We start from the raw sequence: 72,089 nt of genomic DNA on the forward strand, positions 1-72,089 counted from the left end.
AAAGCCGAGTGAGTGAATGTGTAAACATCTCAGCGCTGGCAGGGGTCTCCATACGGGTGCTCCAGCACCCAGGACTGCATCGGGGTAGGTCCACGCGGCTTCTCCTTGGGGATATCTAGTAGGAAGTCAGCCTTGCCAGCTGAAGCAGGGAACTGCTAAGGCAGCTGCACCCTGGTGCGACCATCACAAAGCAAGAGACCCAAGAACTTGAAAGGCGAATCTCACTGAGCCATTTATCCTTCTGCCCTTTCATTAACCCTACATGTGTTTATTGTCCAGGTTGGCACAATAAACTAACTAACTCAGCGGCGGTTCAAACCCACCAACCACTCTGTAGGAGAAAGCTGAAGCTTTCGGCTCCTGTAGGAGTTTACCATCTCAGAAACTCTCTATAGGGTCTCTTTGCTTCAGAATCAACTCAATGGCAGTTCATTTGGTATTGTGGTTAAGGAGCCCCGGGGCATTGTGGGTTAATCATTGATTGAGCTAAAAACGGTTGGTGGTTTAAGCCCACCACGTACTCAAGAGAAATATGAGGTGGTCTGCTCCCTGGTCTTTTTTTTATTTGGACTCTTGGAAATCCTAAGGAACAATTCTACTCTGTCCTATAAATTCACTATGAATTGGAAGCGGGGGTTAGTCCTGTAGTACCATTAAGAGGAGACACTGGATTCCCAAAAAGCTCAAGTTAGGAAGGAATTTAGAACGCATTGCTCTGCCCATCTCTGTTTACAGGAGAGGAAACAGAGCTCTGCTGGCCATCATTACAGTGCTCACACCTGCCAACAGCTACACTCCCAAAGCACAAGACACACGGGATTCAGAAAAGTAGGGACAAGACAAGCCTGATTCAGGGAAATCCTACATTCAGCTAAAAGTTTCTGTTGTCCGTGTAAAGCCCTCCCTTCCTTTTGAATCTGGCATTCTCAGAGAGGAAGGCCTGTGGGGCCGTCATAAATAAGGAGCTGTCTAAATAAGATAGGTTGGATGAACAATCTGGAGGAGAAAACAATGGGACCGATGGTTCTGGGGGGATATTGAAGAGGGGGAGGGTAGGCAAAGGAAGTGGTGTTAACAAACCCAGGGACAAAAGAACAACAAGTGATCCAAATCGGTGGAGAGGAGGGTGTAGGAGGCCTGGTAGGGAGTGATCAAGGGTAATGTAACCAAGAGGAATTACTGAAACCCAAACGAAGGCTGAACATGATAGTGGGACAAGAGGAAAGTAAAAGGAAATAGAGGAAAAGAACTAGGATGCAAATGGGCACCTATGGAGGTCTAAACAAAGGCATGTACATATGTAAATATATTTATATATAAGGATGGGGAAATAGATCTATGTGAATACATTTATAGGTTTAGTATTAAGCACATGGACATTGGGCCTCCACTCAAGTAATCCCTCAATTTAAAAATACTTTGTGCTATTAAACTGGCATTCCATGATACTCACTTTCCCGATATGATCACTGAAGACAAAGTGGGTGCACAAGCAAATGTGGTGAATGAAGAAAGCTGATGGAGCCCGGCTATCAAAAGATATAGCATCTGGGGTCTTAAGGACTAGAAGGGAAACAAGCGGCCATCTAGCTGAGAAGCAACAAAACCCATATAGAAGAAGCACACCAGCCTGTGTGATCACAAGGTGCCAAAGGGTCAGTTATCAGGCATCAAAGAACAAAAAAATCATATCATTGAGTGCTTACCTTCCTGATACAATCACTGAAGACAAATGGGTGCATAAGCAAATGTGGTGAAGAAAGCTGATGGAGCCCGGCTATCAAAAGATATAGTGTCTGGGGCCTTAAAGACTAGAAAGGAAACAAGTGGTCATCTAGCTGAGGAGCAACAAAGCCCACATGGAAGAAGCACACCAGCCTATGTGATCATGAGGTGTCGAAGGGATCAGGTATCAGGCATCAAAGTACAAAAAATCAAATCACTGTGAATGAGGGGGAGTGCAGAGTGGGAACTCAAGACTCTTCTGTAGGCAACTGGACATCCCCTTACATAATGGTCACAGGGAGAAGACGAGTCAGTCAGGGTGCAGTGTAGCAACAGTGAAACATACAATTTTCCTCTAGTTCCTAAATGCTTCCTCCCCCACCACTATCATGATCCCAATTTTACCTTACAAATCTGCTAGACAAGAACATGTACACTGGCACAGATAGGAACTGGAAACACAGGGAATCCAGGACATATCCCTTCAAGACCAGTGCTGAGAGTGGCCATACCAGGAGGGTGGAGGGAAGGTGGGTTGGAAATAGGGAACCGATTACAAAGATCTACATATAACCTCCTCCCTGGGGATGGACAATAGGAAAGTGGGTGAAGGGAATGTGTAAGATATGACAAAATAATAATAATTTATAACTTATCAAGGGTTCATGAGGGAGGGGGGGCAGGGAGGGAGCAGAAAAAAGGAGGAACTGATACCAAGGGCTCAAGCAGAAAGCAAATGTTTTGAGAATGATGATGGCAACAAATGTACAAATGTGCTTGACACAATGGATGTATATATCAATTGTTATAAGAGTTGTACAAGCCCCCAATAAAATGATTTTAAAAAGTTTGGCCCACAGATGCCCATGCAAGGCCAGACTAGAAACAAACCCCGCATTCAAATCTACTAATGAACTCTGACTATCCCCAAACTACCTGTTTGGCACCTTCAACAGCTTCACTGGGGCTGTGGTAAACAAGCATGTCACACAGAGAGGAAGCTATGCAAAAGAGTCCCATCGGAGTTCATTTCAAGGTTTGAGTCTACACAGAGATGCCTCAGAAGAAAGGCCTGGCAATCTGTTTCCAGAAAAGTCAGCCACTGGCTGTGACTCACTTGAGGTAGACAGTTGACTTGGTGATCATTTACAAGGAGGGAAGAACCCAGAGGCAGTGACAGATTAGGAACCAAGCTCCCAAATGAACTTTTGCGAATGATTTTTCACGAATAAATGTTCATAACAACACCCTCTGAAATCCTCATCGTGCACCCAGAAGACAACTCTGCATTCCAAGGTGAAGGAAAGACTCACCACACATCCTGTCCGCTTGCCAAGCTGCCTAGTGTAGCAGGTTGTAGCTTCCCACCTGTCACCGCATCCTCCCCACCTTCTCACCCACAGGAAGGTCCCACCTAAGAAACATGGCCTTTGGGATAGGGTCGTCATCCCACAGTGGCCTTGGAAGGCACAATACTGCTGTGCAGATATGGACCACTTGGGACCCAGCATCACAGATGTGACCAACGAAAGCAACCACCAACAATCAGCACACATGTCCTGGATCCCCAACCCTCACACAGACTGGGCATGGATCCTCCTCTGTATGTCTGTAGGACAAGGGTCGAAGGACTCTGCTGTGCATCATACACACACACTATAGAAAATTCAAGCTAGAATTCAAAGATTGAAGAAATTGACTGATTCTTGGATTTTCTTGCGTGGATCTGAATTTTTCTGTGGCATATTTAATCAGTCAAGATGGACCTTTCTTGGGGAATCCTGAGCCCCAGAGTCAGACTCTCCAAGTGTCCAAAGCACTTGGTGGAAATCATTCCATCATAAAGACAAGGGAGAGACAGTCTGTGAAATACAAAAGGATTTCTCCCCAGATTGTATCCCCAAAATATATGCCAAACCTAAGACCCTGCTTGCTACACATGGTGAATATCTGTACACTCAGAGGTCAACTGAAGCTGCTTAGAGATTATTCTCCCTGAGGGTTATCAGCCATCTAGAGCAATCAGACTGTATAGGCTGTCCCACCCTAAGTCAGGCCCACTCCCTGCTGATATGGATAGTGGATTGCTTCCCTAAAGGAGAGCCCAGAGACAGGGTCGAGCCCACTCAAGGATGACCAAGGTTAGGCTGCCATCTTGAGTCTAGGGTCTGCCCATCTTGTCACATGTGTACCCCTAGTCCCTCCCCTTCCTATTACGTGTACACCCCAGCTCATCCCCTTCCTGTGACGTGTATGCCTATGGTACAGCCCCTTCCTAAGTACATGTGGGCCTTGCTCAGAAATAAAGGGAGTCTCTCCTCTCTCTCTCTGCACAGGCCTGGCTGCTGAGATCATGGCCGTCCTGGAGGTGAGCATGCTACCACGAAATGTGTCTGATGACTTTATTTTATCTTCTCTCCTACCTCTCCTATTCTCTATGACTTTACTATGATCTTTATGTACTATTGCCGTACAATTGCGCCTGTGGACCCCCAATATTGTTAGAGGCTGGTTAATCTGACAACAGTCCTCTCGTGGGTTCAGCTTCCTGGGGAGAGCGCATTTGAGGCTGCATCCAGAGGATGAAGCCACTCTCTCTGTAACAAGCAAGTGGCTGAAAGGGCAAGGGTAGGAGGGGAGACGCTCACATCACAACCCGGCCAGCAGAATCCCCAGTCTTGCCATTCATGACATGTGATGCTTTCAGATGGGGTTTTAGTACCACTATTTTGAGGGAAAGGGTGGAGAGAACCAATCAATGCTTTTGCATGCTGAGTTTCTGTTGATGACACTGAACCAAGAACTGAGCTCTTTGGAGAAACCAAAGATGGCTCAAATGACTTTTGCGAGAACAAATGACTTTTTCTCAAATGACTTTTGCGAGAACAAATTAGCTAATTACTCCTGACTGGCAAGTTGAGGTTTCTTAATGATAAAAGCAAAACCAGCAGCCACAACAGAAAGCCTGCCCCCCAGCTAGAGAAGAGGTAAAGCACCGGGCTTGCTGGCCCTCAGCCTGGGGAGCCTCCTCACCTGGGAGGAAGAAGGGCCACTGGGCTCTTTAGAGCAGTTTCTTAGCATCTTGAGATCTTGCTAATCGCTTAACACTGTGTTTTGTAAGCAAAGATTTTGTGCAACGTAAGGGTTCTAGGAGAGCTATCTGACCTAAGATATAATTTGCCTGAGACCAAGGAGCTCCCTTCAAGATGTGTCATCATAGGTGTCCTCCACTCTGGAGCTCATAAAAGAGTCCAGGCACTGGAGGGAGAGCCAGATTCAGAGCTTAGAGCCCTCTCCGTGAGGGGAGTCCTTCCCAGCCACCTGTGGATTCAGCAAGTCAAGTCATACTGGGAACCAGCGCTGTGACCACAAGTTCCAGAAGCCGAGGCCCTTCCCTTGACTGATGTCCAGACTGAAGAGGTAAGTTGTATTCTTCCCATCTGAGCCCAAACGAGTAGGATGTGGTTGAGAGCTCCAATAGACCCCATGCCCTCCAGGCACCTCTGGGATTCTCCAATTGGGCCACCCAGATGGCCCTGCTGACAGCACCCGAGCACAGAGATTGAAGTCTTCATGGGAAGGGTCCTTTAGGGGTCACTAGGAAGAGAGCCGGGCTGGCGCAGGTGGGGGGGAAACTGGCAAGGGCCAAAATTACAGAAAGGAGTCTCCTGTGTGCTCCACCTGGAGACTCCAAGGAAAACTGCATGTGATTCCAGGCAGCAGACAGCTCTGTGATCCCTGCTCAAGCCACTAGGAATGAAAAGCACAGCAGAAGACGGGCAGTGTGATTTTACTCGAGTTGGTGGATTGTGGTTGTGGTGTCTGCTGAGGAAACTCAGGTCAGAGAATTTTAGGTGTTTTCAGACACAAATTAACGGGAAATCTATATCCTGACCTGTTAAACCGATCATTGAATCTTTTTGCTTTTTTTTTTTTTTAAGCACCCTCAGATTTGCTTTTTTTCCCTTGTAAGACTTGGAGCGTGACTTCAGCTTTACTTTCTCAAGAGAGATCAAAGTGCTGAGTCACTTAAAGAAAAAGAAGAAAGGAAAAGTGACCTTGCTTCTAGAACTAGGCTGGATGATGACCTTAGTCACATTATGCCCCCCCACCCTCCTCTGTCGGTCATGAGGTCTGTGATGTTAAAGGACGTCACATTGCACAATCTTAATGTTTCCAAGCAGCCCCACCACCCCGGCCCCACACCCACCCTCCAACAAGATTTATCTAATGTGGGATTTTCCCATGAGTCTCAATATTAGACTCTCAACCCCCAATAAACAGGACACTGGAGATGTCTGAGGTTCATTCTCCCCTTGAGCCCCCCAGGAACATAAGCGCGCTGCATCTGCCCATCAGAAACTCAACTATGAAGTCCCTCTCAACAAGTAAGTGGAGGAAATCCCAAGCCCTGGGACTGCCTGGCCGCCCTGGGCTGTGGGAGGGAGCGTGTGGTGTGTCCACAGTTGAGCTTGGCGGCCAGCCAGCAGCTCAGCTTCCCAGCTGTGCAAGCAGCTCACTCCGGCTCTTCCTTCCCTCCGACACAGGCACCTTCAGTCCAGTAGCCTTCTCCCTGGGGCTGCTCCTGATGATGGCTTCTGCATTCCCCACGCCGAGACCCCTGGAAGGAGATTCCAAAGGCGATGCCATCTCAGACACACCACCGCTCACCTCTTCAAAAGAAACACTGGAAGTCCTGATGTCCATCCTCTCCAACGTCGAGGAACTGCGAAAGGAGGTGGGTAGGCTTGACTGTGTGTGTGGAAATGCTGCCATGGATACACATTCTTCTTGTGCCGGAAGGTGGACAGGGGCGTGGGGAGATCTTTGCCAATGGGAAGAGTCAGTCTTGGGGGACAGGTTAGAGTTGAGGACCAAGTGGGGGGCAATTGTCTTCTTCATTCCTCCTCTGCTCTGGGGTCTCAAGAATTGCTTTCCTTCCTGGGCAACACAGAACGGAGTTGGAGTCCATGGTCCCAGCCCCATTCCCAGCTCCACACGTCCCTTCTCGGGAACCAAAAAGAAGGTCTGCTAGCCTTCCTTTCGCCCTGGGACTTTGGGGGGATTTGAGGAAGTCCCACCTGAAAGGACTGCGCAGCGTCTCAGCACAGCTGCCATCCTTATGGGCCGTGCAGACGCAGTGAGGGCTTCTCAAAGGTGCTCCAGCTCAGAGGGGGCTGTATGGATCCTAGATAGCCCACGCAGGGGAAATGTCACCAGCAGGGTTGGGCAAACACTTTGTTCTTGTGTTTGGGGTGAAAGTCGACACAAGTGAGCTCCAGTTCACTATTTCCTTACCAATCACGGCCTCTTTATCTACGTGCTGGTTGTTTGTAGTCCCCAGGCTTTAAATGCAAGGTATCTATCTGCCTCTGGTTTGGTAACTTGGAAAGGACACAGCCATAGGGAACAGAAGACTGCATTCCAGTTCCTGCTCTGCCGGATTCCCTTCCTGTCTTGGGCAAATTCCCAACCACTGAGGGTCCCCTCAATAAAACCATACAGTGGGAGTAGCTGACCTCGCATGTCTCCCCACTCTGGAACATTCTAGGGCTTGGATTATATTTCTCACATAATCATCAAAATGATGATCCCCTATTAAATCCTAAGGGTGCCAAGTACTTTGCGTAAATTTGTCTAGTCCTCCCAAGAACTTGACCAAGACGGTGTCTGATTATTCCCAATTTGAAGCTAAGGAAACCAAGACTGGAGAAATAGCCAGACTGAAGTTATTGGGGTGCTCTGGTACCCACATGTGATGAATTATATTTTACCCGGTTTGCTGCATGGCTGTGACCTTATTCTTCTGTAAGAACTTCCTGGCTGTGGTAGAACATGAGTGGACCCTCTAGTGGTGGTTTTTGTAGAGGCGCTTCACTGATTGAGAACCTTACCTTCAAGTCCTGATGTGATAATGAATTATGCTTTGGGCTGCTAACCACAAAGTCTGCAGTTCAAAACAACCAGCTGCTCCAAGAGAGAAAGATGAGGCTTTCAGGTTATAGTCTCAGAAACCCACAGAGGCAGTTCTACTCTGTCCTATAGAGTCGTGATAAGTCAGAACTGACTCAACAGCAGGGAGTTGTGGTTTTGTTTTGTTTGTTTGTTTCTTTGTTTGTTTGCTTGCTTGTTTGTTTGTTTGTTTGAAGCACATTGTGATGAAAGCACACAGATGCTAACCAAAAGGTCAGTGGTTTAAACCCACCAGCCACTCAGCGGGAGAAAGATGTCACAGTCTGCTTCTGTAAAGATTTCTAATATAGTCTTGGAACACTTTGGGGCAGGTCTAGTCTGGCCTATAAGGTTGCTTTGAGTTGAAATCCACTTGGTAGGAGAGAGTTTGGTTTAATGGAAAGATTATGATGTTCCTCCCCAGATGTGTGACAAGTATGACACGTGTGAAAGCAGCAGGGAAGCACTGGCAGAAAACAATCTGAACCTTCCAAAGATGAGAGAAGAAGACAAATGCTTCCAAGATGGATTCAACAAGGTACGAGCTCAGCACCTTTCCTTAGGCACAAGCCCTTGCACCTCCAGATGCACACAGGCAGTAGAGAAGATGGAGGCAAGGTTCATTTTGTAATTCGGTAACCCTCATGAAGAGGGAGTTTCAAGCTTTTCTTAAAAAGGAATTCATTTTTGAACAGACATGGCTTTGAAATGGCCTCCCTGAACTCAAGTTTGCCATCTAGAAGTAGCCAGGGCGAAACCTCAGCAGGTTTAGCGAGTTTGTCCTGGGTTTGGTGATATGATGACCTTTCTCCTCTTTGGTTGCCTGCAGCAAAACCACTGCTCTCCCTCCCTTCCTGCTAAGGTCATTCTCTACACCCTTCTTCCACACAGTGAGATAACCTGCACTGACTTCTGATGAGTTCATGCAGCACGTCTCCGCCTAGCACTGACAAGGACAGGAGGGCAGCCAGCAGGGAGGGCTTCCAGGGCCACATCCTAGCATCTGTTGGGCTTTGGGTGGAACTGATTACACAGTTATGGAAAATGGGGCATATGTGTTATTGATATCCCAAAACACAATGCTCACAAAATATGTTCCCTGGAAGGCAAAGGAACCAATAGCCAAATGATCTATCCTTTATTTTCAAAATATTTTCTATCTTTGGCAATAACCTATTATCTTTCCTCTTAGGAGACTTGCCTAAGGAGACTCATCACTGGCCTTTCACAGTTTTACAAGTACATGGAATTCGTGGGGAGCACTTTGGAAGAGGAGAACAGAAAGCTCTCAGGTGTGCTGAAGAGCATCAAAGCACTGATCCAACTCCTGAAGGAAAACGTAAGTGTCTTGTGCATGAGGAAGAGAGGCTCAAAGAAGGAGTTCCAGGGAACGGGAGGCTGCCAGGCTCATTCACAAAGGGTGGGGCCATGTGAAGGAAGGATCAGAGAATGAGTCTCCAACAGATAAATTCTTCTTTTCTTTTTATTTAATTTAAAAATGCTTTCTTCCAATGTGTCAAGCACATATGCTGCCATCATCATTTTCAAAGCGTTCTCTTCCCATTTGAGCCCCTGATATCAGCTCCCCCATTTCTTCTCCCTCCCTCACGTGCCCTCCCTCCTTCACAAACCCTTGGTAAGTTAGTGTGTTAGTCTGGGCAGACTAGAGAAATAAATCCATGGACACATATGTGTATAAGGAAGAGGTTTATATAAAGGGTAATTGTACATTAAGAAAACATCCCAGTCCAGATCAAGTCCATAAATCCTATATTAGCCCACGTGTCCGACAGCAATCTATAAAGTCCTCTTCAGACTCACGAAACACATGCAAGGGTGCCAAATGTAAATCACAGGCCAGTGGGTAGAAAGTCTTTGGATCCAGTGCCATTGGAAACACCTCCATGCTGGCAGGGGTCTCTGCACACAGGGCTGCATCAGGGTGGGTCCATGTGGCTTCTCAGCGATGTCTCCAGGAAGGGAGCCTTGTCAGTAGAGAGTCTCCAAGGGAGTCAGCAGAGAGGGGAAGATGTCTCCTGACTCCAAGGAGGAAGTACCAGAATTCTCAGGAGAAGGCCATGCCCACACAGAAGTCCCATTGGCTATCTCCAAACATTGACAGACTAGACTCCACCCCTGCATTCTTAATCCTTAAATTGACACCAGATTAGGTGACTACCATAGTTATAGATTATTTTTTCCATATCTTACATTGTCCTCCATCACCCCTCACCCACTTTTCTGTTATTCATCCCTCTGGGAGCTGGTTCTAGTTCATCCTTGTGATCAGTTCCTCCTTTCTGCCCCCACCCTCCCCTAGTCCTCCTGGAATCTCTACTCTCCTAGTTGGCCCTGAGAGGTTTATCTATGCTGGATTCCCGGTGTTGGGTGTTGTGGACTCTTATCTGTAGCACTGTGCATGCTCTGGTCTAATCCGATTTCTAAAGTGGAACTGAGGGCATGATAGTGGGATAAAGGAAACATCAAAGAGCTAGAGGAAGGTTGTGTGTTTCATCGGTTCTATACTGAACCCTGACTAGCTCATCTCTTCCCTATGACCCCTCTGTGAAGGGATGTCCAATTGTCTACAGATGGGTATTGGGTCTCCACTCCATGTCCCCCCTGATTCACATTGGGTGTGATTTTATTTTGGGTCTTAGATGCCTGATACCTGATCCCATCGATACCTCATGATCACTTTTTTTTTTGATCACTTTTTTTTACGGTTATTTTTTGGTAGCATGCCTTCAGCAAAGGGCATTAAATGCCATTGATCCACTGAGAAATGCATTTAAAACTACATTAAATGGGGTGAATTTTTTAAAACACTATCTAATAGTTTAAGATATTGTGAAAAATCTGTCTGCTGAGGCAGGAGATAACTCTCCATGAGCCCTATCAACAAAGAACAAAAATTTAAAAATTATTTTAATTATTGGCCAGTGACATTTTTGTCATGATGGTTGTTTTAGCTCCTTTTCCCTACTTTGTACTAGAGGAGTTAATGCAGAGAAGTCGCCCAAAGCTGAAGGACGCAGAGGTGCCTCGGCTTTGGTCCCCCACCAACTACCTATTCAAATGCTAAGTTATGGAGGGGTCACTACACAGCATGGGAATGGGCTACCTGGCCTTTCTTAGCCAGGCGTCCATTCTCACACGTTACCTGCACAGAATCCGCTGCAGCCTCACTCTGCGGGTCTGAAGCAGGGCCAAAGATTTCTAACAATCCCCAGGTGACGCTGGTGCTGCTCCTGCAGCACATTTTGCAGGATGGGACGTGGAACTTTGAACTCTTCACTTCCTGTCGGTCTCACCAATCCTCTTTCCACTCCTAGACCAGAGTCCTCAGCCAAAAATAGAGTAGATTCTCGTGGATTCTGGATAGATGGAGAAGAGGGAGAAGCATTAGAGTTTGAGATTACTGAAGGGGCCACCACTGAGCATTCACAGATGGATCCTTCAGTCCCTTAGTCTACCAATAGCTATGAAATTCCATCTGTTTATCAACCACTGTTTCAGGTAACAGAATAATAGACCAAGATTCAACTGGTGCCTTCAAGATGCTTATGGTCAATGGGAGATAGAGCCACAAAGAGATGATGATAATTCTGTTTCTCTGAAAGGGGTTAGGCAGGGTGGGCCAAGACGAGAAGCGCTTCAGCCCATAGGATAAATCATGGCAGGCATCCCCAATTAACCTCATCTACCTGTTCCCTAAACAGCCCACAGCCCAAAGCACCTATCAGTTAGGATTGCTTAAATATTAAAACGATCCATTTGTCTTTTCCCCCCTCTTCGGGTCAAGCATCCAAATGAAATAGCCACCCCTGACCCAACCACAAATGTCACTGAGCTGCCTACGTGGCACTTAAACATCAAGTGGCTGAAGAATACAACGATTAACCTCAGCCTTCAAAGCTTGGAGAAGTTCATTCAGTTCAGCGTGAGGGCTGTTCGGCTAATGTAGCCGGGACATTCATGGTCATTGCAGTTCGTGGGCATTCCTTCACCTGGTCAGATACATGGCTGGGGAGGCACATAACTTATCTAGTTCTCTATGAAGAACTAAAACTTATGTAAGCATTAGGATGATACTTTATTGTATTGCTACTTAAATCTGTACACTTGAGTAAATTTATAAAAATGACATATTTATATTTTTATGAAATGCCATTGGAGATGAAATAATACGGTCAAACGGCTCTGCACCTTGGATACCCTCATCCTTCCCGGAGGCAGATCATTTCATGGAATGTGTCAACTTACCTCACATAAACTGCTAATTTGAATCTATTGTTAAAGAAATATTCATATAAAATCGCTTCTCGGCCTTTTGGCTAAGATAAAGTGTAAGAAATATTCATATTGTATTTGCATGTTTAAATTTTTTTAAACCAATAAATTAGCTTTTTAAAATGAGTCTGCAGCTAAGCTTATATATGTTGTGCCATGCGGGAGTTACTCTGCTACCACTACCACTACCAAATACGTAGTATACATATATTGAGGTCAGATAGAACTGTTTCTTCAGGTTTCTGTGACTGTAACAGCTTCATCTTTCTCCCTCAGAGCAGCTGGTGGGTTTGAACCTCCGACCTTGTGATTAGCAGTCCAATATTTAGTCAACCCAATAGACAGGGCTCATTATGTACACACTCAGGACATTCCAGCAGAGAGTACTGTTGCTACTACTATGGTTCCTGTTCATACATGCACTGGTTTGTTCCATGTAAAACATATTTAAACATGTATCTCCAATCCAGAAATGGCTATAGACATATTTTGATAGTAATTCTTATCTTCGTCTACTTGGAGTACCTTAAAAAACAAAAGGTTCATTCCAGGCAGTGTCTTCTGAAGAATCTGCAAGACCAGTTAAATTCATGGCAGAGAGGGGGGAGGGAGACTCCGGATAGGGCAAGATATGACAAAATAACGAGGTATAAATTACCAAGGGCACATGAGGGAGGGGGGAAAGGGGAGGGAGGGGGAAAAAAAAGAGGACCTGATGCAAGGGGCTTAAGTGGAGAGAAAATGCCTTGAGAATGATTGGGGCAGGGAATGTATGGATGTGCTTTATACAATTGATGTATGTATATGTATGGATGGTGATAAGAGTTGTATGAGTCCCTAATAAAATGTAAAAAAAGAAAAGCGGAGAAAAAAATGATTAGGGCAAAGACTGTACAGATGTGCTTTATACAATTGATGTATGTATATATATGAACTGTGATGAGAATTGTATGAGCCCCTAATAAATTGTTAAAAAATTTTTTTTTAAATTCATGGCAGAGAGATCAGCTCAGAAAGTAAGGTGACTGTTTTTTGAGATTCCAAAGGAGCATTCTTGAATATTTTCTCCAAAGAAAAGAATGACCACAAAGACTGATAAGGAGGAAGTTTTAAGAAAATTGAAAACCCCCGGGGGAGGAAAAGTCCAGGGAAGTTGTTCCGATGACAACGCGAGTCACCCAACAGGACAGGAGAGACGGGAACTCTTTACCCGAGTCGAAACCCTCATCTTTCTCGGCGTGGCTGGAGGTTTCAAACTACTGACCTTGCAGTTAGCAACCCAACATGTTGGCACTCAACTCCATCCTGTGAGAATTTCATTCTGAAACCTTGCATCCACCGATAGCCCGAAGCCTGCTCCTTCAGATTTCTTTCTGTTCCCAAAACTCAAAGAACTTTTTTAAAGGGTTTAATTGGAGACTCTCGAATGTGCCATTTTGATGTGGTGTAAATGGAAAAGGACAGAATTCTTCAGAGAAGGGACAGAGAGATGAAAACAATGCCGTCAGAAGTGTATAGACCTAGATGGAAGACATGTAGTATCTATCACTTTTTGATTCATAAAGGTTTCTGTGATTTTGTAGCAATACTTTTGTACTTACTCTCAGATAAATCATTTGAAGAGAGTTATAATTGAGTATACAATATGCGTGCCAGGTACTGGGCTACATGCATTGTATCCATCATATCACTTAATCTCAGCACCAGAGCATCCTTTTATGGTGCAGGAGAATACGCAGTGTGCCTTACTCACCCATCCGCAAAGTCAAACTCAGCCTCCAAGTTCCAGGTGCACTGTTCTGCATCTTCATGTCTACGACTTCCCAGGGAACTGACGATGATATAGACACCACCAACACATGTTAATGCTGGCAATGGGTTAAAGGGAGCTAATTGCCTTGAGACCATGCAAACTTTTATGAGACATAGCAATGTGCAAGCTGCCAACGATAACTAGTTCTGTCTCCCTCCTCTGGGTTCCTCAAGCTCTGAAAATACTGTCAGAGTACCTTCAGCATTATATTACACCTTACATAAATTTATGGATTTTTCTTAGAGAGCATTTGGGTACCTTAAGAAGGCAAACTACATGCACCTTTATACCCTGAAATCAGAATCTAAATACAAACCTATTGTCAAGTGGATTTTGAATCATACCAATCCTGTAAGATGGAGTAGAACTGCCCCAGAAGGATTTCAAGGCTGACATATTCACTGAGGCGCACTGTCACATCTTTCTCCTGCAGAGCACTTGGCGGGTTTAAATCTCTGGCCTCGTGATTAGCAGCCAAGCGCCTAACCGCTCTGCCCTCAGAGCTCCTTGAATCTGAACACAGGCAAACCCAATACGCATTTGTTGAATGATCAGAGCATGCGTAGATGTTCAAATATAAGGTAATCCCATTCCTGTGCACATATACTGCTAGCCAGTGCGTGGAGAAATTGCATTTATATATCTTTATCTTACAAAAATAGCAGGAGTTCAATAGAAGCATTCTAATGACTTGCAGTGGAGGCAGTAGTACCTGTACCCCTACCTCCATCTCCTTTACTAGCTGCAATTTCCTTTTCCACTGGCAATGTTCCGCAGCTGCTCTTCCTCCCCTCCCAACTTCTGCCGTCAGTTCAGAGTGGTAAGGACAGACACACAGCTTGGACACATCCACTCCATCTCAACACAACGTTGGGAATTTAATCAAGAATCCCCTTTCCAGTTCCAACAACATAAATTTGTTTCTTCTAATGATGCTACCCTTCACCCTAACCACTATACACTCCCCCCACCACTTCCCTCCACCCCAAGAGAAACGCTGTTGGGCCTGAGGAAATCCACAAGGACCAGGACCTGAGAGGGACCGGGTAAGAAGAAGCCACACAGCCTGACTTCTACAGACCACATATCATAAATGGGCTTCCCAAAACTATAGTCAAATCAAAGAGCAAAGAGAAACAACAGGTGGCCAATGGAGCCATTTTTTAGACAGAAATGTATTGAGCATCAAATTCAAGTCAAGACATTCTGGGCAGACGGATGAAGAGAAAGGTAGGATTAGTGGCAAGGTCTAAGTTTACAGCACAGAAGGGAAAGCAGACCTTGGACCAAGAATGTTCAGTGTGGTAATATTCGAAAAAGAAAAATGGAACATGTGTGAGAGGCCTTCATAAAGTTTGTGGAAAAAATACATTGTCATTCAATTCCATTTTTTCCATGAACTTTCTGAAGACTCCTACTGAGAACCTATCCTGGGGTCACATAGCAAAGGGACATAAAAATTTGGAATTGACCCCATATATGGTGAGAAGGTACTGGTAAACTTTAAATAGTGAAATATAAGATTTACTTTTTAATAAAATATCTCAAGCTATTGTGTGGCATTTAACTGGGAGGGAAGTCTGGAAGAGAATGTTGAGGGAACATTCTAGAGCTCATCACTGTAATCCAGGGTACAAATGACAATGGCCTGAATTAAGATGGTGGCAATGACATGAGAGCAGGCAGCTATGGCAATTATCAAAGAAAAAGAGTTCGGAGCTGGATTCAGTGGGCTTGGGTGATCAGTAATCAGATCAGAGAGATTCTGGAGGTCACCATGGCAGCTCTGAAGGATGGAAAATATCAGGGGTGGATAGAAGGGTGGACAGAGGAGTAAAAGCACAGGGAGTTAGGGATTAGAGGGGATGCACTCAGGCATTGATTCAAATATTCTCTGAGCATCCACAATGTGCCAGATCTCTTCTGGGCCCTGGGCATACAAAAGGGGAGTAGGACAGAAAAGGTACCGCTCATGAAGAGCTCACAGCTCGGGAAGATAATTAAAGAAATAACTGCTGTGCCATGTGCCTAGTACAAGAAATTACAGTAGGACCCAGGAAGAACATCGTATCTAGGAAAGGCTTCCTAGAAGAAATGAGCTTTAAGTTTATATCTAAAGAACTTGTAGGATTCTTCCAGGTGAGGAAGCAGGGAAGGTGCCAAGTGGTGAGCTCGGGATATGGAAAGGCTAGAAGGCTGGTGAGACCATGGTGGAGGAAGTGACTAAGTCCTGAAAGGGTCAACTACAAAGAGAGGTGTGGTAGAGGTGAAGCTAAAAGAGTAGGGTCCAAGTTAGGAGAGAGCATGCTCACTCCCTGCCATCGAGGGGATGCCGACCCGAGGCGACCCTGTGGGACAAAGTAGAACTGTCCCTGTGAGTTTCCAAGACTGTGCCTGTCTACAGTAGAACACCCCATCTTTCTCCTAAGGAGCAGCTGGTGGTTTTGAACTGCTGATCTCATGGTTTGCAGCCCAACTTGTAACCACCGGGGGTCCAGGAGAGCATAGAGAATGGGTTAAATGAAATCTTTACTGTAACTAAAAGATAAAGAGGAATTTTCTTGGGAAGACTTTGTGTTGTTATTCTTGTCCCTGGACTGCTTTGGTTCCGGTTTGCTTGCTTGGTTTTGATTTTTAAATGTTGAGAGATTTTAGCTTCTGGTGGCATCAAACACATGTGGGATTAATTGAAAGGCAGAGAGATAAATGGCTTGATGAGCCTCACCTGTCTTGTCTCTGGTTCTCTGATGGTCGGATCAGTCTGCATCTGCCTTAGCTAGTTCTCTGCCTCGGCTTACAAAGCTCATTTCCTGCGACACATCCCTGAGGGGAAGCCACATGGACCTACCCTGTGGCAGCTCTGGGTGCTGGAGCAGCCGTGTGGAGATCCCTGCCAGTGCTGAGATGCTTACACGCTCATTGATTCGGCTTTCCTCCTGTAGTCGGCATCATTGTGTGTGTTTTGTGTGCTTGAGGAGGACCTTGTAGATCAGTGTCGAACTTATGGGCTTAAACAGCACTGGGTTGGGATGCTTTCTTAATGTACACTTGCCCTTTATATAAAACTCTCTCTTATACATATATATGAGTTTCCGTGGATTTGTTTCTCTAGTCTACCCAGACTACCACACTAAAGTACAGCTGACCTAAGCATGGTCTTTTCAATGGCCTTGCATGCATGTGAAAGTTGGATAATGAAAAAGAAAGACAAAAGGGTTTATGTATTCAAAATGTAAAGTTGGAAAAGAATATTTAATGCACCATGGGTTGTCAAAAGAATAAGCAAACAATCTTAGACAAAATACAACCAGGATATTTCTTAGATGTGAAGATGGTGAGACCTCCACTCACTTACTTTGTTTCTTGGTTTTTGTTTGCTTGTTTGTTTCAAATGAACTTGTATGTTATTCAAGACTCCAATGCTACTTTAGTTTTACTTCCCTCCTGTTTAGCCACTCAAACCAATATTTAGATCTGAGGGTTAAGAAATCTGAAGGGTTTGGGGTGTTTTTGTTATCTATGAGGCAGTTTTTATTTTATTATGTTTAAATTTTTTTAATTTATTTTCCATATTAAACCTTTCTCTTTTTTTTAACTTTGGATACATCATCAGGAAAGAGAATATCTTGTTTAGTAAAGTAGATGTGTTAGTCCATGTAGACTAGAAAAACAAATTCATAGAAACTTATATGTGTACAAGAAAGGGCTTTATATAAAGGAGTAATTGTATATTAAAAAACCAGCCCAGCCCAGTCCAGATCAAGTCCATAAGTACTATATTAGTCCTGATGTCCAATGCCAATCTATAAATTCCTCTTCAGACTCACGAACTTGTATAATGACACTGTGTTAGTCTGTGGTAGACTAAAGAAATAAAATTATAGACACTCATGGTTATAAGAAATAACTTTATATACCAGAGCAATTGAGCATTGAGAAAATATCCCAGCCCAATACAGATCAAGTCCATAAATCTGATATTAGTCCCTATATAAATCTATAAGTTCCCTAATAAAATGTAAAATAAGAAAAGGGAAAAAAAGAAAAGAAAATGATTAGGGCAAAGAATGTACAGATGTGCTTTATACAATTGATGGTATGTATGTGTATGGATTGTGATAAGAGTTGTATGAGCCCCTAATAAAACGTTTAAAAAAATAAATAAATCTATAAGTTCCTCTTCAGACTCACAAAACACATATAATGATGCTATATGCAGGAAGATGGCAGGCCAGTGGGTGGGAAGTCTTGTGGATCCAGTGGCAGTGGAAGCATCTCAGCACAAGCATGGGTCTCCATGTGGCTCTTCCACCTCCATGGCTCTGGCTCAATCAGCTTGTCATCAGGAATGTCTCCCAACAAGTATGTGTGTGTCACCTCCAGCGAGGAAGGCAGGAGTTCCCAGAATCCTCAGGAGAAAGCCATGCCCACACTGAGGCCTCATTGGCTATGAACTGATTGCCAGGCTAGACTCCACCCCTTTGCAAGTTGACAGATTATGTCACTGCCACAGTAGATGACCAATGAAATGAAGGACACCCCGATGAAAGAATTGACAAAACAGCCACAGCAATGTATGCAAACCTACGAACCATAAAGAAGCGGGCATAGGACTGGGCAACAGTTCATACATAAGGTTGCCATGAGACAAACCCACTAGTCAGCAACTTACGAAATCTCATGGGCAGGAGGCGGGGCTTCATTGGCAGGGAAAGGGAGAACTAGACGACACTGTTCTCTGCAGCAGGCCCCAGCAGTAGGGCAGATGGTAACAGGAGACAAGCAGTGAGAAAGGACAATACGGAACTCTTTGTGGCAGACGTGACCTGGACACTTCAGAGACTACGATGTCTCTCTTGTTTCTTTTCGCCCTCATTCATAACACTACCATGAGCTTTATTGAACCGCATAACCCAAAGACGTCAATCTTGTACAAGCCCAGCTCTAGAGAGTGAAGGAAGGCTGATGTCCACATTAATGGGGAAGACTCGGAAGACTCGGCTTCGAGCCCTCAAGGAGGGATCAAGAGAAACCAGTCAAACCCTACAAGAGTGTCATGAATCCTCATGGGTACAGGGGGAGGTCGGAATGGCCTGTAGACAATATTTTTTTCTGTAGACATCTTAAGATGGGGACACTAATCATTATATTTGGACTCTAAAGGAGACAATTATTGACAAAGGCTATGAGCTTAAAGACACATATTTTACACCATGAAACTTGACCTCAAAATGTACTGCCACAGAGAAAGCTGATAGGAAAGCAGTAGTCTACACCCTACTTCTCATACCCAGTTCAGGTTCTGGTGGACTAAGGAGCTGGGTGAAGTAGGGGTTAACCTTTGGGCTGCTAACCACAAGGTCAACAGTATAAAACCACCAGCTTCACCTTAGGAGGAATACAGGGATCAGTTCGGGTGCAATTCCCACATTGTGTCTCCAGTGTTGTCCACTGTAGGGCTATGAGTCAGTGAGGGATATCGTGTCTCATACTGGGGTTGGCCATATGGTCTTCTCTGTGGATTGGCTGCTCTGAGCAGGAATAACGTCCTGAAGGATTGGTGGGCCAGGATGTGCTTCACTCTCTCTTCTTCCCCCTTCATTTGCTCCCGTGTGCTCTGGTCAGACATGTCACTCATCCGGAGCTGCAGCTTCAGTGCCGTCCTCTGAAGTAAATTCTTCTAGGTGAAGGGGCAGGAGTCCACGCAGTTGGGATTGGGGCAGGCCCCTCAGATCTCTGCAGGGACAGACCCAATCCCAATCCCAACCATGTGGACAAACACCCCAACTCCCCCAGCCCCCAGAACAATACACTTCAGAGGACAGCACTGGGGCTACAGCTTGGGGAGGGGGCACGTCTGATTAGAGCACACAGGAGAAATGAAAGGGGATAGATGCAAATATCCTGAGTAGGAAATAAAATGAGGGACATTACAAGAGAATCAACTGATATTTAAAAAGAGAATACAAAATAGTATAAAAAACTGCAGTCCAACACATTAGGAAACCTCCAGAAAATGGACCAATTTCTAGAAATATACTACCTAACAGATATTGGTGTAAAATAACTGAATATACCCATAACAAAAGGAGAAATTGATCTGGTTAATGCCAGGGGTGCAAGTAGTAAGAAAATATTTTGAAAAAGATGATGACAGCATATGTATAGATGTATTTGAGAAAATGGATATATGTATGAATTGTGATAGGAGCTATAAGGGGCCTCAATAAGTAAAATAATAACAATAATTATGTTTAGTTGAGGTCAAGCTTTCAGTGTGAAATTTGAATTGTCTATCTTTAATCACATTCCGAAGCATCTGAAAGCATGTAAGAATATAAATGATTTGCATATGTTTACCTGGAACATCTGAAATATATAATAATAAAATTTCAATTTGAAAAAACACCTCCAATAAAAAAAGTCAAGGACCTAGACTTGGAAAAAACACCTCCAATTAAAAAAGTCAAGAGTCCTAGAAATAAAGAACATAGATGGGAAAATACTTTCCAGAATGTAAGGACATAGATTTTGTCATTAAAGGGTTCCAGTGATGGTCTAGCCCTGGGATGGAAAAATAGCCACAGCATAATCGTGAGATTCCATTATACAGGTCTAAGGAAGATCCTATAAGCTTCCAGAGAGCATTCTCCCACAGAGAATTTTAATTACTGATCACCAAGGACCATTCATCAAAAGGGCTTTGAGCTTCTCAACGGCAGCACTGAGAACTAGAAAACAATGGACAATGCTTTCAAACGTGGGAAATTTATTTAGTTCCTAAATTTTCATATCAAGATAAATTATGCATCAAGAAACACATGAAAATGAGATACTTTCAGAAGAGCAAATCCTAAAAAAATAAAACTCCCTTTTCAGGAAGCTCCGAGAGAATCCATTCCATATAGAATGTAGACATGTGGATAAGGCAAGAAAGAGGAAGACATGAATACAGAAACCAGGAGACCATCACTGGGTAGAAGGTTAGGGAATCTCCTGGGCAGTGGTGAAGGGAGATCCCAGCATGACAGCTATGCTTGAGATCACGAGAGCAAACAGTGCAGTACGGGACAGTGTGATCTAGGAGGTGGGTTGGGAATCGTCATCCCCAACTCTTCTGGAATAGTACTAGCCATTTATCCAGGTAAAACTACTAGGGGATGAATCTCAGAAGACATCAAAGCCTAGTGGCATCGCATAATCCACCACGAAAATGTTCTACATCCTATTTTGGTGAGTAGGGCCTGGTGTTGTACAGCTTGTGAGGGCCATCCGAGGTGGGACAATTCGTCTCTTCCTGCCCAGAGCACAGAAGAGTGAAGAAGGCAAAGACACATGGAAACAGTCCAAACGGCTAATGAAACACATGCATGTCTTTTTTGAAAAACAATTTTATTAGCACTTCATCCACATGTCATACAATTCAGTAAGTCAATCATGTCAAGAAGAGTTGTACAATTATCACCACAGTCAATTCTTTTTTTTAAACCACATTCAGTTCTTGAAAGTTTTCTTCTTCCTTGTAATCACTGTTATTCCTGTAATTATTTTTCTAATTGTGGCAAAAATATACACAATAAAACATTTTCCAATTCCACAACCTCTGCATGTATAATTCAGTGTCATTAATTATACCCTTCATTATTGAAATCCTTTACCAAAATATTCCACCACCATTAACATAAACTCAATGCTCCCTAAGCAACAACTGTTTCTCCTTCACTCATGGGTCAAGTCGAGTTTCATTCTAAATCTTTTTTTAAGTCGTTTTCTTGACACAGTATTTACATATCGTATACTTTCATGGATAAATTGCTTTTAAAAAGAAGTGTATGGGAATCCAAAACCCATCTGTAGGCAACTGGACATCCCCTTACAGAAGGGTCTCAGGGAGGAAACAAGCCAGTCAGGGTGCAGTGTAGCAACAATGAAACATACAACTTTCCTCTAGTTCTTTAATGCTTCCTCCCTCCCACTATCATGATCCCAATTCTACCTTACAATTCTGGCTCGACCAGAGGATGTGCACTGGTACAAATAGGAACTGGAAACACAGGGAATCCAGGACACATGAACCCCTCAGGACCAGTGGTGAGAGTGGCGATATCGGGAGGGTGGAAAGAAGGTGGGAGGGAAGGGAGAACCGATTAAAAGAATCTACATATAACCCCCTCCCTGGGAGACAGACAACAGAAAAGTGGGCGAAGAGAGACATCGGTCAGTGTAAGACATGAAAAAATAATAATTTATATATTATCATGGGCTCATGAGGGAGAGGGGAGCAGAGAGGGAGGGGATAAAATGAGGAACTGATACCAAGGGCTCAAATGTTTTTAAAATGATGATGGCAATAAATTTACAAATATGCTTGACACAATGGATGGATGTATGGATTGTGATAAGAGCTGTACAAGCCCCCCAAAAATGATTTTTTAAAGTTGTATATACAGCATCTCAATCAGTTCTACTGTTCTCTCCTACCTCCCCTCTCCCACATTCATTGTTTGCTCCCCAAATCTTCTCATCCTGCCTCTTGGCCTATGTTCAGGTGCTGCATGAGACCAATGGAGTTCCCATTCTTCTCAGTGTTATCTGTCTCACTGCCATCCAGTAAGTGCTAACTCAAAGTGAACTCTGTGAGTTCCGAGACTGTTTACAGGAGTAGAAAGCTCATTCATTCTCCCTCAGAGCTGCTGGTGGTTTTGAACTGCCGGCCCTGCGGATCACAGCCCAATGCTTAACCACTACACCACCAGTGCTCCATAGTTTGTTAAAATCCACGTGAATTTTAACAAACTATAGGTTTTAACAAACTTTGGAGCACTGGTGGTAAGGCTTATCTTTGCTTTTGACAGTGAACCTCCACTTTAGCAAGCATTGTGGGAAACGAACACTGAGGGAAATATGATGAGGACTCTATTCTCTGACTTATAACAGAGGAATCTGTAAACTAGGAAAGCCACCACTTTGGTAAATTAGAGTTAAAGTCCAAGTACATTATCCTGCTTTAAATATTCCCACAGACTCTCCCCTTAACAGTTGTGCTGCCTTAAGGTGAGCACATGGGTTATTACATCTCCCTATAGAAGCAGACCTCCTTTTCTCCCTTCCCACGGAGTCACCCAGCCCCCCTCATACTTTCCCCCAATGCTGGTATTCGGTTTCCTCACCGATGAGCTCAGGGACCTTAATATAGATCCCACCCACCTTGTGACACATGGAACTATGGAATATGCATGACTTATGGCTGCCTATCAATGTCCCAAGACAGTCAAGGCTGCCTCTCTTCTCCCAGTTCCACATGGACCATCAAGAGGAGCTGAGGTGAGCGTGCTACCACACAATGTGTCTGACTCCTTTGTTGCAGACTCTCCTGGCTTTCCTCCTCCATGGCTTCCCTATAACCCTTCCATATGTTCGCCGTACAGCTGTGCCTACTACTGGCCCTTTGGTTGCTGAAGGCTGGTCTCCTCTGACAAAGAATGATTTCCTTTGTCAGGGACTGATCTCTCCTGACAACATGTCCAAAGTACCTGCGCATAGTCAATAAAACGCAATGAAACATCTTTTTGGTATTGTTTTCTCTCCACCAAGAGCCATTTGATATTAGCAATGATACCCTTATCGCTTCTCGGCCTTTTGGCTAAGATCAAGTGCAATGATACCCTTTGTGCCATGTCCTATTCTGAGACGCTTGAATTTCTGCAGCTTTTGTTACATGACTGCAACCATTTTTCAATTATCTTCAGCTAAATTTTACATGCATGATGTTTATAGTATTTTTAATAATTTCTGTATTCTATTGAGTCACCTTTCTCTGCAATACACAGATTTGCATCTCTTGCAGTAGCTGTCTTCCAAATATTTTCACATAGCCCAGTGACCACAAGAGCAAGTCACCACAGTACAAGTGAGAGACAAGTGGTTGTGGGGTTGAATCCGTCAATATAGATGTAAAGCACTTAAAGCACTCTCTGGCATATGCTGTTAGGGGTTGTCAAATCAGTTCTGACTCAGGACATCAGTTCTGACTCTGCACCATCCTTACTATCGTTCCTATGTTTGTGCCTATTATTAAAGTCATGGTGTCAACCCCTCTCATTGAGCCTCTTATTTGAACTGATGATATTGAGCTTCCACTCAATGTCTTTCCACTGATGTAGTAGATTTGATTCTTGTGTGGATCTCGTGAGCTCCAGGTGTTTAGTAGCCTGTTTACATTGTTGTAAAAAGGTATTAGCAATGAATGTGTCATTACCTGCTGCTCTTCAAATAGTTGTCAGTGGTGAGTTTGACCTTGTCGTTAGCAGTTCCGTGCCCAACCCACAGTGCCACCAGTGCTCCTTCTGGAACACAGGAACTGCTAAATAAAGTAACATAATGCTCCCTCCCCAAGCATGTGTTGTTTCATCTCAACCTCCATCCCATTTGAAAAGGACTCTTTTTTGAGAATTCAATGAGGCAAGATTAGTATAGGGTGTATCTTGGGCCCATCTCTTTAAATAGACAAGAGATTAAAATCAAGCCAGCAAGCAGAGATGGGGGAAGATAGATGCCAAGACACCTGGAGATCGCTAGGGCCTCAGGAGGCAGAAACTGAAGAGCCAGGGCCCCTTCCTGCAGAGTCAACACAGAGAGAAAGCCTTCTCGTCGGGCAGAGCTCTGAATTTGGTCATCTGGCCTCTGAAACTGTGGAGAAAATGCATTTCTGTTGGTTAAAGCCACCCATGTGGGCGTTTCTGTCATTGCAGCGCTAGAAAACTAAGAGATCAAGTATGAAAGCCTTTTCAAATAGAAAACCCAGTCTCCTCATGGATGTTTACTATTTTTCCCCAATGGGTATGATATTGCATTATTTGTAATGAGTTCATATGCATTTTATGTGCCTCATAATAAATGTATTCTTTTCCCCTGAAAAAAAAGTAACATAATGCTTTCTAGATAATAAGAATATCGATACTTTGTTATAGATGCTGGAAATATTTTCCAGTTTTCTTAACTTGGTGTATAATTTTTTACCTACAAAATTCTGTACATCAGTTTTATCATTTTTGTTTTGTTTTTAAATGTATTGTTATAAAGTCATTTCTTATCTCAGGCCACCACTTGCCTGTCAGTTTGTTGTACTTTGGTGGCTTATGTGCCATTGTGATGCTGGAAGCTGTGTCACTGGTATTTCAAATACCAGCAGGATGACCCAACATGAACAGGTTTCAGCAGGCTAAGAAGAGAGCACGAAGAAGAAACAGGCTGCTCACTTCAGAGGAATGAACCACTGACAGAAACATTGCCAGACACTGCCAAGGTAGTGGACAGAAGCAAATATTGTCAGGGAGAGTGCCGGAAGATGCGCCCCTCAGGTTGGAAAGCATTCAAAATTTGACTGAGGAAGAGCTGCCCCCTCAAAGTAGAGTCAACCGATGATGCGGATGGAGTACAGCTCGTGGGAGTATGCTGAAAATGAGAAGAAACAGCTGCAAACATTAATTACTGATCGAACTTAGAATGAATTGAAATATGAATCTAGGGAAATTTGAAGTTGCTAAAAAGGAAAAAGGAATGCATGAAAATTGATATCCTAGGCATTAGTGAGCTGAAATGGACTGGGATTAGCCATAAAAATTTTTTGTTTGTGAACAGGACCGACAGTTCTGCAGGGACATGGGACAGGAGGAGGTGTGGGGAAAGGAAATGGTGTTAACCTAGGGAGACAAGGGAACAACAAATGATCTAAAATTGATGGTGAGGAGGGTGTAGGAGGCTTGGTAGGGCTTGGTTAAGGACAATGTAACCAAAAGGAATTACTGAAACCCATATGAAGGTTAAAAATGATAGTGGGACAAGAGGAAAGTAAAAGGGAATAGAGGAAAGAACTGTGAGGCAAATAGCATGTATAGAGGTCTAAATGCAGGCACAAACATATGTAAATATATTTATATACGACAATGGAGAAATAGATCTATGTACAGATATTTATAGATTTAGTGTTAAGGTAGCAGGTGTATATTAGGCCTCTATACATGTCCTTCCTCAATGACAGAACACCTTGTTCTATTAACCTGGCATTCCATGGTGCTCCCTTTCTTGACACGATCGCTGAAGACAAAGCGGGTGCATAAGCAAATGTGGTGAAGAAAGTTTATGGTGCCTGGTTATCAAAAGATATAGTATCTGGGGTCTTAAAGACTTGAAGATAAAACAAGTGGCCATCTAGCTGAGAAGCAACAAAGCCCACATGGAAGAAGCACACCAGCCTGTGTGATAATGAGGTGTTGATAGGATCAGGTATCAGGCATCAAAAACCCGAAACAGAAAATATTGTGAATGAGGGGGAGTGCTGAGTGGAGACCCAAAACCCATCTGCAGACAACTGGATACCCCCTTACAGAAGGGTTGTGGGGAGGAGGCAAGCCAGTCAGTGCGCAGTGTAGAAATGAAGAAACATACAACTTTCCTCTAGTTCTTAAATTCTTCCACTACCCCCCCACTATCATGATCCCAATTCTACCTTACAAATTTAACTAGACCAGAGGTACTGATAGGAACTGGAAACACAGGGGATCTAAGACGGATGATCCCTTCAGGACCAGTGCTGAGAGTGGCCATACCAAGAGGGTAGAGGGAGGGGAGGGTAGAAAGGGGGAACCGATTACAGGGATGTACATATAACCTCCTCCCTGGGGGATGGACAACAGAAAAATGGGTGAAGGGAGACGTTGGACAGTGTAAGATATGACAAAATAATAATTTATAAATTATCAAGGGTTCATGAGGGAGGGGGGAGCAGGTAGAGAGGGGAAAACTAGCTTAAGTGGAGAGCAAATATTTTGAGGATGAGGGTAATGAATGTTAAAATGTGCTTTATACAATTGATGTATGTATGGATTGTGATGAGTTGTATGAGCCCCCAATAAAATGATTTTTTTTAAAAGACACCATCCGCTCAATTCTACTTATCGACCGCGGCAAACAGTCTGGATGTTGACTCCCGTGCATCTCTTCTCTAACATTGGTATTGGTGTCTAGTCTTCCAGTCAGTTCCAACACACAGCAGCTTCTATTTCTGCCATCCTCACAGCCACGGGGCCAATCCATCCCGAGAGGTCTCCCTCGTGTCTCTAGTTTACCTAGCATTCGCATCTCTTGATAATAGGTCCTCTTACATCGGACCAAAGCAAGCAAGCGTCTCGCCATCTTTGCTTCTCTCAGGAGCATTCTAGAAGTACTTCCCAGGCATCTTTGTTCCTTCTTCCTAGCAGTTTAACATTTCTAATAGCAAAGGTTGATGAAAAATAAAGATGACTGAAAACCTCCAGATAAAAAAGTCTGTTAATTATATGGGCGCAAGAGTCGAGGTTTTTTTCTGTTCCCTTCCATCAGTATCCATCTGGAAGCTCATCGGGTGACTCGTCTTGAAAAGAGCTGACACGTGGCGACGCGGTTCCAACGTGCCAGGCCTCGAACTCTCAATCTCCCGCTCACACTCACCCCCCGCCCCATCCTACGCGCCAAGACCGAAGCCTCGCCGAGCCTCGCGGGGCGGGGCCTCATGACGTCACAGAGCCGCCTCCCCTGACGTCGCGCACGTAGAAGGCCGGCAGGGTCGGGCGGCGGCGGCGCCATTTTGCAGGAGCTTGTGACCGAGTGGGAGTGGAGCGGAGCGGCCGTTGTTGCCGACTCTTCCCTCCTCCCCACCGTGCGGTCGGCGAGCTGGTCCGGCCCTCGGCCCTGCAGCCGAGGCTTGTCTCGTACTTAGTTCTGGAGGACGCCTGGCCGACATGAGTGATGTAGAGGAGAACTTCGAGGGCAGAGTGAGTACAAAGCCGCGGGAGCCGTCTTCGGCGGCGGCCCGAGGCTCAGGGCTTGGCGGGGCCGAGCGCGGGCCGCCGGGGTTGTGGGACGTCCCGCGGGGAGCCGCCGCGGTGGCCTCCTCCCATCCCAAGATGGCTACTAGGGTTCACGCTAGTCCTGGCCCACACGCTGAGGAGAACCCCTCCCCCGTTTGGAGCCTGACGGATGCCTGGACTCCTGAGTCCGGGTCGTCCCCCCCGGCCCCGGAGGCGTCCTGCTCGCTCCTCCGAGGGTGGGTCCGTCGCGGTGGGGCGGCGGCGGGACTCCCGCGGCCGCTCGGGGTCCCAGCGCCGCGGAGGGTCTGGGGTGGGGGCCGGCGGGGCCCGTGTCTCCTTGGCTCTCTGTTGCAGCGAGCGGCCGCGTCTCCCTTGGACCCGGCGGCGTTGCGTCTGTAAAGGCGACCGCCGCGAGGTTGGAGGTGGGACGAGCCGGAGGAAGTGGTGCGTCGACGGCCGCGCCGACGCCAGGAGCGCTTTTCCGAATGCCCCTCCCTGCCCGGTCCCCCTGTAACTTCGGAATGAATGTGGACGTGCGGGGCGCCGTGTTTCTCTAGTGCGGCCATGTGGGTTGGTTTGCTCCCCACCGTGGGTTTTGGTTTTGTTTTGGACCACTCCTTTGCAGATGTTTACGGTTAGGAAAAAAATTAGTAGAAGGCGGGCCGGGGAGGGGCAGTCTTCTGACTTGGATCTTGTGTGAGTGAACAAATCTCACGGGTCAGTATTTTAAAGATTACCAGTCCGTTTATACTGTACGCGCCTAAGGCAAAATATTAGCTGGACACGGCCGGCCCCCTCCATTTCTCGCCTCGCCCACTGCCCCGAGCACGGGGGCTCCGCAGCTTTGCATTAGGAGTGGCCCTACGAGCATGCACAGCCTAGGACACGGTGCTGTTTCCGTCTGAGACGGTCGGCGACAGTTGTCCGTGTTTGAGTGGTGGTTCCGAAGTTACCATCCCAGTTCTTGGTAGGCGGGAGTAAGTGTGGTACCCACCGGAGAAGGCGAGGTCTCCAGGCAACGAAAGCTGCCTGTTGTGCTGGTATTTATTCTAGTCCCTAGGGGGATCTCTCAAAAGACAGCTGAGGGAATGGATGTCTGTCTGTTTTGGAAGCTCATATGTAAGCCTCTGAACCAGACAAATCAGAAGGTCGATTTAGGCTTTGTAAATTGAAACAAAGCTAGTTTTCTTTCATGTTTGGGACATATATCTATATATATACACATTCACTCATCACGCTATGGGGCCTGGATAGTGTTGAGTAGTTGAACTTGCTTATTTTTAAAGACAGTATTGATTGGCCAACAAACAAGAGTTTGTTGTTTAAATCGTGTAATACAAATATTTGGTGGTAGTTGTAAGTGCTTGCTTCTTTTTGAAAATGTTAATAGTGGTGAGAAGAAATTTTGCTATCTGCAATCTTTCCATTAACTTTCATTTTGAGAAAAAAAAAGACCACTGTTTTATTTTATTTGAGGGGAAGTGAGAACTATTGGGATCTGTTTATCTTTTTTTTTTTCAACTTATCAAGCTGAGAGAATCAATTGACAGTATTTGTCACTTTACCCACCTAAAAGATGTCCGATTCCCACCCAGTTTTCTGCTAAATTGTATATATACAGCAGCAGCTTATTTTAATGGAGAAGGGTTTCACTCTTCATCTCCTTCCCTTTGGCCATTTGTGATCATAAAAAAAATATCCACAGGTGATACCCATCTGTGTTGTAAAGTAAATGAACTTAATATTTCAGGTCTCACCTGTAAACTTCCCCCACCCCAAAGGTTGAGAGTGTCTTTGTTATATTTGTAGCAGATAAAAGAATTAAGAAGTTTTTCTAGAGATGTACTTTTTCTTTTTAATTGTTAAAGCAATTTAATAATCACTTGCTTCTGGTTTTTAAACCGCAGTGACCTTTTTATCTGCAATCCAAATCAGCAAATTTTTTTCATATAACATTGCCATCCTTGTATCAACTTTCAAGTGTTAACCGTTTAGGTTCAAAAATAATTTTTAAAGTATGTATGTTGAGGTGTTTTAAGTAATTAGTATACTTAAATCTTACCTGAATACATCAAATTAGGGGAAGAACTGATAGGTTGGAATTCAAAGTTAATTAAAACCCTTTTTTTAATCGTTTTATTAGGGGCTCATACAACTCTTATCAAAATCCATACATCAATTGTGTAAAGCACATTTGTACATTCATTGATCAGAAACATTTTTTATTTAGCTTTTGAAAATATTAGACTGCTTCTAGTACTTAAAAATGAGATTTCATTCGTTAAATAACTCCGTCTTTTACTAAAAAGATACAGAGATGTTAACTTCATAATAACTTTCTACAGGCTATGGAAGGAATATTTATATTAAAGAGAGACAATAGGGTCTCTTTATTGCGTTTTAGAATCTACCCTAAGACTGAGACATAAATTCTGTTTGTCCACTGCTTAATTCATCATAAGTATGCTGTGTATATATGATGCTTCATTTCTATTTTGAGTTTAAAGACCTGAAATTTAAGAACTTTGGGAAAGAAAATATACTTGGCTAGTTCTGTTTAACTGACCCTGATAATGACCCAGAATCACCTTCTGCCTTGGAGGCGAAGTGCAGTGAACATTTATTTTTGTTTGTTTTTAATAAGGCCACAGTGAATGGGCTCAGACAATAATTGTGAGGATGGTGCAGATGGCCGGTGTTGTGTTTTCTTTGGTGTACATGGGTCGCAATTAGTTGGAACTGACTCCCCTGTACCTAACAACAACAGGTGTTCTCGCCCCCCTCCTTGAGGGCAGGAGAACTTGTGTGCCGTCTATTTTGAGTTGTCTGGCGATTCGAATCTAGGTAAATGTAAGTAAATCAGGTGCTAAATGATGAGGTAGACTTGATTTGTAAGGATTCAGAAGATAGAGCTGAGCGGTTTCGTGAGCCTGGGTGAAAGGGAAAGCTCCTAGGATGTAAAGCTGTGGCAGGAGTAGCTGCTGGAATGGCAAGAGATAGATTTGACTCTACAGTCAGATGTTAAAGAGGCTTTGAGTCCTAATTTTAAGGATTTAGGCTTTTTAATGTAATGTGCAGTCAGGAGCCTTCATTATGAGAGATGTGATGAAATTGCTGCCCAAAGAGTAGCAGGAATCACTGTGTTGTACATGCGGAGCAGTGGTGGGTAAAGAATAAGATACTTTAAAAGAGTTGCAGAAAATGGTGTTGCCATCACAGTTGGGGAGGGGGGGACAAGGTTGGCGAGGGAGCTGTGGTTTTTGCATGTCATCTTAAAGTTGTCAGTTGTTTGCTTTACATAGGTTCAACCAAAATTAGTTTTTTGATCTCCAAATATTTTAGTGTACATTTTAGAATGATCAAGAATAAAAACTAAATTTTCCTTAAGATTTTATCTATTTTCTTTTAAAATCTTAAGTTGAACTTCCAAAGTGTTACTTACACTTTCCCCCTCAATGCTCTAGGGCTTTTACTGTAGATTAATGTCTTTGAATATATCCAAATTGTTTTTAACTTGCTTTGTAGTACAGCTATAAAGGACAGGTGCTGCTTAATTTGTGCCTCCTTTTCAGGACCTCTACTGATCTCTTGAGTGCCTGGAATGTTTTGAGGTGGTTGCTAGAGTTCACCTTAAAATAGGAGGTGGTTGGTTGATAAAATTGAAGGACAGGTGCAAGATGCGAGTGGCGCAGACAGTTGCTGCAGGAGGGAGGGAAGAAAAGAAAATGAATAACAAAACCAATTTTTCTACATAGATATATTTTATTTTTTAAGAAAACCACCTAGAATGTAATTGCTGTTGAATTGATTCCAACTCCTAGCAACGCTATAGGACACAGTAGAGCTGCCTCTTAAAGTGTTCTCACGCTGTTTTTCTTTTTCCTGTGGAGCAATTAGTGAGATCACACCTACAACTCTTCAGTTCGCAGCTGAGCCCTTTAGCCACTGCCCTATTTGAAATTCGAAAGTGTGTGTTAATATATTTTGTTACAGAATAGAGGAAATTTAGGGAAAGGTTTTTCCTCAGAATCTGACTTTTTAGTGATAAAGGTGTAGTGACTCAGAAGCCTCTTTTTCTTCTTTTATTGTTTTTTTTAATTTCTAAAACTCTGGGCTTTAACAAGCTTGTTGGTGAAATTTTTAAGTAATTTGATAGAACAGATAAGACTTGTTCAATTTCTTTTTATGAAAGATAATAGAATGCAAGTAAATTAAGTTCCCGTTTTTTCAGATAAGGAATGTTATATCACTTTTACTTTAAAAGCTATGACTCAGCTTCATCAATTTTTGTCTTCAGCTTTTTATTAATAAGCAAATTACTCATTTGTGGTATAACATATAGTACAACAATTAATGGAATGACCATAAATTGTGAACATCAAATTCCTTTAAAATTGGCCTGAATGTGTGAAAAGTCTTTAATAATATCAGTGAGTGTGCAGGTATCAAATTACTAGCCTTAGGCTTTTGCAAAGCCCCGATTGTTACTTGTTCCTATGCTTTAACACATTTAGCACATTGAGTCGGGCAGGTGGAGGCGAGAAATGGGGAAAATAATTAGTAAGCACTATAGAAAAACTGAGACGTTTTTTAAGTTACTACCAGATATAATTGTGTGTGAGTCTTCATTGTTGTCTCGTGGTTTTCACTAGTCTGGGTGTCTAGACTTGGCTGACTGAGGAGAGGTGCTCATTTTCCTCAACTGTGGCTCCATAGCCTGACTTACTAAAAGTAAAAATAGTCTCGTGACATCAGAAGGTGAGATTGCAGGTAAAGAATGTTTGAACAGGTTCTAAGTATTTTTAGTTCTGATTTGGCTTAGTTTAACTACTGGCTTTTAATATAGCCCAACTACTTTAGTTTTTATATGAGGTGTGGGATGGCCTTCAAAAATATCATGGACATTTTTTCATTTGTCTTTAAATTTACATATTTTTCTGGCCCTTTTCATGCCCCCTCATAAACTTGTACACCGTTTGAAATTGCTACATTCATGCCAGCATTTGGACATTTCAATTGATCCAGATATAAAAACTGACCAGTCTATGAGCCATATTTAAAATTTATGCAAAAAGACTGTTTTGCAGGTAATTTCACAATTTTTATATGATCTCTAATTTGATTCTATGTGTTAATTGCTAAATCACTTTGACTTGAAAGCTCCCACGATTATCCGAATGTTGAGTATACATTCCTACAAGCCTTTGCAGACAGACCACGTTAATCTCATTCAAGTCAACATCCAAGTAATAGTATAGGAAACTGAAATCATTTTTAAAATGGTTAATGAGAGCAGGCAGTATTTTTCTCCTTACGAGATTAATAACAGTTACGGGATTGAGAGACTAGAAGTTTTCTGTTATCAGCCTACGATCTTAAAAATATCTAACAGGAAGGAGAAAAAATTGCTGTTTTTGCAAACTGAAATGAAAGGATTGCGTGAATACTTTGGTTTCTTACAAATCCCAAAGAAGGAGTAGACTTCTTTTATTTACTTAAGTGTACTTGGTATTTCTATGGAGGTAGTGGGAAATACATTTTTGAGAAATTTTGTTTGCATAAATGAGTGCTCATAGAATTTGCTGTGATTTGATATTAGAATGGATGATAGAGCATTTATATTGGTTTGTGTTTCTTTTTAGTACTTTACTAAGTACTATGCATATAGGTTTTTTTCTCTCTACCTAATGCTAGCTATATTAATACACACAAATTAGCGCTTGCTAGCTAGAGGGATTGTTCTTATTCTGTGACAATGAGTAGGTACGTGGTGATACTTCAACTGCTTGTATTTTGTACACTGTCGTACTTTTTATTCTTTCTGGGGTGTATCCTCCAGCCACCACCAGTGGTACCCTGATAATCAATCGTTAGAAGAACAAACAAAAGGTTGTGAGAACTTTACTTGGCTTCTTGTATGTAGGACTGTGGTTCTCAACCTGTGGGTCGCAGCCTCTTCGAAAATCCCAATTCATAACAGTACCAAAATTGCGGTTAGGAAGTAGCAACAAAAATCATTTTAATGGTTGGGGTCACCACAACATGAACTGTTAAAGGGTTGTGACATTAGGAAGATTGAGAACCACTGATGTAGGAGCTAAGGTAGGCCTACTTTGAGGGTTTTTAAAAACCCATTAGATAATTTGAATTCTCTGCCCATTTTTGGCTAGGCAGATGTTTTTAATGCTTGTTGGCTTCAGGATCATGTTATTCAATCAGAGGCAGGTTAAGTGGAAGCTGGTGAAATAGGAGAGGTACCACTTCTTCCCAGCATTTTTTTTCCATTGAAATTTCAAATTCTGAATGGTTTATGAATTTCTTTGAAATTTTTGGAATTATTTCATAATAAGACAGTCGAGGGTTGAAAAAAGTGTTTGCACAGGGCTTCAAGTCTGTGGGTGTTTGTCATTCTTTAGGTGGACTTTATTGGCAGTTGATTTACTTTTTCAGATAAGGCTTAGTTTTGTTCGGGATGTTTAAAGTGCAAGGATATCCAAGTATAAACTAGGATTTGGAGGATAGAATTGAAAGACAACTGTTTGTTAATCTCAATGATTGCAGGAGAAAATTAGACAGAATCCTATTTCCCTGAGATTAGTAAGAGACAGATGAGAGGTCTGGTAGGGTTGGATAGCAAAGATGGCATCATGTGTAACCAGAGCTTTTAAATTTTGATGGTGTCTTTCGGAAAGACGTCCTTTAGCAACCAATTGAAAGAAAAAGTACATTTTCCTCAAATTGGTACAAGAGAATTGGGATAGATTTAAGAAGCCACTGAATTACTTGGTTTATATTAATTCCTGAGACAAGTGGGGGAGGGGAGGCATTTTGACCATAACACCTTTTCTCATACTAGAGATTTTGCCATTCTAAGAACAAATTTGAGGATTTAGCCTAGTAAAATTAAAGATTTGTATTATAGTGGTTCACTAGCAAAACTATACATAGACAATGTATAACAAGAGTTATAATTGTTCAGTTTATATATTCCTTCTGCTGCTCTAGGATAGTAATACAGATTTCATGCCAGAGGATCTACTTTGTAGAAGCAGTGAAAGCCAAACATAAGAGTCGGAAATATTCTTAGCAATTTAAACCAACCCTAGACTTCTAATGCAAGCAATTGGCCATAGATTTGTTTTCTTTTTAGTACTGAATTTGCTGCTTTGACAGTTTATCATAGAAGAAAAAGCCTAAGTTTCCATGCCTCCTAGAGACATTTACAGGAATTTAGAGAGTATCTGTGATGTGGTCAGAGTCATTGTAGGTAGCTACATGAGAGGTTGGTATTCAACAAAAAAGTAGCACTATATTTTCAGTTTTATTTTCATCTGAACAAACTAAGTCTAGAGGCATTTGTACAACCATTAATAGAAAAGTTCTAAGAAATTGGTTTAAAATTTAATGCTAGCATTGTGATAGTTACTTAGATTAATAAATCTTAATGGACAGAAACCAGATAATGTACTTATATCAATATATCAGTCACTAAGAAAACAGCAGTTTTGACACATACTTAGATTAATATATAACTAATGAGTAATAGTAAATTTTAATTATGCACACTGGTATAACATGAGTTCAGGTTTCTTTGTAAAATGGGAAAGGCAATTTTCCCCTTGTTACAAAACATTTTTATCTTAAAATAGAATTTGTCTAGGTTTCTTTTGAAAGCAAGTTTTTAATCACTTTTAAAATACTTTGTTTGCATTTACCTTTTAAAGAAACCAGGTTCTAATACAAGACTTGTGTGGTCACTGAAGGGGGAAGCATAAGTATACATAAATGCAAAAATATGCAAAGAAACTGAATAAAAGGTGAGATTATATAGACTAAGGTACAGATTTTTTGAGTGGTGCAGCATTTTAAATGGCATGGTTGCAAAAATACACTCTCAAAAGTTTAAATTTTGCAAACAATCCTTCTCTTCATTTTTTCAGTATGCTTGTTTTCCTTCAAATCCTATCTGTCTGGTTAAATCAAAGTGAGCCAAGATAGTGACCAGAAAAAAATTTGAGAAGGGGGGTCTTAGTTGTTTTCTCGTTTTTAAAGATCTTGAACCTTAGCACATGTCCTTATTATGTGAGTTTAGATAGGCTTATACTACTATCTTAGCCTCGGATGCTTTGCTTTAGCATGAATTTAGTGAAAGCCTAAGATCCCCACAATCTTTAAATTATAAATTAGTCAAAACATAATTTAGATGGGGGAAATTACAATTTAGGAGCTAGGATGAAATATGAAAGGGGAGGAGGAGGGTGAGAAATACGGTAAAAACATTCAGAGAAATTCAGTAAATTCTCTTACAATCTAGACTTTTGAACAATTTTTTTAATTATAAAATTGTTTTTTAATAAACTAGTTACTTGCACTTACCTGCTGGCTTTTCCATTTGGTAGTTAACATTCTGAACCCCCCCAGCAGAGTTTTGTAATCCCCACGTGCTTAAACATACTAAATGTTCTTTTTCCATTAAGGTTAATGTTCGGGAAGAAATTGAAGAGTTTTTTTCAAGAATGTGGAAGATTAATCAAGATAAAAGAAGGCTAATGAAAAATATTAAAGATCAGAAAATTAAAATTGAATGGGGGAAAAAATTGAACAGAAGATTGGTCAGATAGAAGCCCTTGAATATTTTTAAGGCTATTTTGAATTGTTTGAATTGGGGAAGAATACACGAAGTATGAAAAATGAAAAACTCAATGAAGAATGAAGAGAAGTAGAAAGCAAGAGTGAAGTAGAATTAAAAGAATCTGGAAGAATGAATGGGTCCTAGGTTAAGTAAATGTATGGTTTATGTTCCAGTGTCTGTATGATCAAGTTGTAGATGAATTTTGCATGATTACTTAGTTAATAGAGATTTGATGATCTGGTTCAAGTAGGGAATTATTGAGGACAGTTAGCAGTATTAACAAGGGGTTATTAATGAGCTGAAATTTTTTTCTGGAGGGTGATGCCTAACCATTTGTTTTTCAGGAGCAATCAATATAAAATAATTATGGTACTTTAAAATGTTAGGTGTTAGGCATCTGTGTGACCAGTGCCATTTGTAATACTGTCTTCTTTGTTAGGAGTCTCGCTCTCAGTCAAAATCTCCGACGGGAACTCCTGCTCGTGTAAAATCGGAGAGCAGGTCAGGCTCTCGTAGTCCATCACGGGTTTCCAAACACTCCGGATCTCATTCTCGATCACGGTCTAAATCTAGGTAAGTGTATTCAAAATAACACTTTGAAAATTTTTTTCTTGTGTTTTTACTGCATTTTGGTGTAGAAATTTCACCGGAGACTCAAAACCATGTAGCACTTTTTCTCAAATTGTGGAATTTGGGATTTATTACCTTCTAGACTTTACTAAACCAGGACCATCTCTTTATTTGGTTAATCTGTTGGATATAAATTAATTAGTACAAATTGAATATATGGCGCCTTGTGTGCTTTACATATGCCATTTGAAAATTATTATTTGACTTGAATTTCAAGATCTGCAGAATAGATCATTGTTTACATTGGAAACTTGCATGTATTTTAGTACAGAGAAGGTTTACATGTATTTGTTGTACTGAAAATTATGGTGATTTGGGGAGCTTTTTCATGATTAACATTCCAATTACATCCTTTATGTGAAGATTTTTGGCCAAGTGGGATGGGCCCTGTGCAGGTGTAATTTGGAGGTGAGAAAAATTCCCAATGATTCCGAGCTTGCTGCCAACGAGACCACCACGAACAACTTGTAATACTTGAGCGGGGTGGGGGGGAAGGTTAAAAGTAACTGAAAACCAACAGTTTGATATGTCACTGTAATTTTTTCACTAGAAGCATAGACGTTAAATATGTTTTTGAATAGAGTCTGCTTGCCAAAGGGGCATGAAACAGAAGAAAGAAAAGGTAGGGGCCCTGACAAGTTTTAAATTAGTGTTTTAATTACCATAATTATTTAGTACTTATTTGAAATAACAGCGTTTAGATTTATTCATGCTTTTCTTTGTTTTTAATTTTGGCACTGTGAATTAATGGTAAGGTAAATGAGAGATTATCCTGTTTCATATTCTTGGGGGGTGGGACATAAAACTTCATACTTGACGCATCATAGTAGTTTACTTGTTATTTGCTGTATATATATATTCCAAATTCTTAGCCTATTGCCACTAACACTATCTTGTATTCAATACACACATTTCAATAACTCTCATCAAGAAACTTTTGCTCTTATTATTATTCCTATACTTTTAAATTTCTCAGCTTGATTGTTAGCCTTCTTTGTTACATAAAGCTTCCTCATTGGGTTTCTTTTCCTTTATCCATGTTGTCTCTCAAACTTCTCAGACCTTTATATTTATAACATTTATTACATCCTTTATTTTGTATGGTTCTTTTCTACTAAGTTTATTAAGGATGGGTTGTAAAAATACTAAGAATTTGCTGGATTAGTGAAATTTCCAGGCAGAGAGGACCATTTGAGAACAGAATAGGAGATGATCTATCTCGGGGCACATCAATGGATAGATGTGTAAGATGCTGTAGAAAGCTTGAAGAAATTAAGATGTTAAAAGTATCAGATTACATGGGTGTTTAGAGAACTACTGAATTGATTCAGCAAATGGTAGGTTGCAGTGGAACAAAGATTGGGACCTAAGAACGATACTTAACCATGTAGGGTCTATAGCACCATATCGGGGAACGTAGTCCAAAAAAAGATGTGGGGATTTATGTTTGGGGCTCTTTGTTTTGTATCCTTAGTTTGCTTGTAGGTGAAAAAAGGATGAATATGGAAAGGTTGTAGCAAGGAGAAAAGGTGGTGTAGTGATCAAGTGAATAAACGGGGGGGCGGGGTGGAACTATTTCCTTGTGAGTGGAACTGAGAATAGGCAGGTTGATGTGTATCTATACCCTTTTTTTCCCCCATATGTTTACCTATATTTTTCTTTCAAAGGTCGAGATCTAGGAGGCATTCTCATAGACGTTACACTCGATCCAGATCCCACTCTCATTCTCATAGGAGACGATCTCGAAGTAGATCATACACACCAGACTACCGACGCCGAAGGAGCCGAAGTCGAAGTCACTCTCCAATGTCTAACCGGAGAAGACATACAGGCAGCAGAGTATGTGATGTGTGTTTGTTTTTTAACTTTATGAAATCTCACCTCTCCTGTGTGTTTAGTCATGGTGTAATATCTACTATGAGAGCTGACATGGTCCTCCAGAAACATCTTTTTATTTATTTTTTATTTAATTTTTTATTTTTTTAATGTAGCTTGCCAATGGAGGTGTTCCTTGGTCTGATGATCAAGGAATGAGAGAGAGTGAGAGAGAGTGTGAGAGTGTGAGTGTGAGAGTCAGCCAGAAACATCTTTTTAAAAACTGCTTTATTTTTCGAAATAAAAGGAAATGATAGCATTTTCGCAAGCCTGTGTAATTCACTAGAGTTACTTATTACAAAAGGAATATATGACTAATGTTTATATATATTTATATTTTCTTTTCTTGACTTTTGAATCATTAAAAAGATGCGTGCATCTGTAGACTTTGTTAATACCAAACATTTTTACCTATGACAACTGAGGGACAACTTTTAATACAATCCTGGTGTTGACTATTTCAATGCTATACTGTTGTAATTATTAAACTGATTCTATATCTTTATTAACAATAAAAGCATAAGATGAAATGATATGTCCAAGAATTAAAATTAAACTTTTGAAGTGTAAGTTGAGATACATTCAAAATTGTTCTCTAGTAAGGAAAACGAGATACAAAAAACGAATTCAGTCAAACTGGCTCTAAAGTGACTGCTTTGACTGCTATGTTGTGTTTCTTCCACATAATACCAAATCAATTCCTTAGGAGCCTGCCATGTGATGTTCTGAAACTTAGTGTACGTTTACATTTTAAGGATGATTGGGAACATTACCAGATTATTCTTGTTAACAGAAAAAAAATGGAGATGGAGTCTAATTAGTAAATTGCACATGGAAGTCGGTTAAGTGTAATTCCATAGGGGTACAGAACATCAGAAATACATTGTTGATGTTACTGAGCGCTGCCAATTCCGTTCCGGCTCATAGTGATTTTATGTGCAATGGATCACTAAACCAACTTAAGATTATTGCTGTTTGAACGTGCTTTTGTAGCCACATGTAAAAATGTCAGTCAGTCCATCTCATTGAACATCGTCCTCTTTTTAGCTCACCCACCTGATACCATGTCCAAAGTATGTGAGGCAAAACAAAGAGACCATTCTGCCTTTTCTTTCTGCTATCCTTCAGCCATTTTAGTGCACCAGTTTTTGCCAAAAACAGCATGCTTCTCTTGCCTCACACACCTTACTCACCTGACCTTGCTCCATGTGACTTTTTTGTCTCCACCGTTGAAGAGGGAAAAGAAAAGTAACAGTCTAGAAAAGGATAGCAACTTATGTACAAATATGCCTGATACAATTGATGTATGGATTGTAATGAGAAATGTAAGAGCCCTCAATAAAATGATCCAAGAAAAAAGAGGGACGAGAAAGGACAGTGGTTTGACAATGTAGAAGGGGTAAAGATAAAAATGAGGGGGCGCTGCTGGCAGCCATCCAAACAGATGAGTTTGAAAAATTTTTCCAAGAATGTAATCGCAGATTAGACAAATGTACTAAGTGTAATGGGGAGTACCTTGAAGGTGATACGGTTGTTTTGTTTGTGGTTTTTTAATCTCATTATGCATTGTTCTTTGCCAACACCATAATTCAAATGCATCAATTCTTTGATCTTATTCATTGGCCAGTTTTCACATGCACATTAAGAGATTTAAAAATACCATGACTTTGGTCAGTCTCACCCTAGTCTTCAAAAGAGACATTTTTGCTTCTGAAAACTTTTGAAAAGAGGTCTTTTGCAATAGGTTTGCCTAAGACAATGTGTTGATTTTTTTTTCCATTGCTGCTTCCATCGGTATTGATTGTGAACCCCCAAGTAAAACGAAATCTTGATAAAACCAATCTTTTTTTTCCATTAGGCTTAATTAAATAAATGTTCTGAGATTCCCATTCTCAATGCTATTTATAACTTATGATCCACACAATTGAAGACTTTTATATTAGTATAACTGAGATATGAATGTATAACTAAATTGAAGGTGAGCTCTTTCCTTAGGTTACATTTTTAAACATGACATTGCTAAGGAATAGATAATTGAGTAAGAACATTTTTATTCAAGTATAATTCCAAAGACGACTTAGTGTGAATGATAAAGGTGTTGGGTGTACTACATTCATTATCTTTTAGTGTTTCCAAGTTACTGAAAACCATAATGCTATTATATTAGATGAGATCTAAACAAAATATGTGCATGTATTTTTAATCACATTGAAACATCCTCTGTTCAATAGGCAAATCCGGATCCTAACACTTGTCTTGGAGTATTTGGCCTCAGTTTGTACACAACAGAGAGAGATCTTCGTGAAGTATTCTCTCGATATGGACCATTGAGTGGTGTTAATGTGGTTTATGATCAGCGAACTGGACGGTCCCGAGGATTTGCTTTTGTTTATTTTGAAAGAATAGATGACTCAAAGGAGGTAAATTTGTTTTTACAATTGGAAGTAGTACTTTTTACGAAAATAAATATAATTTAGTTTGGGGGGTTGGTTTGTTTGTTTTTTTCTCCCAAGTTATCAGGGAAAGATATTCTGCTGTATTACAGAATAAATACTTAATTTTAAAATTCCCAATGGATATGATCACCGTATTCAACTACTGTTATATGTTGATTAACAGACTCCTAGTTCTGCACATAGGTCCGACCATATGCTGACATGGTCCAAACTGCTTGTTAGTGTTACTTTAGAAGTGTTGGCAATTACATTTTCTAGCTTATGCTTGCTGCTATAGACATATCCTGATAAAAATACCACCCTGTGTATTTAAGGGAGCCCTGGTAGCGCACTGCATTTAGACTGCTACATGTACCCCAAAAGTGGCAGTTCAAAAACACAAGTCAGAATTGACTCAATAGCAGTGAATTGGATATGTGTATTTATTAGATGAAGAAAATATGTAGATTTGAATAAGCCATGTTGGTGTTCAATGCAGATAGTGAAATACTTTTGTTGAGAGTATACAAGCCATATACCAATAATTTTGTGCACATTTTAATGACATTGATTTTTAAGTTTTATTGGAACTTCAACCACGTCATGCAATTTAATAATTCATTCATATCGAGAGGCATTGTACAGTCTTCAATGTCGATTGTAGAACATTTGTACTTATGTAATTTTTTATTATAACAAAAGTATACACATTTTCCTATTCAACTTTTACATGTATAATTCAGTGGCATTGATTAAGATCTTGATGTTGTACAATTGATACTTTTCCAAATTCCACCTCCATTAACATAACATAAACTCGTTTTTAACTCATCTTTGAAGTTGTTGATGAATTCCACGTAGATGGTTCCTAGAAGAGCAAAATGTTCAAGGCGGTTTCTTTCACTTAAACCATTGTTAGCTTTCCAGAAGACTTCAAGGGGATATTTTTGGTTTAAAGATTATTTTAGGGCAGTACTTTCTGTCAGGTTCCATTTAGAAAATACTAAGGTATCTCACCTGGTAATTGGTTTTTATATGCAAAGGGAAAACCTTTTTTTTTTTAATGTGATATCACTTGTGTCCCATACTTCCACCCACCAGGCTTAATTATTGCCAACTCAGCATGAAAGAACTTGGAAATGTCTTTTGAAATTGGTACCTAAGGACAAAATAATAGGAAATGTGGGCCCAGGTATAAAGAGTAAGCGTGACTGGGGGAGTTCTCGTCCTCTCTCCATTTCCACTCTGTCTTCCCCATATCCAGTTCCATCTACTGCCCCTCCTCCTTGCCTTCTTATCTTTGCTTCTGTGTGGTCTCACGTCATTGATTCTTCTAAGGAGTTATATCCTTCACAGGTGTTACTTGTTTTCTAGGTCAATCTATTTGGCTAAAAGTTGACCTCTGGAAGAGGCTTCAGTTCCAGGTTGATAGGGTGTCTTGGAATCCGTCTCGTGGACTCTCCAGTGTCTTATTTAGTAAACCTTAATAGTAAGGCTAGTCTTATTTGTTATTTACAAATTCACACTTCCACAGTTTGTTTCCCATTCTAACTTTTATTGTGTCCCTGGTGAGAGTGAGTTGTTAGTGGTAGAATGCACCATCTAGTTTCTCTAGTATCCACTAGAGGAGGCTGTGGTTTGTCGGGGCCATTCATCTTGGCTAATTGCTTCTTTGAGTCTTTGTTCCTTCACTCTCCTTGTCTTCAGACAGAAAGTGCCAGTAGTTGTATCTTGAGACTGGCAGGTTTTGTGCTATTAGCTGTTATTCACATTCATGAGAACCCTATGCACAGAATTGGATAGTTGTAATCCATAGGGAATTGTGGTGACCTTTGGCTGACTTTAAGATATTCATAGGCCCTTTTTCTTAGAGGCATCACTGAAATCTGTTCGAGATCTGCAGCTCAGAAGCCTGCATTGAATGGTAGTGCTTGGGTATCAGGGGGCTAAACTTGGCTACATCGGTCAGTAATGGAAACTAGGCCTCCCTCACATGGAAGACAAGAATTCTTGTACTGAACCGTTTTCCTCAGATAAATTTCCAGGTTTCAATATATTTGGCGTCACTAGGTGGCAGTGTGTAAAATTAAGGCTTGACTAGTTATCAGCTGACTTAAAATTGCTGTGGAAGAGGCACTTGAAGGTTTTTTATATATATAATAGTTTTATTGACATATCTTACGTAATCTAATACAGCCATTCACATACAATTCTGTTCAATCTCATAAAGTGGAGTTCTACAATCAATGCTATCAGCTCCCTATTTCCCCCTCCAGATTTTTTTTTGGGGGGGGGAGATGTGTTGCACTTATTTTGGGGTAAAAACAAGTTATGTTGTTTTTGTTTAGTTTTGAATACACAAGAAAAATGGTTTTAGCTTTCTTCCTAAGATGAGACCAAAGAAGCACAGCTTGCTTTTCTAAAAATAGTAGACTAATGTTACTCAAATATATAACCTTTAATTAAAACAAAGGAATTAGCTCTTTGGTGGCTCTAAAGGTGAAATGTGTGTGAATCACAAAATGATGTGTTACTATTTTTTTTCAATCTCATGAGACTGAAAGGTTTTGCTGTAATGGTTTGGTATGTTTATATGCCATGTGTCATTTTCTGTTGGCTCCTCCCTGGGTCATATTGGTGTTACAGTCTAGTCCAGTAGTTCTCAACTTTCCTAATAACCAGTTCTAGTCAGTCCTGGCTCCCAGTATTCATCCCTGCAAGAACAAGAACTCCATGGGGGCACCTGGTAGATTTGAACCACCATCCTTATTTTTTTTAATCATTTTATTGGTTATATTACACCTCTTATCACAATCCATATATATATCCATTGCATCTAGTAAATTTGTTGCCATCATCATCCTTAAAACATTTGCTTTCTGCTTGAGCCCTTAGTATCAGCTCATTTTTCCCTCCCTCCCCGCTCCCCTTTCCCTCATGAACCCTTAATTTATAAATTATTGTTATTTTGCCATGTCTTACACTGTCCAACATCACCCTTCATGTACTTTACTATTGTCCATCCCCCAGGGAGTTATACGTAGATACTTGTAATCAGTTTCCCCTTTCCATCCAACCCTCCCTCTACTCTCCCAGTATCGCCACTCAGCATTGGTCCTAAAGGGGTCATCTGTCCTGGATTCCCTGTATTTGTAGTCCCTATCTGTACCAGTGTACATCCTCTGCCCTAGCCAATTTGTAAGGTAAAATTTTGGATCATGATAGTGGGGGAGGAAGCATTTAGGAACTAGAGGTTGTATGCTTCATCATTGCTACACTGTACCCTCTCTCGGCTCCTCTCCATGATCCTTCTGTAAGGGGATGTCCACTTGCCTACAGAAGGGTCTTGAGTCCTCAGTCTGCATTCCCCCCTCATTCACAATGATAGCATTTTTTGTTCTTTGATGCCTGATCCCTTTGACACCTTGTGATCGCACAGGCTGGTGTGCTTCTTCCATGTGGACTTTGTTACTTCTGAGCTAGTTGGTGCTTATTGACCTTAAAGCCTTTAAGACCCCTGACACTATATCTTTGGTAGCCAGGCTCCATCAGCTTTCTTTACCACATTTGCTTATGCACCCACTTGTCTTCAACAATCGTAACGGGAAGGTGAGCATCATGGAATGCCAGTTTAAAAGAACAAAGTATTCTTGCATTGAGGGAGTACTTGAGTGGAGGTCCAATGTCCATCTGCTACCTTAATACTAAACCTATAAATATATGCACATAGATATATTTCCCCATCTTATATAAATATATTTACATAGGTACATGCCTTTATTTAGTCCTTTATAAATGCCCTTTGCTTCCTAGTTCTTTCCTCCTCTTTTACTTTCCTCTTGTCCCACTATCATGTTCAGCCTCCATTTGGGTTTCAGTAATTCCTCTTGATTATGTAACCCTTGATCATGCCCTACCAGGTCTCCTACATCCTCCTCACCACCGATTTAGATCACTTGTTGTTTACTTGTCTCTGGGTTGGTTAACACCACTTCCTTCCCCCCCCCACCTCTCACTCTCCCATGTCTCCCCCCCGGAACCATCAGTTCCATTGTTTTCTCTCCTCCAGATTGTTCATCCAGTCTTCTCTTTTCTAGCTAGATCTGCAGTGATAACAACATGCACAAAAATAAGGCAACAAAAGAAAAGAAAACAACAAAAAGCCAACTGACAAACCCAACAACAACCCAAAAAAGCCTGTAGTTAGTTCAAGGGCTGTTTTGGGCCCTTGGGAATGTTTTCTGATTGAGTCTGGGGTGCCAAGCCCTGGCCCCAAAATCTATTATTTTTATTCCTTGGAGACTTTGTTGCTCTGTTCCCTTGCTGTTCAGTTGCACGCCCTTAGCTTTTTGCCTCTGTGTGGTGGGATCAGATCAGGCTCAATTCCCATACTGTGTCTCGAGTACTGACGCCCTGTAGGGCTAGGGGTCAGTGAGGGATGTTGTGTCTCATAGTGGGGCCAGCCATATGGTCTTCTCTGTGGATTGGATGCTCTGAGTGGGAATATCATCCTCAAGGCTTGGTGGGCCAAGGTGTGCTCTGATCAGACATGTCCCTCACCCTGAGCTGCATCTTCAGTGCTGTCCTCTGAAATACATTCTGCTGGGGGGAGGGCATCCTTAATTTTAACAGCACTAAACTTACTGTGTCACCAGTATGCTAGGCTGTTAATTGTGGGTTGGATCTTAGCTTATTAGAACTATTATAAAATTGGTCCTTGTACGTTGAACGCACTGAATAAGAGGTGACTTACCAAGAGGAAAAACTTAAGACTTTCCTATTGATCTCATTAAGTGGAGGAAACTTTTTAGGGATGCTTATTGGCTTTTTTTTTTTGGACTGTAAATTAAAATATTCCAGACAATGTAGTATAAAGACATTTATATATACCTCTGCTGTTTTTCAAAATTTGACTATTTGGGCTATACATACTTTAATTTTTTAAGTAGTTATTAAAATTCAGTAATTATAGGTAACTTTCTGTACCTATTTGTTCTTGTAGGCTATGGAAAGGGCAAATGGAATGGAGCTTGACGGCAGAAGAATTCGTGTGGATTATTCCATCACCAAGAGAGCGCACACACCTACACCAGGCATCTACATGGGCAGACCGACTCAGTAAGATGTCAGGTTTCCAAATGTACAAACGTGCTTGACACAGTAGGTGGATGGATGGATGGATGGATGGATTGTATCAGAGTTGTGCGAGCCTCTGATAAAAAGATTTTTTAAAAGATTTCAAGTTTCTACAACTAAACAGTTAAAAACCCACTAGAAGTGTGTGCACATATTTAACTAATCAAAAAATTAAAATGGTTTCCTCTCTTATTTCAAGTTGAAATTTACTGATTTGCACCTATTCTTTTGAGTACATAATTTGAGTAAGGGACCAGATAAAACTATGAAGTGGATTTTCTTGCTCTTTGGATACTCTACAAATAGGGGAAACCATTACTAAATACTAGAGTGAGTGCTTTTATTTATTTTTTATTTTGAGTGAGTGCTTTTAAAAACATATTCTGTTCTTTGACTTTGAGAAACCTGTGTGTGGTGATGTTTCTGATACTGGTTTTTATTTTCGTTGCTGCAATTTTCACATTTTGTGTGAAAGCATAATGTAACTCAAAGACATGCATAGAGGTGTTTCTTTAAAGTGAAAGGATTATAAGCTTTCATTTTCATATTTGTAACCTATTGGAAGAAAACAGGGTCTCTGAAAAGAGAGTCTACAGAAAGCAAACATGAGAGTAGTGTCCCTATAAATTCACTGCTAAAGGACTAAGTACCAGGTCTTGAAATCATTCTAAATTCTCTTTAGTGTTCTAGGTGATTACTTTTTAATTATGAAAATGTGTTCATTGCTTTTGAATGTATTATAGGAATACACAGCTTAACTTGTACTGCTTCCTCAAAACAGTGTGTGATTTCACTCTGTTGAAAAGGTCCTGCTGCTTTTGGTGGTATGTTCTTAGAAGAGCAGTTTCCCGTGTTGTTATTTGAAAGCATTCCACTATTCTCATAACATGGAGACTTGAATTGGCATAAAAGCTTTTTTCCCCCTCCTTTCTTCCCCCAGTAATATTTTTAAACTACCAATTTGAATTAAATCATTGTTTCTCAGAGTGGGTGATGCCACCCCTGGAGGGCGCTGGAGTGATCCGGGGGTTGGGGGTGGGGCTGCAAAACCAAGTACACTTTATCCAACTGCTGAGTGGTATTAAGGGTAAATTTTCCCCCCTAGGAAGGTAGTAGGCCAAAGAAGTTTGAGGAACTATCTGATAAATGATAATTTTGCATTTTTCTGCAGCAGTGGTGGCGGTGGTGGTGGAGGAGGAGGAGGAGGCGGTGGCGGGGGTGGTGGCGGCAGACGTCGAGATTCCTACTACGATAGAGGATACGATCGTGGGTATGACAGATACGAAGACTATGATTACCGGTACAGGTAATGCTTTACCCTGCGGTTTCTAATCTAAGTCTGATGATCATAGCAGTTGGCGTTAATAGGGTAAAGTAATTTTTTTTCAACTGAGCAAAGTGGTTAATGTTATTAGCCAATATTTTGTCCCGTGTATATTATTCTTTACTCGTAATCACTGGCCCACAGAGAACTTGATAGTTCACATGTTGAATATTACTGAGTGTTGCACGTTTTCATCTGCCTTAGTCTGGTTATGTGGTGTACTAAATAATCTTTTATTTCCTGCAGAAGAAGATCACCTTCTCCTTACTATAGTCGATACCGTTCACGATCAAGGTCTCGTTCTTACAGCCCAAGTAGGTGTGCTTTATTTTGTAATAGTAGGAAGCTCATTTCTAAGTACTGTTCAGTTTAGAAAAGTAGAGACTATGGAGGCTGATAATTATTAGAAAATATTAGACAAATCGAATTATAATTGTCACATTTTAACATTTCTGGTTTTTATCTTTCAGGGCGCTATTGATAAATTGAATGGTTGCGGTTGAAGACCTTTTTTTTTTTTTAAGCACCCTTTTGCAAACGTATTTGGTTTGATACCTACATTTTGTCGGTTGTATTGCTGTTTTCCACTCGTCACTATACTCTAAAGGTGGAATTGTTAGTGAGCAGTTAAACATCTTGAGTTAAAAAGGAACCCTGGTGTCAGTTTGGTAAATTATTTTTCTTTCTTTATAGAAAATTAACTTGTAGCAAATCAGATGAGTATAGAAATTGACCTTTTTAAAACTCATTTTGTGTTAGACATTGTGTATTAAGACGTGTATGTTTGATGCTTTTCTTTTTTAATTGTTTATTTTGGGTAGATGGTAACAAAGTAACTCCGTCATGTCAAGGTTGTCTGGGGTGGCACGGACCTGTCAAATAGTTGAGTGTAGACAATTTGGAGCTATAGAAGAAAATTCTTATGTGGTCATTTCTTTTAAAGAATGGAAGTTTGAATCCTGAAAATTAAGTTTTTGTTAAAGATGAAAAACATGTAGGCTCCTGCATAACCTGTATTTGAAATACATCTATTATCTGTTAAACCTTGCCAACTTAAAATGTGATGTGTGTGTGTTAAACTTTGAGGTTTAAATATGCCCTAATCATTGAAGGACAACCCTTATTTATTAACTAGAGCAACTGTATAATTTGCTGTTAGAAATTTTGGTATTGGAGCAATGGTTATTGTATAGTCTTTAGAAGATATGTGTGGGGAAAAATTCTTTCAAATAAAACTTAATTTCTTTCAATAGTGTGTTGTCTTATTATTTTAGTACATTAAAATATCTAAATTGGTTTTAAGCACCTATCCTCCTATTTCCAACATCCCTCCAGTGTATATGTATACAACATTTTGTCAATTCTGGGTTGATATACTAATTTTGCTTCTACTTTTGCTTATACCCGAAAATATGCTTGCAGGTTTTATCAGTCTTTAAAAGCCTCTTTTGTGTTGATAAGTTGTAAATGTTCAGTATTTGGTACCAACTAATATGCTAAAGGAAAGAGAAGCAAGATGGCTTGTGTCTTCAAGAAGCCCACATTCTAGTAGGAAATTAACATAATTTAAGGGGAGGTTTACAAGATTTGCAAATTTACAAGTGTGTTAGTCCCAGGTAGAATAGAGAAACAAAAATTCATAGACACACCTATTTGTATAATAAAGAGTTTGATATAAAAGAGCAATTATATATATTGAGAAAATATCCCAGTCCAGATCAAGGTCATAAGTCTGATACCAATCTATGAATTCCCCTTCAGACTCAACATAAAACATGAATTGGCATTGACACTGAATGCAGAAAGGTCACGGGCCTGTGGGTGGACTGTTTGGGGGTGTGGGTTTCCATGTGCCTCCTCCAGCTCCAGGGTTCTAGCATACCTCCATGTGTCTTGTCATCGGGAATACCAGGCAGAGTGTGTCTTCCACCTCCAGTGAGCTATTTATTTAGTGCCTCCAAATGAGGCCATCAAGCGGTGATCTGATTGACGGGCTAACCGACACCCCTTCGCTCTGAAATAGTCTGTTTGCACCAGATTATATGACTACCACACCGAGGTATAGATAACCCTGGCTTATTTCAAACTACAAGTCGACAAATTTTATACCTCATCAAGAGTGGCAGTTTGGGCATCAACTCAGATTGTGTTCCTTTGAATGTTCTCTGAGCTTTGGAAACCATCTGAAGGGGTCAGATTAGAGTTGTAGGATGGGTAGAGTAAGCTTTCCCAATAAATGGTAGGACAGCTCTTGCTATCCTCAAGAGGAAGCTGCGCAGCTTACCTGGCCTTTTCTCACCAATACACTTTGCCATTTTCTTAAAGCTTTAGACTCCCTGGTAATCATTGGGTATTTTTGAGAAAACCAAAAAAAGTCAACATCCCCTAGCTGACCTTTGGCCTACTAGGTTCCATTTGGAAGCCACTTTTTAATTGACCTCCTTTTGAAGGCACTTTAACAAAACTTGCGCATAAAGAGTAATTGTGCATTAAGAAAACATCCATGCCCGTGCCAGATCAAGTCCGTAAGTCTGATATTAGCTGATAGGTCTCATCTCCATCTATAAAATCCTCTTCAGACTCATGAAACATGCAATGATGCCGAGTGCAGGAAGATCACAGGCCAGTGAATGGGAAATTTTTGAATCCAGTGGTGGTATAAGCATCAGCACTGGCAGGGTCTCCGGGTTGGCTCCTCCACTGGGCACTAGGGTAGCTCAATGTGTCCTGTCTGCTGCAGTGTCTCCCAGGGAGTGAGTGAGTGTCCCACCTCAAGCAAGCTATATTTTACCTGCATAGCGCCTCCCAATGAGGTCATCAAGCTGCCACTTGATTGCATGCTAAACTCCACCCCTTTACTCTTAATCCTCTCAAATTGACAACTTACTTACCAGTGTTGATGTTGAAAATAAGTACAGAGAGGAGCAGCCCAATGTGTAAGCACTACAGCATTAGGGCTCCTTTAAACGGAACAATGTATATTCTACAAGTGCTGTATAAAGTTACTTCCCATCCATAAAACTTCCTCCACTCAGCACTGACATTCAGTATTTATTTTTAATCAATTCAGGCAAACATTTAATCAAGCTTCTGTGCTAAAGCACATATATTTCTAATTGAACTTAACATTTGACATCTTAAATATTTCAATTTTTGTTGAAAATTATTTAGGTTTGCACTTTATAATGTCATAAATTTTGATGCAAGATGTTTGCTGCATAGGTAGATCTTGAATCCAATTGTAGACTGAAGTGGAAAGACAATGTAAACATTCTGGCCCTCTTTGTTCACATTTAGAAAACATGAAACCGGCAGGGTAGCACCCTGCAATGTAGGGGAGTCCTAGCAGTCCACACAGCTTTGCAGTTAATGTGCAAGGGCTGAGCTGTATCATTGCAAATGAAGAGGTACCCACCTGGCTCCAAAGGTGCCCCAAAGCCAGCGTGTGTGAAAGCTACGTAGGCATTTAACGTTGAAGACTCCCAGAAGATCTGCCTGGTTACGTCATTGCAGTAGGTGAAGCCACTCTCCATTAGTCCAGAGGAGATCTGAGTACGTATGGGAAGATGTAAAATATAGCATTTAAGCTACAAATTACAAAGGCGAAAATGGTAACCACACTGAAGTAATGTAACAGATCTCCCCTAGTAGGATGAATGGACATCACATCACTCTTAATATGCAACTATGACATCATTTTTGTAGTATTTGGCCCAAAAGAAATGTAACTAGGCTCTAATCATGGGGAAACATCAGATGAATCACAATTGGGGGACATACAATAAAACAATTGACCTACCTGCTTAAAACACTAAAATGTTAGGAAAATTAATATCAAGGAATATTCCACATTAAAGGAAACTGAACAGACTTGGTACCTGGATGCAAGCCATGATCTCGAATTGCTTTTTAAGAAAAAGTAAGGAATCATACCATCATTTAGAAATCAGTCTAGTGCTTTTAAAATTCAACTTTAAAATACCAGTTTTCACTGTACAATATGGGTTTTAAGTGCATACAGTCCAGCTTTACATTCATTTCAAATTATTCTGACGGAATTGTTTTGAAAAACTATTAAATTTGGTTTTAAGTAAACTATTAAGTCCCTTGGTAAACTAAATGTTACCATCTTTAGGTAACAATTGAATTACATAAAAATTGGATACTAATTAATATTTAGTGAAATAAATTTGAGTCTGGTCTTCAGTCTGTAGAGAATTAGTAAAGTTATATTTCCACACAAACACAATGAGACTTGATTTTAAGGTACATGAAGATTATTGCAAGTTTATATATGAAAAGCAGGGAGAAAAAAAAAGTACACGTTTAAAAATACAAGTTAAAACAAGGGACTTTATATTTGTGGAGGGTGTTTTCTGACTAAAAGTCAACTGATAAGAAAATCCAATTAAGTCATCAAATCTTTATTAAATCTTTTTTTAATTATTAGGGGCTCATACAACTCATCACAATCCATACATAAGCCAATTATGTAAAGCACATTTGTACATTCATTGCCCTCATCCTCAAAACATTTGCTCTCCACTTAAGCCCTTGGCATCAGCTCCTCATTTTTTACCCTCCCTCCCTGCTCCCCCTTCCCTCACGAACCCTTGATGATTTATAAATTATTATTTTGTATCTTACCCTGTGCAACATCTCCCTTCACCCACTTTTCTGTTGTCCGTCCCCCAGGGAAGATGTCACATGTAGATCCTTGTAATCGGTTCCTCCTTTCCAACCCACCCTCCCTCTACGCTCCCAGTATCGCCACTCACACCACTGGTTCTGAAGGGATCATTAGCCCTGGATCCCCTGTGTTTCCAGTTCTATCTGTACCAGTGTACATCCTCTGGTCTAGCCAGACTAGCAAGGGAGAATTGGGATCATGATAGTGGGGGAGGGGGTGGGGAGGAAGCATTTAGGAACTAGAGGAAAGTTGTATTTTTCTTTTTTTAAGTTATATTTTTCATCGTTGCTACATCACACCCTGATTGGCTTGTCTCCTTCCCAAGACTTTATTAAATCTTAACATGAATCTTTAAATTTATTTTGAAACTGTTTCATGCTCCAAATTGAACTTACATATTTAAATTTTAACTCATCCCATGAACAACACAGAACTAACCAATAGATTGGTTTTGGTAGTAGTAGCATCATTTTAGCAATATTTCATCTTCCAACACTTGAAGATGGAGTGTCAATCCATGTAACATAACTTCAGAAGAGAATGGTAGCTAACATCCAGGGCCCCTGAACAACATTCCCTCTCCTCTTTTTAATATTAATCATAAATTCTAGTTTTTACCTCTCTAGGTGGAAACCATTAAGATTCATGAACTCAAACCAGTTACACTATCTTGAATACACAAAATAATTTTCAAATAAGTACAATTCGATCTAAGGTCAATGTGCTTTCCACTAATTTATCATCTTACCTCAATTAAAAAATGTTTAAACAAATAATATACAAAGTATTATTAAATGCATTTTTCCTTATAACATGAAGTGATTATTTTCTAAAAGCTCTGTCTTCTGACAAAACATGCTAAACCTATTTTCAATGTATTTGCTGTGGAAGTTGAATGGGCGAGCTCATCAAAATTCCAACGTTTTTGCAGGAATTCATATGGAATGTGTTTTTCAACCTTCCTAGTGCCGCAACCCTGTAATACAGTTCCTCATGTTGTGGTGACCCCCCAACCATAAAATTATTTTCGTTGCCACTTGATCACTGTCATTTTGCTACTGTTTTGAATTTGACAACCCCTGTGAAAGGGTTGTTCAAAGGGCTTGCGACCCATAGGTTGAGAACCATTGATGTAAGGGGCCCTGACTAGCCAAAACAATCTTGTAAAAATAGAGAAAGGTTCATACTTACTGATTTCAAAATGTACTCTAAAGCTAGCTGTAGGAATCAAAACAGTTTGGGACTTGGATAAAGATAGATATAAACTGATGGAAAAGAACTGAGTGTCCAGAAATAAGCCTGCATACCTGTGGTAAGTGGTTTACAACAAAGCTGTGAGGTCATTCAACTGGGAAGGAAGAATCTCTTCAATAAATGGTGCTGGGACAACGGGATCACCACATTGAAAGAATAAGGTTGTGCCTGTGCCTCACACCATAAAATAGGCAAATGAGCTAAAGATAAGAACTAAAGCCATAAAGCTCCTATAAGAAAACAGGTAAAGTTTCAAGACTTTATTTTTGACAGTGGGTTTTTCAAAAGCATGAGCAATCAAAAACTAGATAAATGAGACTTCAAAAATTTAAATCGTGCATCAAGAGAATTTATCAAGAAAGTAATCTGAAATTGTGATTACACAACTTTGTAATTTAATTAAACCATTAAAATTGTATAATATATAAATTAGGTCAACTGAAAAAAATTTAATGGGAAAATATATTTGGGTCCCTGTGTCTAATTCAAGTTTAATAAATAGAAGTAAAAAGAAATACAACTCAACAAAAAAGGCAAATTAAAATCTTGAGTAGACTTTTGCTCCAAAGAAGATATACAAATGGCCCCTACACAGGAAACAGTGCTTACTATCAGTAATCACTAGGGAAATGCAAATCAAAACCACAAGGAGATACCTAGGAGGAGAGAGCTATTGTCTGGAAAGCAGGAAACAACAAACGTAAGTGAGGACATGGAGAAGGAGATTCATACATTGTTCGTAAATGTAGCCACTGTGGGCAACATTCTGGTCCTTACTCACAGAGTTAAACAGAATTCCCGTTAAACACCCAAAAGACTTTGAACACAGGATCACAAACTGATAGCTTGTGCACCAATGTGCATTCATTCACACTTGCCCAAAGTGGAAATGATCCAAATGTCTTTCAACGGATAATTTTTAAGTGGCTCGTACATGCAATGGAATATCAGTCGTAAAAAATTAAGTTCCATTGCAGGTTACAACATGGTTAAGCCGTGTGTAAAAATGATCTGAGTAAAATAAGTCAAATACTGCATGATCCCACTTAATATGAAATACCCCAAACAGGAGAATGCAGAGAGGAGAAGATCTTAGATCCCCAGCCAGGCAGGAGTTGCTGAAGCCGAGCCATGGTTATTGCACATGGAGAGCAGAGGGCCTCGCATCTAAGCTAGAACCTGAGGGAATGAAACAAGACATGGAGGACTTGATCTCTCTCGGGAAGTTTCTGATCTATGAGGCCCTGCTGTGAGTCACTCCATTTATCCTAAGGAAATTGGGTGGCACATGAAGATGTGGCATCACATGAGAATGTATAATAAGAAGAACCTGGTTCCAGTCGCTCCTCATCTGCAAAGGAATAGACCCAGAAAGATATACCCAGACTCTGAAGAGACCTAAAAATTCTGCTTAAGAACAAGGTTTTTTTCCAGGTGACCGATTATATAAAATTAATTGGGAAACGTGAAAATCTTTCTTGTGGTCATATTATTACACCCTTTCACCTCTGGTATTCAGCCTCTACAAATGTTGATATAATTGTAAAGAACGTCAAACTTCCTTTTCCAGCAAGTATTAATCACAAGTGTCTAAAATAGTTCTGTGTAGGTCTATTTTGTGGAAGTCCGCACAGAACCACAATGGTATCAGTTTGCAAAAATGAATAGACAAAAATTTATTCGTTTTGGGCAGCAGCTGAGAAGTGGCAGATGAAGATTCATTGCTTATGGGGTACTGAGTTTCTCTTTGGGGTGATAACAAACCTTTGAGAAATAAATAATGAAGATGGTTGTACAACATGGTGAGTGTAATCAAAGTGACTGAATTTTATAATTTTTTTCTTCAAGCCATTGTATTGGGAACTAATCCAGATTTCATACCATTCCATAGTTTAATCACATCAAGCAGTGTTGTACAATCCCTACCACACTTTCAAAACATTTTCTTCCTTCTTGAACTTCCTATCAACTCCCCATTCCCCCTGAATTTTCACTTACAGAAGAAGTTTGGAATATCAACATTTTGTTCTGTATATTTCACCACAATGGGGCAAAAAAGATGATGCTAGATTTCTAGAAACTTGTGCCTGGGGACAAATGTCAGCTCTTTTTTTCACTTTTACGTATAAATAAGGTTGTTTTTTAAAAATCCCTTTGTTAGGGGCTCGTACACCTCTTATCACAATCCATACATACATCCATTGCTTGAAACTTGCTTGTACATATGTTGTCATCATTTTCAAAACACTTTCTACTTGAGCCCTTGGTATCAGCTCATTTCCATCCTCTACCCTCCCTCACTCATGAACCCTTGATAATTTTTTTTTTCATATCTTACATTGACCCATGTCTCCCTTCACCCACTTTTCTGTTGTCTGTCCCCCTGGGAGGGGGTTATATGTAGATCATTGTAATCGACTCCCTCTTTCTCCCTGCACTTTCCCCTTCCCCTCCTGGTATCGCTACTCTCATTGTTGGTCCTGAGGGGTTTATCTGTCTTGGATTCCCTGTGTTTCCAGCTTTTTATAAAAATTATTATTAAAAGATCATCTATATACATCAATTACATCAGGTGTGTTTGTACATATGTTGCCTTCATTCTTTTCTCGACATTTACTTTCTTTTTTTCAATCATTTTATTGTAGGGCTCATACAACTCATCACAATCCATACATCCATCCATTGTGTCAAGCACATTTGTACATTTATTGCTCTCATCATCCTCAAAACATTTGCTTTCTACTTGAGCCCTTGGTATTAGCTCCTCTTTTTTCCCCTTCCTCACCGCCCCCACTCCCTCATGAACCCTAATAATTTACGTCATTATTATTTTGTCATATCTTATACTGTCCGACATCTCCCTTCACCCACTTTTCTGTTGTCTGTCCCCCAGGGAGGAGGTTGTATGTAGATCCCTGTAATAGTTCTCCCTTTCCACCCTACCCTCTCTCCACCCTCCCAGTATCGCCACTCTCACTACTGGTCCTGAAGGGATCATCTGCCCTGGATTCCGTGTGTTTCCGGTTCCTATCTGTACCAGTGTATGTCCTCTGGTCTAGCCGGATTTGTAAGGTAGAATTGGGATCATGAAAGTGGGGGGTGGGAGAGGAGCATTTAGGAACTAGAGGAGAGTTGTCTGTTTCATCACTGCTACCCTGCACCCTGACTGGATGGTCTCCTCCCCGTGACCCTTCTGTAAGGGGATAGACACTTTCTATTAAGCTTTTGGTATCAGCTCCTCATTTCTCCCCCCGCCATAACCCCTTGATAGATTATAAATTATAATTTTCTTATCTCACACTGACCACTGTCTCCCTTCCCCCATGTTTTCTGTTCTTTCCCCCTGGAGAAGGATGTATGGTTATGTGTAAATCATTGCGATCAGTTTCCCCGTTCTCCCTTCCTCTCCCTCCCTTCCCCCTATCCTTCTGGTAACGCTATTCCCACTTCTGTTTCTGGATTCTGTGTGTCGTCAGCCCCCATCTCTTATCTATACCTGTGTACATGATCCAGTCTAGTCTGAACTGAGAAGCAGCATGGGGTCATGGCAGCTGGGGTTGAGAAAGCTTCAAGGAACCAGAGGAATAGTGTGTGTTTGTTTCATTGAAGCTTTACTGCACCCTGTTTGTCTCACCCCTTCCCTGTGGCCCCTCTGTGGGGGGATTGTTTCATTGTCTACAGATAGGCTTTGGATCTCTGCTCCAACCCCCCTCATTTCCAACAATATGTTTTTGTTTGTGTCTTCTGATGCCTGTTACACGGAGGGTGGTGTGCTTCTTCCACATGGACTTGTTCCTTCTCTGCTGAATGGCCGCTTGCTTAACTTCAAGCCTTTAAAACCCCAGGCTCTATATCACACCTCTTATCTGTACCAGTGTACATGCTCTGGTCTAGCCGGATTTGTAAGGTAGAATTGGAGTCATGAGAGTAGGGGAGGTTGGCGGGGGGGTGGGGGGGTGGCGGAGAGAAGCATTAAAGAACTAGGGGAAAGCTGTATGTTTCATCGGTGCTATATTGCATGCACCCTGACCGGCTTGTCTCTTCCTTGTGACCCTCCTATAAGGGGATGTCCAGTTGTTTGCAGATGGCTTTGGGTCTCCACTCCACACTCCCCCTCATTCACATTGATGTGATCCTTTATTCTGGGTCTTTGATGCACCATACCTGATCCTATTGACACCTCATGATTGCACAGGCTGGTGTGCTTCTTTAATGTGGACTTTGTTGCTTTTGAGCTAGACAGCCTCTGGTTTACCTTCGAGCCTTTAAGACCCCAGACACTATATCTTTTGATAGACGGGCACCATCAGCTTTCTTCACGTTTTCTTTTTTTTTTTTTTCTTCACATTTTCTTATGCACCCATTTTGTCTTCAGTGATTGTGTCAGGAAGGTGAGCATCACAGAATGCCAGGTTATTAGCACTAAGTGTTCTTGCATTGAGGGAGTACCTGAGTGGAAGACCAATGTCCGTCTGCTACCATAATACTTAACATACAAATATATGTACATAGACCTATTCCCTATCATTACATATAAATGTATTTACATATGTACTTGCCTGTCTTTAGAACTCTATAAATGTCCTTTGCCTCCTACTTCTTTCCTTTTCCTTTCCTCTTGTCCCACTATCATGTTTAGCCTTCATTCGGGATTTCAGTAATTCCTCTCAGCTACATTGCCTTTGATCAAGCCCTACCAGACATCCTACACCCTCCTCACCATTGACGTTAGATTACTTGTTTTTCCCTTGTCACTTCCTTTCCCCCACCTCCCCCTCTCCCATGCCCACCCCCTACCACCCGTTGGACCCATTGTTTTCTCCTCCAGATTGTGGATCCTGCCTATCTTCTCTTACATAGACATGCAGAGACAATAATAAACACAACAAGTCAGAGCAAAAGAAAACAAAATTAAAAAAAAAACCCAAAAACAACAACAAAAGAAAAGCCTATAAATAGTTCCAAGTCTGTTTGTTGACCTTTAGGTGTGCTTTCTGGTCGAGTCTGATGGGGCGCTATGCCCTGACCCCAAAGTCTATTTTTGGTATTCTCCAGGGACTTCATTGCTTTGTTCCCCTCATTGCTCTGTTGCACATATTTAGTAGTTCACCCTTATATGGTAGGGTCAGATCGGGGACAATAGTCCCACACTGTGTTCCCAGCATTGTCCCCTTAGCGCTATGGCCCAGTGAGGAGCATCATGTCTTGTGGCAGGGCTGGCCCTATGGTCCTCTCTGTGCATTGGCTGCTCTGAGCAAGAATATTGTCCTCGGGGCTTCATGCGCCAGGATGTGTTCCACTCTCCTTCCCTCTTCATTTGCTCCTGTGTGCTCTGATCAGATGTGCCCCTCGCCCTGGAATGCAGCTTCAGTGCTGTCCTCTGAAGTGCATTTTTCTGGTGGGGGGGAGGGGAGGTATAAATAAGGTTTTATACAGAATAAATTCTGCTAAAATTACACCTCTAAATGAAAATGGATTATCCTTCAATATACTCAGCATTTCAACGTAATTATGACATGCAGCTGCCTGATGACTGTGATTTGTTTCTCCAGACAATATTTAACTACTAAATGGAAAATTATGAAGAAAGTTGTTCTTGGGTAAAATTTTAGGAGGGTTGGTAAAATTTCAGAACTTGAAAAAGACTCCACAGACCACTTCAGCTCACTCATGTCACAAATTAAGGAAGAGCCAGCTAAAATGTATGAGGCTAAACTGTGTGACATTCTTTGAGTAACCCTACTGAACGCCATCATTCATAGCTAAGAGGATGCGGCTGCCAGTTGCTGTTGAGTTGTTTCTGACTCATGGCGGCCCCGTGTGTGCAGAGTTGAACTATATGCTCCATGGATGTTCAGATTTAGATCCCCAGACCTGCCTTCAGAGGGGCCTTTAAACTAACAGTTGATGCTTCACTGTTTGTCTCACAGTTACACAGACACTCCATGAGAAGCCTCCCTTGGGGGATAGGACAGTAGGCTACAATGAAAATTTCTACTTACTGCTTTAATGGACTGGGTAAGAATTACCTGTTTGGTTTTTCCTCCATCCACTTGCACAAGAACAGAAAGAATGCAAAACAAACTTCAACCTAGTTAGGTTAGAAAAAACATGGGCTCTTCTCGGCTACTAATCATTACCCTGGAACGGAACTCAGGCATTATTGTGAAATAATGTGGCCCCAGAAAGCCTAAAACCCTATCGACTCTGGGTTAAAATCATATGTTTCTGAAATAAAACTTATAAAAATTATGATGAATCCATGTGGATACTGAGTATTGCTCCCCAAATAATAGAAGTTTTTCTATTGATCAAAGACATAGATCAATGAATGTCTTAAGGGATTAGATTAGGAGAACCAGTATAACATAATCTATAAAGCCAAAGAATAAGAGGATATGTGATTGAGGTTCAAAAGTTCCTGAAAGGTGACAAGGTAAACAGAAATGATTAGGCAAACAGGATGATAGTGTAGACTGGAGAAGGCTATTTCTACATGTGTATTGAATGTGCTGTAAATATATCTATGTATATAGTAAAGCAAATGAGGCAAAGCTATAAAAACTTCTAAATAAGAGGATATGTGATTGAGGTTCAAAAGTTCCTGAAAGGTGACAAGGTAAACAGAAATGATTAGGCAAACAGGATGATAGTGTAGACTGGAGAAGGCTATTTCTACATGTGTATTGAATGTGCTGTAAATATATCTATGTATATAGTAAAGCAAATGAGGCAAAGCTATAAAAACTTCTTAACTGTATGTAAACACCTTGAGGGAACGAATCACTGGGTTGGGGGAGTTTAAGGACCACAATCTTGGGGAACAGCCAAGTCAGTTGGCAAAGTTCAGTTCACAGAGCTCTACGTTTTAATTTGATGAGTAATGATTAGTTTTAAAAGCTAAAAAGAGGCCATCTAGATGCAACTACTGGTCTCTCCCCATCCAGAGCAAAAAGGAGTAAAGAAAATCAGAGTCATGGAAATAATTAGTCCAAAGGGCTTAGGGGTCATGGAAAACTTGGTCTCCATAACCCAAGACCACAAGATGGTGCTTGACCACTACTAATTCCTGTGAAAGGGATCACAGCAGGAGGTCCAAGATCGAGGGGGAGAAAAAGTAGAATAAAACTCAGAAAAAAATTTTTTTAAGACTGGGCTTCCTAGTTCAATAGCAACTGGAGAAATCCCAGAGACACTGGTTCTAAGGCAGCCTTCAAAGCCAGAACTGAACCCACTCCTGTGGGCTCCACTTTCTGCTAAACTACAGACAGCAGGTGTACAATCCCACATCCGAGAGGTATACACACTCAGAAAAATCAACCATCTGAGAAAAGGAGAATGTTCAGAAGACAGGAAGGGCTGGGACAAGAGGTGGATGACAAAAGGAAATGGAGGAAGTGGGAAGAGGACTCAGACTGTGGGGATTGTCAGTGATGTCCCAAAGCACAGTGAGTATGAATTGTCGCACACATACAGGTTGCTGAAAGGGTCCAGTGAGATGAGCAAAAACTTGTCATCAGAAACTGGTGTCTAGATTAGAAAGCATGCTTTTAATTTTGAGAGACATTTGGGGGTGGTTCTTCAGATGGTAGAGATGGCAGTCAATTTCTGGTGGAGCCTCTCTGCTAACATCCTTTCAGACATGACTAACCAAGAACGCTGTAGTTGAAAATATTCATTTAAAAAAACATTATTTGATGAACTTAAAAAAAACCTTTGACATTTTCATATCAATCATTTCATTTAGAAATGGTTTAGAAGGGTTTATATAAATTCCTAGGTCAAAATAAAACAAAAAAACACTAAAATGAACCAGTAAGGAAAGTCAAGGGCATCCTGGGTACATGACTGACATTTTTTTTTCATGACTGACATTTTTAAGAATTATGAAAAAAAAAAAAAGAATTGCACGGATGTCATCTCTATGCTGCCTCTTAAAGGGAAGCAGGTAAGACCACACTTTACATCTGAATTTCTGTCCTCCACAGTGCCCTTTCCTTTTGGCACCCAAACATGTGCTGAAGAAATAAGTAGACACTATTTTTCTTTTCTCAAATAAGGCTCTGGTGGTGTGGTGGGTTACAAGCTGGGCTGCCAGCAGCAAAGGTCAGCAGTCGGAGCACATCAGCTTCTCTGAGGGAGAAACCCAAGCTCTTCAGAGGGGCAGTTCTAGTCTGTCCACAAGAGTCTGACTCAACTTGGTGGCAGTAGGATTGTTGGTTTGTTTTAGAATTAATCAAATGTGCTTCGGTGACATGTCTCAGAATTATTACAGACTTGAACAAATGCTATTCAAGTTATATCCAATAAAAAGTCCTTACAGATAAATGTACCTGCTGTATCCATCATGTTTATAATCTCAAAAACACAACAGAGGGCTATGTAATTTTTGATTGTTGCTAGCTAAGCACAGAAGGAGACATTATATCAAGTTTGAGGTCCATCAATTATTTGGTCATTATGAATCAGAATCCATTTGATGGCAGTGGGTAACTATTTGATGATTCCCATCATGAAATAAGAAATATAAAAGATTAAACACTTTTTTTAGATTAAGCACTTTATTTAAGCGATAGCAGACTTTCCACTAGCTGAAAATAGCAGCTATTGTAAAGTAGAAGGTATAAAAGAGTTAACAAAGACCTTCTAGAATCTCATTTGATAAATATATGTGATTCTCAGCAACTTAACTTTTTAAAAAATCATTTTATTGGGGCTCATACAACTCTTACCACAATCCATACATACATCAATTGTGTAAAGCACATTTATACATTCGTTGCCTTCATCATTCTCAAAATTCGCCTTCCGCTTGGATTCCTGGAATCACCTCCTCATTTTCTTTCCCCATCCCCTCTTCCCACTCCCCCTTCCCACATGAACCCTGAATAATTTATAAATTATTATTTTATCTTATCTTACACTGCCCGGCGTCTCCCTTCACCTACTTTTCTGTTGCCCATCGCAACTTAACATTTTTTACTTGAGAATTTTTAAAGGAATGTTAGATCACAAACTGTATCTTTTTTGTTGTTGTTGGTCATCAAGCATTCCTTTAATTGCTATATATTATCAATATTTTTAAAAGTAGTTTTCAGTTTGTACACTTTATATTACATACACAACAACTTTGTGATATGAGAGCTCACAGTGCATCCTCTCATCCCCTTTAAGATGTAGATATGCGTGAAGATAGTGGACGATTCTATTATTTGTTTTTTTCCCTGCCTTCCAAGGAATTTCTCCGTTGAAGTGATATTTTTATACTGTGAGCATGAAGTTATCCATAGAATATGGGCAAACTGTATCTTTTTCTGGTCAATTTAGTTATTTTCTTTTCTTTTTAAAAATTTAATAAATCATTTTATTGGGGCTCATACAACCCTTATCACAATCCATACATACATCAATTGAATAAAGCACCCTTATACATTCGTTGCCCTCGTCATTCTCAAAATTCGCCTTCCACTTGGGTTCCTGGAATCAGCTCGTTTTCCTTTTAGACTTGTACATACAATATAAAAATCTTGTGTTTCCTCTACATAGTTTGCAAAATGTAACAAAATAATTCATGGTAAACCCTGAAAAAGTCCTTTAAATTCAGATCTTTTTAATGTTTTCAAGGTAATCTGCAATAGGAAGTGATAGACGGTTATGATCTCTATCTGATATGAGTCTACTGATTTTACACTGAAACAAAGAACATTTTCATCTTCAGAAAATTCAAAAACAAGGTTCAGTATATTTCTGGTCAGTAAAAAAATGTTCTGTACACTCAATCCTAAAGCAACTAGGGTTTTAGTGTGTGTGTGTGTGTGTGTGTAATATTCCTCTTTTTAGAATAATAGGTCTCCCTACAACTTCCTGGGGTAGGATGGAGAATATATTTAAGCAAAACAGCCCTGCATTTGCATGTTGAACAACTTTTATAGATTTTCTCTGTAGACAGCTGGGTGTTACACTGTGTGCCATGTATCGGTGCAACAAATCTTTATTGAGTACATGCTCTGTGCCAGACACTAATTTTGGGATTGGAAACGACAGCAAGGAAAAGAGAGATAGAAACAAAAACCTGTCCTCATGGCTACAAGCATAAATCAGACATAGGATCTTGTTAACTAACAGAAGAAATGAGAAACTGGTAAATTAATTTTTTAATGCTAAATGTGTTGTGATACATGCATAAAGTATATTCACCTCACACTTTAATTTTTGTTTTCAGTCAGAGGAGGAAGAAATTATTTCTCTTTGTGAGAATCAAAGGAGCCTTACTGAGAAATGGTGACATATAATTATTTTTAGTTAAATTCATTATATTCAAGAACAAAAACAGCAAAGAAAAATAGGTGTGTTTAAAATGAAATTCACATACAAAAATAAAAATAAAATGGAATTCACAATGTGTCTATCTCTTAATATATCATAAACCTGAAAGATTTGAAAATTTTGAAGCATAAAAAATCAACAGCTGAGGAACTAAAAGGACAAAGAAAAAAATCTTTGTTTTCAAACAATTACTAGTTCTAATTTTAGACTTTAGTTACTTGTCTCATTAAAGTTGCATTCACATTTGTGCAGTGGAATCCATTTCATAAAATAAAAATCTCTTAATGATGCTTGCATTTTTTTTTTGATGCTTGCATTTTTAAGTAGCAGAACCAGATTAAATAGTTTTTACTTTTAGAAGTACTTGAGAATATAAACCAAATAAACTCTTCTGGTAAATTATCATTGAGTGTCTTCATTTGCTTTTATATAATAAAATCTGTGTTAACAAAATGTTGTCTTAATTTTCCTAGATTCTGAACATGTGAGTCTCTACAAAAAGTTAAATAAATGTAAAATAAAATAATAGTTAGGTTCTAAATTGCTCAGCTCAATTAATCAAATTTTCATCATTTTATAAGAATGACTTAAACTGAGAACCAACAACCTATGAGTAGAAGATTGGATAAAGGAATTTTTGTATATACAAATAATGGAATACTATGCAATATCAATAAAAAACAATGATGAAACCATGAAAAAAAAAGAATGACTTAAACATAAAATGCATGGTGAGAGTGACTATCAGAGTGAAGTCTGAGTCCTCTGTGTTTAAAATATTTTTTTTTCTTCTTTTACATTTTATTAGGGACTCAAACAACTCTTACCACAATCCATACATATACATACATCAATTGTATAAAGCACATCCATACATTCCCTGCCCCAATCATTCTCAAGGCATTTGCTCTCCACTTAAGCCCCTTGCATCAGGTCCTCTTTTTTCCCCCAAAATATTTTAATTAAAGGTGTAGCTACAGCATCTCTACCCTCACACACTTTAAGAGTCCTATTCCCATTACAGTCTTGTTTGAATACAGCTTTTCAATAATTATTTCCTAAGAAAGTAAAATAAATTTTTGTTTTGGTTTTCAAGTTTACCACTGAATTTTTTCAAAAAGCAGAAACAGTGTTAATGTTCTTAATGTCCCTTAAATGAACATTTCAACTCTTAGAGGGAGAAGAGGTCGAAGCCAGGGGTAGCACTGTGTCATGTATTTTATATGTCTTTTCTCTACATCATTCTCACAGAAATGTCAAGTACCTCCCAGAAGAGAAATAAACAGACATTTGAATTAAGCACTTTCAAGTCTTTAAACCCAATACATATAGTTGAAATCTAATGGTAGTCTATTTACCTTTAACTTGGTTGAGTAACTTCCAAATGGTTTTAAGAGGCTGCAGTTTTTCTTGTCACTATCTATAATTTATTTTTCTCAACAAAATATCCATACTCTTCCATTCTCCAGAAATCTAAGGGAAGTATTCAGAAAATTTCAAGGTTGAAGGCAACATGTAACTGTTTATAAATATCTACACTTACTGATGTGACATTTCATGGGTACGTTTGAAAATGTTGATAGCTTTGTTTTCCTGTTTTTGTTTTACCCATACATTCTAGGCTAAGATAGTAATTTCCTATCCAATATAAGTACCCACTTGTAGTGAAAGGAAGCCTTTTAAGTAAGAAAATACATTCGTATACTTGGAGTGGATAAAAATGTAACTGTTGACAGGTAAGAGATTTCTTTACAGGGGAAGGCTTTTCCTTTGGTGTCTTTCCATGAACTGTTTGTATTCGGCTGTGGTGGCTCATGTCTTTGGTTCTGCGGATTCGCCTACCGGATCATCTGCCAGCGCCAGCAGTAATACCCCTGCCCTTGCACTTACAGAACTTTCCAAAGTGGCCCAATCATTTCAGCAATAGTCACAATTACAGACTTTCCTCTGAAAAAACGAAATTCCACAACTGTTTTTGGTTTAAAGATTACCTCAGTGCCTTCCTGCTGTGGGAAAGGTAATGGGTGGCATCAATGGTTTCAACTCACTCTACAGCTGTGGAAACAAAGGGGAAGGAGGTGAAAATACTGGCTCAGGTCACTGAGGGGTCAGCTACACAATAAACCCCAGCGGCACAGTTGTCACCACAGGTCATGCCGACCAACCAAGCAGAAGAGGTAAACTGAGTTAGCCAAGTGCAGCCTTACCTGCAGTGGCATGGGCAGGGGCTTGGAGCTCTGCAGGGAGAGGCCAGGTTACTATTGAGGACAACAGGATGTAGATCCCTCTCTGCAGGGGGTGGGAAAGGAGGGTTGCCAGCCACTGACACACACACACACACACACACTCACCCCATCCCCAGGGTGAGCAACACACACACACACACACACACACACACACACACACCCCTTCCCCCCCATTCTCACACACACACACACACACACACACACACACACACACACACACACACCTTCCCCCCCATTCCCCAGGGCGAGCAAATAGAAAATGGAGCTGGTGACAGGGTGAGCCGGTTGTTCTCCCATTCTCCTGGAAGACAAGGGAGGGGGGAAGATTCTGAACCATACTATGGGATGTGTTTGTTCTTTCCCCCCAAAATACGAAATAGTAACTTACAATCCTGTCCCTTCACCATGATTTTACTGAAGTACAGAACAGTCAGCCCCATTGCTAACGCATTTGTTGCTTTGGGATAAATCCGCAGATTCTCATTTTCAAACCATTTCTTAGCTTACCTCTAAAGGCGTGTGTGAAGTGAACAAGTCTTTGATCACTGGCGGCTCTTAAACACGCCCAGCTGGACTCAGATCCAAGTTTTTGAGACGCTCAAAGAAACCCTGAGGTCTTCCCACACCGGCTCTTCACCCTGACCTGATGTTTCCTCTTGGGGAAAGTATGGATAAATCCTGACTGCATTCACTGTGTTGAGTTGTCTTCCTAAGGTCTCCTTCAGCCCCAATAGTTCCATAACTTAAAAAAAATCATTTTATTGAGGGCTCATACAGCTCTTATCACAGTCAATACATCCATCGTTTGTGTCGAGCACATTTGTACTTTCGTTGCCCTCATCATTCTCAAAACATTTGCTCTCCGCTTAAGCCCTTGGTGTCAGCTCATTTTTAACCCTCCTTCCCCACTCCTCCCATAGCAACTTCTAATGACATGCAGTTCCTGGTTTATTTTGTTTTCAAGAGAAACTATTGGATCTAGACAAACTTTGGTGGATGTCTTCTTATCACCAAAGATGGAGGTGTGGGTGTGTTGGGGGGCGGGGAGGGGGAGGTTTCCTTACTACCTTCCCCTCTGGGATATTTATCTGATTTCATCCAGTGATACTAGCCCTGCTTCTGAAGTGGCTGGACTGCCTGCAGTGAGCCTGTTAGGTCTCGATTTTTTCATCTGTATACTGGGAATCTCACAGATGCCTCCATAATCCTCCCAGCCCACAGATGATAGGATTATTTTATTATGAAACAGGTTCAACTGGACTTCATAAAAAAGAAAAGATATTCTATATAATACAATCATTTAAAGAAAGAAATGAAGGAAACCTCTTTTATACAAAGTTTCCAAGAATTTGGAGTATATCAGTATAACAAGGGATATTTTCCCACTCTAAATTTTCAAGTGCTAGACTCTATTATACATTGTCTGAATCTCTTCCCTATTGTTAAAAAGTGCCAATATTTCCAAAGATTCAATCTTAAGTTGACACTGCATTTTAAAGAAACTGTGATATACTATTTGCTACCATGAATTTAGATATCTTCCGGTTCACCAGTCCTTTTCCTGTTCCAAGTACTTTCACCATTTTTACTTCCCTTTGCAGAGAAACCAGTTTGGTTTCTCGACTTTATCACCCACTTCAGTTGAGCATTTGAAAATAAGACTTGATTTCCATATTTATATGGCTCTGTCCACAGCAGGGCTCTGAATGCCGAGGTCCTCACCTCACATTATACTGCAGACTTACTTAAAAAGAAACTGCTTGCTATAGTTTGGGTAAAAGTGTACAGAAAAGTTAGTTCTCCATTCAATAATTTATATAACTTATACACCTGCAGAATCACTTTAATCATGCCAGAGTGGTAATTGATTTGAAATGTACTGTTCTCAAAAAGAAATTTGTTTAAATACCCAACCTCTTACTACCTAATGCAATTTTATGCATAAAAGTTAAATTTCCTACATCTTTAAATTACCTGTAAGATTATACCAAAAAAAGTCAGCAACACTTGTTTTATGAGGTTATAAATGTCATTAAGCCTGCTAGTTTTTAATAGATTTTAGTCTAAGTTTTCCTGGAAAAGTTTAGAAGAAAAAGATATATTAAATAGAAATACACAGAAAAGTGTTTTTTTTAAAACCAGGATGCTAGAAACCTTCAATTTTCATGCTGTTGAACTTGCTACATATAAAAACATTTTAAAATTGATTTTTATATAATTCATAAAGTTGTATAAGTAAAACCATGTTTTAAAGATAAGAGATTCATTTTATGACAGTTAGGAAAAACCACATGTTAAAAATTTGTTAACGTTTTAGCTCTGTTACTGAGTCTAAAGATTTTAAGCTTGATCACTGAATTTGACTGTGGGAAGATATTTTAATTTTTAGCTTTATTAAGAGATTCATAAACCTGCTGATTGTGATCATATTTGGTTGTGGTTGCTACATCTTTTCTGCGCTTGCTTGTAATGTATTTATTTTCATCAAGAGCCACATCCAGAGAGTACTTCTACTTATTGCTATACCAGCAGATGATTGCTATAGGTAGGGAAAGAAAATGTACACATCACTTCCTGTAACAAAATAAATGGTTTCATTTATTTTAAAAGCATGGTCATTTTTCATGTGTTTAATGGCTCACAGAGTTAAAACTTAACATTATCCTAATGTAACATGATTCCATTCCCCACACTTTCTAATGAAATAATTTAGATATATTAAGTAACCAATGAAAGAGGATCTTTTTACAAGCATAGAAATAGGGAAGGTCTATGATTTGATTGAAACATTATTTATAGACACTAAAAAATGTTAGAGGTTTTCAGTTCTGAAGTCACATTAATTTAATTCCACCTCTCCTACCCTCCAATAAATAAGGAAATGCCACTAAATAGTTCCAGCGCTCCCTTAAAATTTTAGTTTCCTCTTCATATTTAAATTCCACAAGACAGCTTTCTAACAGCAGACAGTGTCTTTACCTCTTTCATTTATAGAATTTTTAAAAACAAAGTTTGTTGATTTTAACTAAAATCTCCACCTATAAACCATGCGCAGACAAGGTAGAATAATCCAAACGAAAAGACTTGTGATGATTTCTCCACAGTTGAAATAAATGTCAATTAGTATTTTCAAAATATGTGACTTGTTTTTCTATTCTAAGTTTTGAAACTGATCATATCCATGCTTTAAATATTATTAGATGTTTACATGTTTTTAACATTAAATAGAACATTAAAAAAAATTTTAAAACCAAGTACAGAAAACTGTGAAGTTGCATAGGTGCTTGTGTTACTTAAATTCTAATATTCCTGTGCAGATAGCACCCGGATGTGAGCTCAATCAACATTAATGTGACTGCTATTGCTCACGCTTTCAATAGACCATATTGTATAGTATTTGGATGGTTAGGGGGAAATAAGTTCGGTAAAAGTGATTACCTTGCTTGTTTTAACTTGCACTTCAGAATTTGAACACAAGTTCTATCTTGCTTTGCTCTTTAACAAATCTCCACAAAGAACTCCTCAACAGGAATATGTGTGGATATTCAAGTGTCCAATTACACAGACTGCATTCCATACCAGACAAAACTGCCCTCAACTGGAAGATTTGTGGCCAGTGTTGTTGAGGGAAAGAGTAATGCTACCTTTAACTCTACTGTGTATTTCACTGAATTAAATGATTTTCTCTTCATTTTGCTTGTTTTCTTAGTATTTGAAACAAAATTCCACTCAATTTGGTTTTTAAAAAAAATCACAGTATTGGATTAGGATTAAAATAATTTTGAGTAAAAACAATATTTTTGACTATCTCTGTGCAGTTTGCCAGAAATAAGCACATATGCTCTACTCTAGTAAAGTTTATAATTTAAATTTCTTTTAAAAAAAATTTCTATTTGATGTATTATAGGTGCCCATTCATTTCAGTGCAAACCAAAGATATACTGTGAATCTTGGTAGCAAATAAATAAGAGACAGTAATAGGATCAAAGAGCAAAATTACAGGGAATTTTCAACAAATGAAAACAAAAGGTGATAGCATCAGTCTATTGAATTGTCCCATAACAAAATGTTAACAAAATAGAAACAGCCCTATTTCTGATGGGACAAGATTAAAAATTTTTCTTGACCTTTATGACATGCTACTTCGTGTCCTTTATGAATTAGGGTTTTAATGTTTAAATTAGAATTAGAATGTTAATATGACAGGGGCCAGTTATTTAAACTTAATATTCAGTAGCAATACTTTTACACTTGTTTATATAAATTGTACATTTTTAAAGTATTTACTTATATTTTATATGGTAAGATTTAGCTACTTTAAAATTATTCTTCAAGTATATTTTTAAGTTTGTATATATGTAAATAGTTTATACTAGAAAGAAAACGAATTTAGAAGAAAGATAATTATCTTCAATGACTTTACAAGGGATTCCTAGTAAAATTAATTAAGAACTGAAAATGATCAAGCATGGTCATGGATCCATATTCCGTTAAACCTCAGTGAAAACAAATTTTTGACTTGAGGCACTAGTATTGTCCAATTAAAAATAATTGCTCAACAAATTTTTCATTTGAGAAAAGCAACCAAAAATGATATCAGCTTAATTATTTCTAAACAATTTACTTTTTATGTGCAAATTATACATTTAAATTATACAGAACTGTGTTAGACATCAATTTTCAGACCAGTCTTTATAGTATGATTTTTGATAAAATGTTTAAATTAAGATTTTTTTCCCCTTCTGTATCTTTGGTCTTGGATTCTTTATGAATTTTAACTTAGATATTTGGAAAGATTAAAAATCAACAACACACCCACACTACTTTGAAGCGGGATCATCACACTACAGAGAGACTCAGGACCAAGTACAGTGAGCTTAAGGAGTGAACTTCAATGAGCCAAAGTGGGAATGGTAATGATGTACCATTATCCTTGCAAGTAAGGAATGTACAAATTTATTTTAGCTCATTAAATCTAGAAAGAAAAATTGTCCATAGGCAGTATGAAGGATCTGCTTATATCAAAGATCATCTTGAAGGAGCTGATTTGTAAATATATCTCTCTATATATACACACACACACACAAATATATATACGTCACAAAAATCTGCTATTTCACTAAGGAAACTTTAATTTCTAATTTTTCTTAGAACAAATTTGTAATTTTGAATTGGAATGGGAGTCTGGATGAAAAATGATCAGAAAGATGAGAGAGCTGAATATGAAACTAATAACATAAGCTGGGTCTTTGGCTACATGTTAGAAAATGCTGAAAGCCAGAGCTGTCACCCCACCATGTGCTTGTTTCCCGATTACTTGAGTGGGAGAGGAGGTCCTTATTGTTCTTTCCAGTGGGATTTCATGCTTGGATTACTGTCCCATCTTACTCCACCAGTTAATACATTCTCTCACTGCTTTACCTCCACTCTTGGCAAGGGAAACAGAGGAAGAAATAAGTTTCAACCAAGAAACTTTGAAATATTCAACTCTCCCCAGTCCCCCTACTCCCCTCACCCCTGCAACCTCTGCCTGCCTTCCTTGTTTTCTAGGGCTGGTCTGTAATTATCTATGTACACATAAATTAACAAAGTCTTCTCCTTAAAGGTCACATTCCCCACCCCAAGGATGATAACAGTAAATGAGCATGTTAAATTTCACCCACGTGAAGCAGTGTAATAAAGAATTTAAGGGCAATGAAATGAAACATACTTATCTGCTACTTTAATAAATATGTATAAAATTTACCAAATAAACTTCCCATCCCTGATTCAATAGTTGAAAATAAATTTAAAAAATGAATCACTCACAATCAGTTTGTAAAAAAGAAATGTTCTTTAAAAAAATTCTTATAAGTCATTGGATTTGAGAAAACATTTGGCAATATTTCAGGTTTGGGGTTTGTCTTGCCAA

The 72,089-nt window shown here is 40.2% G+C and overlaps 2 protein-coding genes across 5 annotated transcripts; both read left to right on the forward strand.

Moving 5' to 3' along the window:
* Positions 1-6,019: 6,019 nt before the first annotated feature.
* On the forward strand, positions 6,020-11,703 carry LOC142456428 (interleukin-6-like). The gene is made up of 5 exons (XM_075557577.1): positions 6,020-6,113; positions 6,273-6,463; positions 8,102-8,215; positions 8,870-9,022; positions 11,483-11,703. The coding sequence occupies exons 1-5, from the start codon at positions 6,020-6,022 to the stop codon at positions 11,642-11,644; spliced, it is 714 nt and encodes a 237-aa protein (XP_075413692.1). The 3' UTR covers positions 11,645-11,703.
* Positions 11,704-27,373: 15,670 nt separating this feature from the next.
* Positions 27,374-48,652, forward strand: TRA2A (transformer 2 alpha homolog). 4 transcript variants are annotated; one of them, XM_075558292.1, is made up of 8 exons: positions 27,374-27,594; positions 36,702-36,835; positions 38,560-38,740; positions 40,999-41,187; positions 46,205-46,320; positions 47,510-47,644; positions 47,909-47,976; positions 48,133-48,652. In XM_075558292.1, exons 1-8 carry the CDS (start codon positions 27,562-27,564, stop codon positions 48,141-48,143), a joined length of 867 nt encoding a protein of 288 aa, XP_075414407.1. In that variant the 5' UTR covers positions 27,374-27,561; the 3' UTR covers positions 48,144-48,652. The 4 variants fall into 4 exon arrangements, with proteins under 4 accessions (XP_075414407.1, XP_075414409.1, XP_075414408.1 ...); XM_075558294.1 differs by having other exon boundaries at positions 27,375-27,594; positions 38,626-38,740; XM_075558293.1 differs by having other exon boundaries at positions 27,378-27,594; positions 38,560-38,731.
* The last annotated feature ends 23,437 nt before the right edge of the window (positions 48,653-72,089 follow it).

Source organism: Tenrec ecaudatus, chromosome 9 (genome assembly GCF_050624435.1).
Source record: "Tenrec ecaudatus isolate mTenEca1 chromosome 9, mTenEca1.hap1, whole genome shotgun sequence".
NCBI classification, from domain to species: Eukaryota; Metazoa; Chordata; class Mammalia; order Afrosoricida; family Tenrecidae; genus Tenrec; species Tenrec ecaudatus.

Coding starts and splice junctions, on each gene's coding strand:
- LOC142456428 (XM_075557577.1), top strand. CDS start 6,020: ATGTCTGAGGTTCATTCTCCCCTTGAGCCCCCCAGGAACATAAGCGCG. Junction 6,464..8,101: donor TCGAGGAACTGCGAAAGGAG/GTGGGTAGGCTT, acceptor GTTCCTCCCCAG/ATGTGTGACAAGTATGACAC. Junction 8,216..8,869: donor TCCAAGATGGATTCAACAAG/GTACGAGCTCAG, acceptor CTTTCCTCTTAG/GAGACTTGCCTAAGGAGACT.
- TRA2A (XM_075558292.1), top strand. CDS start 27,562: ATGAGTGATGTAGAGGAGAACTTCGAGGGCAGA. Junction 46,321..47,509: donor TACATGGGCAGACCGACTCA/GTAAGATGTCAG, acceptor ATTTTTCTGCAG/CAGTGGTGGCGGTGGTGGTG. Junction 47,645..47,908: donor GACTATGATTACCGGTACAG/GTAATGCTTTAC, acceptor TATTTCCTGCAG/AAGAAGATCACCTTCTCCTT.